The sequence below is a fragment of the Mesoplodon densirostris genome, chromosome 3 (genome assembly GCF_025265405.1).
Source record: "Mesoplodon densirostris isolate mMesDen1 chromosome 3, mMesDen1 primary haplotype, whole genome shotgun sequence".
NCBI lineage: Eukaryota > Metazoa > Chordata > Mammalia > Artiodactyla > Ziphiidae > Mesoplodon > Mesoplodon densirostris.
Window position 1 is genome coordinate 28,161,236 of NC_082663.1, and position 72,089 is coordinate 28,233,324.

Below are 72,089 nucleotides of genomic sequence, written 5' to 3' on the forward strand. Positions count from 1 at the left end.
AACCTGGCATTTAAAATAGGGTTTGATAAGCAAAATCTATGAAGTGTATGACATCTAGTGGCTTCTCAGTTCATGTACATCCTGACTATCCAACAATTCCAATGAAGTCACCACGGATTAGTACAATCTCATACATGCAAATATTTAGAATTTTAAAAGAGCAATCTAGAGGATAATCTAGTTCAACCTCCTCATTTTACACTCATGACAACAGAACAAATAGTGGTCATATCCTTGTTTAATTAAGGACCCAGAGCTAGAGGTTACCCACAGACTGTTTACTCTAAATCCAGTGTGTTTGTCTTCTTTATTTTTATGTTCCCCACAAATGCCAAAAAAGGCAAGAAATAGTACCATAAAACACCAAGAAGGATTTTATTCCTTTATGCAAGATCATGTCAATGAAAAATTAATCAGTTGATCTAAGAAAGAAATGCAAAATTTTATTCAAGCCAAATTGAGGATTTTAACCTGAAACAGCCTCTCAGAAAGCTCCAAAAACTATTTCAGGTGTTAGAAGTCAAAGCACAGTTATAGGGCTTCCCTGGTGGTGCAGTGGTTAAGAATCTGCCTGCCAATGCAGGGGACACAGGTTCAAGCCCTGGTCTGGGAAGATCCCACATGCCATGGAGCAATGAAGCCCATGCGCCACAACTACTGAGGCTGCGCTCTAGAGCCCGTGAGCCACAACTACTGAGCCCACATGCCACAACTACTGAGCCCACATGCCTCAACTACTGAGCCTGTGCTCTAGAGCCCGTGAGCCACAACTATTGAGCCTGTGTGATACAACTACTGAAGCTCGCATGCCTATAGCCTGTGCCCCTCAACAAGAGAAGCCACTGCAGTGAGAAGCCTGTGCACCGCAACAAAGAGTAGCTCCCGCTCACCGCAACTAGAGAGAGTCTGCATGCAGCAACAAAGACCCAATGCAGCCAAAAATAAATAAATAAAATTTTAAAATTAAAAAAAAGAAGAATTACCAAAAAAACCCCCACACAGTTATATATGTTTTTGAGATGGGGCTATACATTAAATGATGTAGACAGTTTGCACAATCCAAATCTGAAAATACAAAATGGTGGATCATTGTGACCCTTTACAAGACTGTAAGGAGACAGGTTAGGAGGTCCCCTGAGAAAGAGAACCATAAATGGCTTTCTTGACATAAGAGAATCCATTTTGGCCTAAGCCATTTTGTGACCTAAGCCTGGCCACAATGCTTGCCCTTGAACAGGTCAACGTAATTAATGATTTTAAGGGAGGGAATGCAGAAACTAGGGAGGAGCAGTCAAGAAACAATAGTGCAGCCTTGGGGCAGGGTCCTGGTTCCTCAAGGTATATACATAACATATCTTTGAGTTCTGCAGGAACTAAGGCCCCCTACTCAGGTGGAGGATAGAATGATGACTTCAATCAAACTGTGCCCCAATTCTAGGCTGAATTCTCCTCTGCTCAAGCCCCTTCATGAATATACATGTACCCTTAGCTTAAAACTTCCCCAATTTTGCTGTTTGGGAGACACTGCTTTGGGAGTGATTCCCAGTGTTCTCCTTCCTTCCTGCAAGTAATAAATCCTTCCTTCTCCTGATCTTTAGCTTTGTTGTGTCTACTGGCTCAACACCCACCAAGAGGACAGCCCAGTTTTCAGGTAACAAGATCAAGAAGGAATATTATCTTTTAGGAGTTGTTGGTACTAGGAGAAGGTTGCTCTTTATGGTTGAGCCAGTATTTCTGCCAAAAGGGAGGTTTGGTTGATGCATAATGCACCTACACAATGCTCAGCAGAGGGGAAAGAGGAGGCCAAAGGACAGAGCAAAAATGTTATGTTTAAATGTCCAGTAATTCTGCCAAAAGGGAGGTTTGGTTGATGCATAATGCACCTACACAATGCTCAGCAGAGGGGAAAGAGGAGGCCAAAGGGCAGAGCAAAAATGTTATGTTTAAATGTCCAGTAATTCTGCCAAAAGGAGGTTTGGTTGATGCATAATGCAGCTACACAATGCACAGTAGAGGTGAAAGAGGAGGCCAAAGGGCAGAGAAAAAAATTTATGTTTAAATGTTCCTTAACTTGCCTTAGAATATGAGTTTTTTTGTTTTGGGGGTTTTTGTTTGTTTGTTTGTTTGTTTGTTTGTTTTGTTTTTTGCAGTACACCGGCCTCTCACTGTTGTGGCCTTTCCCGTTGCGGAGCACAGGCTCTGGACACGCAGGCTCAGCAGCCATGGCTCACGGGCCCAGCCACTCCGTGGCATGTGGGATCCTCCCGGACCGGGGAACGAACCCGTGTCCCCTGCATTGGCAGGCGGACCCCCAACCACTGCGCCACCAGGGAAGCCCAGAATATGAGTTTTTATTTCACCAATCATTATCTGTCATCATACCTGTTAGTGATTATCACACTGTTTTATAATGGTTGTTTACTTGTTTAAATTTCCTCATTAGTCACGAGTTTCATGAGACTAAGAACCCCAGGTCTCACTCATTTTTGTGGCCCCAGTACCTACAGTTATATTGAGACTATCACTGATGCTAAAATCTATATATTTACTATCTATCATCTATTTATCTACCTACTTATCAATCAAGGATTGGTAACATATTGTCAATATATCCTTTTTAAATGGAGTGAAGAGTGTGCAATTTTATAAAATAAAAATGTAACTGTGTATTACTTGTGTGGCCAAAAAGAAGATAAGTTTATTGGACTGTTTTCCCCACCTTCCATTGGAAAACCACTTATCTTCATTCTGCATCACTTGGGTGGGTCTCCCTTGGCCCCAGAGGAGATTCAGCCCCAGAAGTTCATGACCCAGGCTTGGCCAGTTTGTCTTCCCCATTTTTCTGGGTGTGTCTGTGAGGGTATTTCTGGATAAGAGTAACATCTGAATGAATGAGAAGACTAAAGCAGATTGCGCCTCCCTAATGAAGTGGGCCTCATCTAATCCATTGAAGATCTGAATAGAATAAAAAAGCTAAGTAAGAGGAAACTCCTCCTGCCTGATTATTTGAGGTGGGACATTGTCTAGTGGAAACTCAATTTCCCACTGATTAACAGGATTACGCATCCGGGCTAGCACAGTAATGTGGGAAGTTGGGTGGGGCTGGGGAAGTAAAGCTAGATCCCAAATAAGGGGGACCAGGTCACTCTGCTTCCAGCTTCACTCCACTACAATCCACTCTCTCTGGTACAGCCAGCGTAACATTCCTAAGACAAATCTGATAGATCTAATCCTTCTTATGTCTCTTCATTGGCCCTGAAAAAAAGTGTAAACTCTCTATACATTGGCCATCATCTCTAAATTCTGCTTCTCTGTCCACGACCTTTTTTTTTAACCACTACCCCATTTCTACGTGGCCCGTTATAGACACACAATTTTAAACATCTTTTGGTTTTGTTTTGTTGTTTGTCATGTGCTGAGATCACTCTTCACTTGCAAGATTGTCACTCAGTGAAGAAAAATTAGAACTATGATCCTAGTTACACTATATATAAAAAAGAAAACAGGTAAAAGAAGCTATTTATTCTTGAAAACCTTTCTGGAACAACTAACCAATAAATATATGGTAGACACATGCTATGCATTAAACCCTTAGTAAAGGTGCATTGGCTAATACAGTGACACATAAAACAATGTTTCTGTCTTCAGTTAGCTGTATAAAGAATATGGAGACAATACTCCTAAATATTAAATTAAAGATGATAAAAGATACAAACACGAAGATGAACATAACAACAGGAATGCCTTCATGTGCTTTCATGTGATAGTCCATGATTGCCAGGAAATCACCCAGTGTTGAGGTAATGCAGTTTGGAAGAGTGGAAGAAACTTACATTTTGGAGACAAATAGACCTGTGGTCCACTCCTAGCCCTGATTTTACTAACTCTATAACTGTGACCAAACCACTTAACCTCCCTAAATCTGTTTCCAAAATGATGAGGTACCGTGAAGAATAATTATGGGGATTAAATAAGTTGCTCAAAAGTAGTAGAGATTTCCACCTGGAACACAGATGTTTAAATGTGAAGCACCTAGGCTGGAGCCCCTGGGATGTGAATGACCATCCTACAGCCAGAGGGCCCCTGAATGGTGAGGAACTGGAGAAGTGGTGCTCCTTGAGCTCTGTGCTGAGATAAAAGAAGCAGATCACAGAGCAGGAAAGGACCCAGAAAACACAGGTGAAGGAAGGAGAATATTAGAACACTGTAAAATTGATCACGTGTCTCCCTATTTGCTACTTCTGTCCTCTGTCATTCCCCCATCTACTCTCCACAAAGGCAAATGCAAATGCTTAAAATAAGAAGCACTATGGACTTCATTTCAGCGACATACTCGAGAGAGTAGGTGAGAAGAATCCCATCTCACAGTCTGTCTTGGAGGAAGAAAAGTCTCTGGAAAGAAAGTAGCTTCTGGCATCTTCAGAGAAAAGGGAAGTAAGCTGAGTCCTATGAGCCTGCACAGAAAAAGGGAGAGGTGAGAAACGCTGAAAATGTGGCCCTTAATTGCCATGAGGCACATTCAGGTTCCCAACATCTGATTAACTTCCAAAAGAAATATATACCCAACATATGCTCTAGATACAAATGGTAACTATGAGGTTTGCTAAGGCCTTATGCTGGGCATAGACAAATGGCAAGACTTAGATGGATCTGAAGGGCTAAGATCATGAGCAAGTGAGCAAAGGCCAGGATACAGAAAAACACTGTCACCTCTCCTGGGGTACATCTATTTCACTGGAATTTATGAGGGCAGAGAAGAAACATAAACTGGAAAGCTACTAGGGACTAAGTCGTGAAAGCTCTTTATTGCTAGGTTAAGGACAACCTTTGCTCTAGGCAATGAAAAATCATTGTAAGGTTCTCAGCAAAGAAGAGATATGACAAAACTGAAGATTAATTCAGGGGGATTTTTTAGGATAGTTCCTAATGAACCTAGAGTAAACCTGAGAGGGTAATTAGCCAGAATATTCATTTCCCCAAACATAATTAACTTTTATAGCCCTTTAGAGTTTGCAAAGGACTTTTTATACATCTAGTTTCATTTTATTCTCCCAACAAGTTCCAGAATCATGTGTTATTCTTATCTACATTTTATAGCTGAAGAACATGAAGATATCAGACAGGGTCTGTAGGATCTGCCTGAGAGAGTGGCTGCTTCAGTTTCTCCATACTGGGGCATTCTGTCAAGTATTGTCAAAAGGAATAATATTTGCTTTTTATAGTCTTTTTCTGCCCATGTGCAGGGTATTAAAGCACAAAGGCAGCCAAGATACACACGGACTATACAGCACTGCTCTATGGTAGTACTAGGACTAGCTGTAGTTTTAGAACTAGGTCTAGGTATCCAGAGCTAGATCAGCTGTCTCAAATTCCACTCCTCTTTGCATGACTTTTGAACCGTATTTAAGGATAAAAGCCTGGAGGGAGTGACTTTTTTGACTTTTGTGGTTTATTCAGCGATTTCACCAGCTATGTGGTCTTAAGAGACTCTTGAGAATTAAAAAAACAATTTTTTAATTAGTATGTGTTATTGACAAAAAGTCAAGGATATAGGCCTTTATTACAAAGACAATATGTTCTTTTGGGGGACTGCAGTAGAGAAACAATTCAATTAAATTATTGTAAGCCCAAAGGTGAAGAAGGTAATTAAAATATTAAAATGACCTGTGTCTGAAGTCTCAGTCTCAGGGAAGCAGGTGTTCTTAGGAGACCAAGAGGAAGGAGAGTTGCTTGAAAAATACACTTCAGTTTTAGTGTTAGAAATCAGCAGTGTTACATTGAAGGTAAAACAAGAGAAGAAAAGCTGATTAAGCTGCAGAAAGAGAGAGATTCCCTTAAGAAAAAATTTACTATGGTAGAGGCAAGAAGGGAAAAAGTGTATCTTTAAGGAAAGGATAAATAGATAGAAAATGGAGTAACCTCAAAAGGTAGGAGAGAACTAAGGTATTCTTCAAAAAAGCAGTAGAAAATGGGGAATGTGTTAGATGTTATTAGGTCAAAACAATGAGATCCACTGAAATAAAATCTAACAGGATGGGAGGCAAGGCCACTAAACAAACTGGACAACTCAGAAGAATCCAGGATTCAAACACCACAGAGTGCCCTCTTCAAGGTGAGGATAGGCTTTCTATTTTGGAAGCACCTACTAAAGGTTGACACTGTCATTCAAAATGCCCATAGAACATTTGGACAGTTTTGAAAAGTAAACCAGAAACATTGGTATAAAATACTCAAAGAGTTAGACAGTGAGTTTCAATTTGACCAAGTAATTATGCTTGTGCCCTGAGTAAACATATGGTTATATATATATATATATATATATATATATATATATATGCATATATATATGTATATATATAATAAATCTGCATCAGCATTATCTTCTGTGCTGTGGTCTATAATGATGCTATATGCTATGAATCTGCATGATGATTGGTATCATCTTCAACAGCATTCACAATTTTAACCATATTTTTCAGATACAAAATGATTTGCAAGATTAACTGCAAAGAAATCAGAAGGGAAAAAATTCCTATCAGTAAGGACCATATGTCTGATAGCTCTAAGGATTTCAGACTAAAACATAAGCCAAGATTTATTTGTAAAGCATTATGTCACTCCAAATGTGACTGGTAAGTAATTTTATCATAATAATGAACACCTTATAAGTGGTGTCACATTTTCCAAAGTGCATTGCATGGAACAACTAGTTTTGTCAGATGTTGTTAGAAGTTAAGCACCCTTGCATCCCCTCCCCAACAAAATCCTCCACAAAAACACCCTCTTAGTTCTTTTTAAATGAAATAGCACCCAAATTCCTTTATAGTAACTGTAAATACTGCTAAATGAATCACAAACACGTTTTGCCTTAGAGATAACACTTGCAGCACCTGTCATGCTCAGCATCTCCTTCTAAAGGTGCCCACAGTCCATGAGGAAAACAGCTGATCCCTGCAGCACGATGGCTAAACCACATGAACATCCCCTCAGCCATTACAGGTAAGACCAGGGGAGGCACCCGACCTAAGGAACAACCAATCCATCCATAAGTTGGCCTGTGACTTATGATGATGTGGCTTGGTAATTAGACAACTACTCTGATTCTCCCTGGTAACTTGAACCAGGACATGTGGAATAAATTGGCCAGCTGGTAATAGGAGGAGAAGCAGAAGACAAGAGTGACTGAATCTTGTTACTAGCAGAGTACTAGAGTTTAAAGGCACAACTTCCTTATACTACAGAGCACCTAGGATTCTGATCAAGCATCAAGCTGCAGTCTTTGCAGCCTCGCATGAGGCCCAATTGTCAATTTTCCTGCAATCCACCTGGCCTGGCTACACAGATGAGATTCTCCTTTCCCTTTATACTTCATGTTGTTTAAGAATAAATTTCCTATTTGTCAAAATCACCAAATGAGTTTCCTTCTTGCAACCAAAAGACCACACCTCCCCATTCTCACTGTAATCAGATTCATTCTTACCTGGTTATGTTCCAGCTGAATGTTTTCCTAAGATGTACTAACAGCAAAGGAGAACTTTCCATGCAATCTTCCATTGTTACACACCCTCTGTACCTCCTTTCTTTTTTAATGCTCTTACCTGAGTGAACAAGAGATTATAGATCATCTTGAATCTTCTCTAATTCATATTTCTAAAAAGTTGATTATGTGCAACCTTCTATTATTTTTAACATTTTTTGTAGCGTAGCTCTTAAATAATTTTGTCCCACTTCTCAAAGCAGAGATGTTGAGAATCACTGTCCTAGAAAGTATGTAGAGTAGTAGGCATAAATTATAACACTGGATGTCAGTCAATATTTTTTTTGTTGGTAAATACAAATAAAGTTGCAAAAGAGCATGTTGTGCTCTGGATCTGAGATCTGTTGGAACCTCCCATCATCTTTGCTTAGCCCTTAATGTGCATGATGCAAGTACCCCTTCCTAACACCAGAGGGCACTGTACCAGCAGGATACTGCTAGAAACGGATTTTTTTTTTTTTTTTTTGCGGTACGCGGGCCTCTCACTGTTGTGGCCTCTCCCCTTGCGGAGCACAGGCTCCGGACGCGCAGGCTCAGAGGCCATGGCTCACGGGCCCAGCCGCTCCGCGGCATGTGGGATCTTCCCGGACCGGGGCACGAACCCGTAGTCCCCTGCATCGGCAGGCAGACTCTCAACCACTGCGCCACCAGGGAAGCCCCAGCAACAGATTTTTTGCAGCTGCTTCTATCAATACATTCCTGCACCACATTCAACCTTTCAGAAAAGCCTTCTGCTTTCCCTGTTTGCCATTCTTAGGCCAGGTCTGGTTCTGAGGTTACATGAGAACAAGGGATTAAGAGAGGCTGCTAAAGACCAAGTTTCACAGGGATAAGAACAATCTGTAATTTTTTAGCCATTATTATTCTGCCTCTAGCAAATTCAGTATCTTGATCTTTCTGGTCCTCATTATTCTCATTTGAAATTAAGATACAATTCCGGCTTCCCTGGTGGCATAGTAGTTAAGAATCCACCTGCCAATGCAGGGGACACAGGTTCAAGCCCTGGTCCTGGAACATCCCACATGCTGCAGAGCAACTAAGCCCGTGCGCCACAACTACTGAGCCTATGCTCTAGAGCCCACAAGCTACAACTACTGAGCCCACGTGCCACAACTACTGAAGCCTGCGCGCCTAGAGCCAGTGCTCCACAACAAGAGAAGCCACCGCAATGAGAAGCCCGTGCACTGCAACAAAGAGTAGCCCCCGCTCACTGTAACTAGAGAAAGCCCATGCGCAGCAGCAAAGACCCAACACAGCCAAGAATAAATAAATAAGTTGTTTTAAAAAAATTAAAAATAATTAAGATACAATTCTCGGGAAAACATGTCTAATGAGCATAATTAAACAGTTTTGCATTAGAAGGTAAGACTAGATCCTGTTGATTCTCATTGCAATTTAAATATGGGAAGTCAGATTGGTTTATTTAAGCCTATAAAATTGTGTCTAACTCCTGGAACTTCTTAAAGAGAATACCCACCAAGTACTACCAATAATCTACTCTTATTATAAAGCTTCTTCTAAATCTCATTAGTACAGGGGTTTGGGCTTCTTTCTTTCATGATCCAGATTAAGAGGTAGTTTTCCAAGCAAGGATTGTCTCAACACTCATTAATTCCCTCAACATGTATTGAACATCAACTGTGTGCCAGGCTTATACCTGCTAGATGCTGGCAAAAATACACAAGTTGTGTTTTCGTGAAGTTTTCAATCTGAGGCAATAAAATAATTTTTTAATTGTAAAATTGAACTGATAGGTGCTATAAAGAGAGCTCCAGGAAGCTACCAGAATATGTAACAGGGAGGCTTGCCCCATCTGGTAAGGATGGTCAAGAATGGTTCCCCTAAGGAAACGATTCTTGAGATCTAACAACTAAGTATGTGCTAAATATGGAAAAAAGGACGTGGGGCAGGCAGAGAGGATGGGGAGAATAATCTCAGCAGGTACAAAAAAATCTGTGGGAGAAGACCTGAGAAATAAGGTCACTACGGTTCAGTTCAGTGTACGGTGGGGAAGTGGAAAAGCAGGGCAGAGGCCCTCAAAGCCATGACTATCTTTATACTGAAGACCACTTAAAGAATTTTAAGCTGGAGGTTGCCATGATCATATTTGTATTTAAAAATACTATTCAGGTGCCATGTGAAAAATGAACGCAAAGTCAGGTTAGGAGGCTACTGATTATTGAGCTTCATGGAAGGATGACCCTGAAGGTGGCAAGTTGTCGAGGGCTGATGTTGAGAAAGTAAAATCCACAAAACTTGGTGATGGAGTATATAAATTATAAACGAGCTCATTGATTCTGATTCTGATTTCAAATCAGCAACTGTTTTAAATTGGCTGGTAAAACAAATGAAAATAGAGCCATTGGATTAAAAACACTGAGACCTCTGAGTGAGAGAATCCCTGGGGTCGGCGTGGTTATTTTCTTAAGCAAAAGTTTCGCTGCATTCTCATGGGCTCTGTGGAAATGCTCCCCGATAGACTGGCGGTGGCGTGTACAAAGCAATGTCCTAGGAAGGGCGCTCGCCCCTGGATCACCAAGGCTTGGGTCTTGGGAACCCTGGACTGCAATAAGGAGGGCTCCGTCGATTCACCGCCACGGACTTCGGGGCCCTGAGTAGTCCCCAGAACTCAGCAGTCACACCAGGTCGTGGCGCCGAAGCAGCACGGAACTTCGGCCTCTATTCCGGTGTTCAACCCACTGCCAGGGATGGTATTCAGGTTGCCGGAGACTTGCCGGAAGCTCAAGACTTAGCCCCTCTTCTTCGCTACGGTGGCCGAAAAGGCCCTGGAATAGTAAGCCAAGTCAGACCGAAGAAGGCGCACGCGCATTGCGGACTTCTGGGCTCTGGGGAAGGCCCAATACCTGACAGGCAGAGAGTGCAGGTTTAGAGTCTGTAGTTTCCTCTCCCGCCCCGCCGCACCCTGATTTTCTAGAAGAGTTGTCACCCAACAAGCTTGGTTTAAAGAAAGGAGGACCCGCCATTCCCCGTTATCGATTAGCTGCCCGTCATCCATCAGGTTAGGAGGCGGAGTTTGGGCGCTTTCCTGTTGCATCAGAAGGTCCCTCCCGGACTACGTGGCGCACGCGCAGTGTTCCTGGGCGTTCCAACCCACCTTTGCCTGGCGACTTCTGTCCTTTCCTCCCGACCGAAGTTTTGGGGTTTAGTTTTCTCTTAGTGGTTTGCCGGTGTCCGAGGAGAAGGCCAGTAGCCCTTCGGGGAAAATGGGAGACGAGAAGTCGGTGAGTGGGTTGAGTGGAGCCTGGAGGCCGGGCTGGGTCTCTCCTGGTACCCGTGTTGCCCAACCGGGGGAGGGAGGGGGTGGAGGAACCCGAGGGGGGCGATGGAGCTCCCGGACAAGTCAGGGCCCCCTTTGGAGAGGAATCTCAAATTGATAAAGCAGGGCGGGGCTTAAGATCGTCTCTGGGTCCATCCCCTTTTTGTAGATGAGGACACTGAGACCTTGAGTGTCTTGCTCAGAGACATACAACTAATTAGAAGACGAGACAGAATTAGAATCTAGGGCTTCGAACTCCTAGACTAGGGTCTCTGGCTCACTTTAGTTGGGAAGAATGTTGCAGAGCCTCATTTACTTTTAAAACCACATACGGGTAAAAAGCCCCAGTTTAAGGAAGGGAAAGCCAAGTTATCGAGATCTGCCCAAGTTTTGGGTGGTTTATAGTAAATGGTGGAGACCGGATGACCCCAGCTGACAAACTCTAGAAAAGTTACACACTTCCCTGCGTGGTGGTGGAGGCATGCCTTATCCCATTCATAAATGCTCATTTCACCTCTGGACTTTCCCTTTAGTGTCATAATTTGCTTAGGAACACCTTCCCAATCCTCTTCTGTGTACCAACTTTTGGGTTGAAATTTTAGATTGTTTTTACGTTCACATATAATATGTAAACTCGCCCATTTTTGTTTTGTTTTCATTGGAAGTAAAGAACAGTTGCCCATCGTGATTTCACTTGTTATAGGAAAGGTGAAATGGGCCTCAAGGTTCCAGAGAGATCCATTTTAACGCCCTGGCTCTACTGTTTACTAGCGATGTACAAATGGGAAATTACTTACTCTTTTTGAGCCGTTGTTCTCATTTGTAAAATGGAGAGGTATTTAGAAGACAAAAAAACGTGATGTTAATTCTCTTCTTTACCTTTATTCCTGTTCATTTAGCAAATATCCATATGATCAAAACCAAAAACATTTAATCAGAGAAATAGAATTATTTCCCTCTCTTTCTGTTTTAAAGCTATACAGGCAGACTTGCAATTAATTTTTCCCCTCTTTTTTAAAAAATAAATTTATTTATTTTATTTATTTATTTTTGGTTGCACTGGGTCTTCGTTGCTGTGCGCAGGCTTTCTCTAGTTGTGGCGAGCAGGGGCTACTGTTTGTTGTGGTGTGCGGGCTTCTCATTGCGGTGGCTTCTCTTATGGAGCACTGGCTCTAGGCGCGCGGGCTTCAGTAGTTGTGGCACATGGGCTCAGTAGTTGTGGCGCACGGGCTTAGCTGCTCCGCAGCATGTAGGATCTTCCCGGACCAGGGTTCAAACCTGTGTCTCCTGCATTGGCAGGTGGATTCTTAACTACCGTGCCACCAGGGAAGTCCCTTTTTACCCTTCTCACCTGATATATTTGACTAGTTACATTAATCATATAGTATGGTGAAGGCATGCAGGTAATCTTATAATCATGTTGGTTAGTACTTTACTTGATTAGAATGCACTTAAGGTGTGTTCATTGTTCATCTATTGGCTATAAATGAACCTTCAAAGTTCATTAATTCGTGAATTCCTGAGTGGGGGAAGTGTTAGCTCAACATGAAATTTGGAGTCATATTTTTAAAATTTGTTTTGTTTTTTAAATTATACAAGTCATAAGTTTTATGAAATTGAAAAGAACAATCAGAATGCCCACAAGGGATAAATGGATAAATAATGGAATGTTATTTGGCAATAAAAAGCAGTGAAATACTGATACATGTAACATGGATGATCTTGAAATCACTATACTAACTGAAAGAAGTCAGTCAGAAAAAACTAATATTTAATGATTCCGCTTATATGAAAAGCCCAGAGTAGGCAAAACTGTAGAGACAGAAAGATTAGTGGTTGCCAAGTGCTGGGGAGAGGGGAGGACAGGGAGTAACTGTTAATGGATACATGGTTTCCTTTTGGGGTGATGAAATTGATCCTGGTGATAGTTGGGCAACTGTCTATGCACTAAAAACCATTGAATTATATGCTTTATGTGGGTGAATTTTATGGTACAGAAATATGTCTTAATAAAACTTTTTTTAAAAATTCAAAGATCAAAAAATATATGAAACAAAAGTCCCCCCGACACACATCCCCAGTTCTACCCTCAAAACTCCTTCACTGCTTGTGATCACATCCCCCCTTAGAGCCGACCACTGTCAACATCTGGGTGGGTATCTTTTTTTCCTGCCACTTGTAGGTTTTCTGAACCTAGAAAAATCATCTGACTTTTTAAAATTTAATCTTAACTATAAAATGGGAATAATAATGATAGTCATCTCACAGTGTTTCTATGAGAATCAGACGTGATTGTGGAGGAACTTTGTAAACTGTAAAACTTTATGTAGTGAAATTTGCATTAGGATGTTTCTATCTGAGCAGTTACAAAGAAGTAAGTAATTTATTCCTGAGAAGACACTCTTTGGAGTATCCCATAACGTGGTTCTGTGTTTCTCGACCTCAACACTCTGGACATCACGGACTGGCTAATTCTTTGTTGTGGGAATCTGTCCTGTGCGTTGTTGGATGGTTAGCAACCTCCCCGGCCTCTACCCATGCTCTGCCTGTTGTACATACCACACCGCACCGCCCTCCCACCTTCCCCCCACTCCCCACCTCTGGTTGTGACAACTGAAAAGGTTTCCAGACATTGCCAGGTGTCTGCTGGGGGCAGAATTGCTTCTGGTTGAGAACCACGGGTAAGACCAGTTCTTGCCATTGGTTACCTTTTTGCACAGGACTTACTGTAAAACTTTCTATGACTTCCTGGAATTGAATTGAATTGAATTCTAATTGAAGTCCACATCTTTATGGTAACTTTTAGTGCTTGCTTCTGTCTAAGCCCTCATCTGTCTTAACTGACAGTGTTTCCTAAAAGGTTTAGTAATTTCTCTCTCTCTCTCTCTCTCTCTCTCTCTCTCTCTCTCTAACATTTCCAACAATAAGTTTCTGTGTACACCTAGAATGAAATTTCCTCCATTCTCAAAATCCAGCCTGTTGAAATCTTCTCCATCCTTTAAGCCCTAACAGTTACTAGTGTCTTAGCTTATCTGACATCTGATCAGAGTACTACAGCTGTGTTCTTTTCTCCTCCAGGAGTTTCTCACATATGTATACCTTACCTTCCCCAAAGAGATTAAGTTTGTACATGGTAGGGATTGGGTCTTATGTTTGCTTATTCTACAGGGTTTAAAAAAAAATACTGTGAGCACAGAGGCTCTGGGTAGTACTTGTGGAATGGATGGATATATATTGCATTAGATTTTTTTTCCTGAAAATACTACTGAATAAATTGCATGCTTCTTGTAGCTATATATTTAGTATATGTCCATTTAAACCTGAAGTAAGAGTCATGTGAACAGGTAAAATGAATGAAATTTGAGGACTTGAATATTATCAAGTAACCCTTTTACTTTTTTAGGGCTTGTCTTTATTGTAAGTTGTTAACTTGTCTTTGACGGTGAAATTTTCTAGTCTTTCAAAATCAGATTTCTGCTTAAAAAAATTAGATGCTAAAATAACATCCTCAAAACTTTTCTGGAGGCAGCATGGATGGGTGTCAAATGAGATTAAAATGTAAAACCTGGGCTTCCCTGGTGGCGCAGTGGTTGAGAGTCCACCTGCCGATGCAGGGGACACGGGTTCGTGCCCCAGTCCGGGAAGATCCCACATGCCGCGGAGCGGCTGGGCCCGTGAGCCATGGCCGCTGAGCCTGCGCGTCCGGAGCCTGTGCTCCGCAACGGGAGAGGCCACAACAGTGAGAGGCCCGCGAACCGCAAAAAAAAAAAAAAAAAAAAAAAAAAAAAAAGGTAAAACCTTCATGTCTTTTTTGCTTATTTAGGTAGGTGCCAGTGAGGAGAAACGAAAGGAAGGAGGCAAGAAGAAGAACAAAGAAGGCTCTGGGGATGGAGGTCTAGCAGAGGTAAATGTTTTCAGGGCTCTGTCGTCGAAGATTGACAGAGGCAGGGAGCTGTCTCAGACTCATCCTATGCGAGATTCTAATGGTTTTTGTGGGGTTTATAAGATGGCACTAGATGGAAAAATCAGGGAGAAGAATTAGGAAATTCTGAGAGGGGGAGAAAGACTTGCAGTTGCTTGTTATTGAAAAAGGAAAACAACTGAAGTATGATTGTAAAATAATGTGTGGGATTAGATATGAAAACAACTGAAGTATGATTGCAAAATAATCTGTGGGATTAGATATTAGAGAGAACAAACGTTGGTGAAAAGAGGACTGTGGTAATTAGTTGCCAGGTTGAATGCTAGCTGTCTGACCATTTCATTCGATGAGACGTTAAGAGACTTGGTGTTTGGGCTTTTACTGACCACAACAGAAACCAAAGAAAGCCTTGTTCCTTCACCCCATTAGCACTGTTTCCACCTGGACCTGCCACTGGAGTTTGGTTTTAAGCCAGGACAAATCTCCTTGATGCCTCTCAAGTGTAGAGAAAAGGCTTTCAGTTCACCAGGCTCACACTAAAAGGAACTGGCATTTTAAGAGTCATCCAGAATTGACCTGGTTCCTGGGTCTTGCTTTAGGAGGCAGTTAAGCTTGTCTTCCTACTTAGTTTTTGAAGTTGAACTGCTGTGAACTGTGCTTGACTTTTTGCTTTTGTCATTGCAACCATTTTATTAGAGACTCTTTAGAAAACGACCAGAATGCAAGACAAAGGAATAGGCTTTTAAGAAGTATGCTATATAGCACAGTAAACTGACTTTAAAGAGCTGTTTTTATAAATGTTGCATTGCTAAATTTATAGTGCTTCCACTTAATTTAGGGTAAGTTTGTAGATGATCAAGAATCACTAAGTGTTGGCGAGAGCCCTGCATGACCGCTTCTGTTGTGTTTTGTCCATTATATCCCACCGTAATTGTGGGGAATTGTTGATTGTGAATTTCAGAATCTGCAAGTAAGTAAGAAAATGCGTATGTTCCCTAATTTCCTTTTTGTACTTTCAATACAAGTAGTACATGCTGTTCTGTTACAGCTTGAGATTTAGCCTGGAAATAGGAAACAAAGGGTATAATTAGAGGACTTTTTTGAATAGAGAATTGTGCATGTGACATGTGGTTGATTATATATGTTTTAAATGATCTGTCTGGAAAAAAAGTGTACAGTGAGATGTCGAAGACCTTTCTTCCTCCTCCATGCTCCCATCATTTGTGTACTTGTCTTGTTCCCCTTCTAAGGGCAGTGGGCAGGTCTTACTCTTCTCTTGCATCCGCAGAGCCAGGCACAGAGAATATCTGCTCCATGAATGTTGAATAAATTAAGTTTGACACTAAGTTCTTCTGATCAGGAAGTGCCAAATGGATGTGGAGATAAACTGCAGTAAGATACAGAGGGTCATGTGGGTGGGTAGGACTGTAGTGATGTCTGAGTATGTGGGACCATGTAATGTGCTTTGGCCTGAGGGATTCAGAGCAGGGTTGTAGAATGATAGGCTTTGAGCTTTTAGTTAATTTATTGATGCTTCTTCATTGAGGATTTTGGACCCCTGTGACAATTTAATGAAAATCCCCCAAAGAGCACCTAAATGACTAAAGAAAGGGAAAGACTGTGGTCGGAGGGAATTATAAAGATATTAAGGCTCTTCCATTTAAAAAATTGAAGGACAAGAAAAAATATGATTGAAATGAGAAGGAAATTTTGTATAAGGGAAAAACAATAAAAGCAGTACTTCATATAAGGTAAACTTTGTTTTTATTATTTCTTCCACTTTTCTAAAAAGGAAAGCAAGTGTGTACTGATTATTTATTTCTTCATTTGTTGTCTTGCAGTTGAATCCTTGGCCTGAATATATTAACATACGTCTTGAGATGTATAATAAACTAAAAGCAGAACACGATTCCATTCTGGCAGAAAAAGCAGAAAAAGATAGCAAGCCAATTAAAGTCACCCTGCCTGACGGTAAACAGTTGGATGCAGAATCCTGGAAAACTACACCATATCAAATTGCTTGTGGAATTAGGTATAAGCTATACCTGTCTTGACCTTCTGTTGTTTGTAACTAAACTTTTTTTTTGTTTTATCTTGCCAAGTTTTATCCTCATAATATTTTTATGTTCCTGTTCAATGTTTTTATTGTTTAATTTACCTTATTTGGGATTTTTAAAAAATCAAAATAATGTACAGCTTTATAGTCAAGATTCAAAGTTAATATCTGATAGAGTCAACTTTGGTCTTATTTTACAAAAGATTTTATATAATTAGTTCTACTTTGATCATAAAATGTCACATAACCAAGTAGAGAGTACTTTACCTATTTTGACTAAAAAGTCTCAGTTTTAAAGTTAAAAATGAAGGTAGCTCATCTCAAAATGGGAAAGTTAAGAAACTAATATATGAAATATATTATGAAACTATATATGAAATATATGAAACTAACATGAAAAAATGTACTGTTTTTATAAAGCTAATGTTAAAACTTTTGTCAGGCTGGGGAGAAGTTATTTCAGGTAACTGAGAATTAGATGCATACTTTGTAATAGAGTAAATGCTTTCCTAATCTAATATGATTGGGATGAATAGTTGGTAAGTTTATCAAAAAAATGATAAAGTTGGGAAGGCATAAATTGATACATGTATCTTCTACCAAGTGTTGGCAAACTGGTCATAGCCTGTTTTTGTACAGCTCAAGAGCTAAGAATCGTTCTTATGTTTTTAAATGGTTTGAAAAAAATAAGACAACTAAGAATATGCAACAGAAACCATGTATGGCCTTCAGTCTAAAATATTTATATGGCTCTTTACAGAAAAAGTTTGCCAACCGCCATTTAAACATTTTAACTTAAAACATGTATATATTCATTTATTCACTAATATGTATATAAGGCCAAAGTTTGGGGGGTGGAGTGCTAATTAAACTTCTACATTATCTTAACACACTTGAGAAGCCATCTGAGTGCAGAATCCTTCCAGATTTTTATGTAGTTGTTTCATCCACACCTGACTTGACAATATTTTTTTAGTGACTTCCCTTTATCAAGCCTTCCCAAACATTCAACTTGGTTTGAATGTAATTCAAACCAAGAAACTGTAATTCCCTCGTTGTATTACTTATATATTTCTATTTATTTATAATAATTATATATTGAGCTGAAACAAATGAAATCATATATGAATTGTCAAAAGTGGTTGATTATCATCAGTTTCATATTGTTGAACCTAAGACATAAAATAACAAGTGTATAAACAAATTTGGGAACCATCACAGCTGATTCTTGGTAAGCCTACTATGCAACTGATGGGAGTTAGGCCCACGAGCTATGTATTGGTATATGCCCTGGCCTTCTTACAAAAGGAATGGAATGTTGCTGTTAATTTGACAAGTACTTCTACCTAACATACTTCTGCCTTACTCCAAAGGAAGTAAGTAAGAAAGTTGTAATGTTAAACAAGTTTCCATGTGAGATCATAAGTAACTAGATAGACCTTTAAATATCAGTTCAGCCTTTCACTTGAGAGATAATTTCGCAGGTGAGGTTAAAAGATTCCTCCGTTGTTGCACAATGAGATTGTAGCTGTGTCAGTACTAAAATCCAGGCTCCTGTTAGTGCAAGAACTTTTTCTCTACATGCTACAATATTGTTCTTCAGATTATGTTGTAATTTATCAAGTGGCCAATTGGAAAACTAATTTTCTCTTTTTTTGAATTAAAACTTTTATTGCGGTGTAAGTGTCATAACATATTAGTTTGAAAATATTTGAGGCGGGAAACTGCTAGACTATTATAGACTGTCATTTCTCTAGCTGCACATTCACATCTATAATCTGACTAACCTTACTTAATTCTGCTTGAGCCACGCAGCTTCCTGGACCTCTCCTAACATATCTCTGCTTGCATCCATGCCCATTCTCAACATTTGAAGTGCCATCTCCTCTCCTTTTCTTCCTGTCCAGATCTTTTGATGCTTTATCCCCTCATTACTTTATTTTTTAAAGCCTGTCCAGACTACTCTGAACTGTGCTGCTTTCCCCTCCTCAGAACTCCTGTGACTTCTACCGTTGGTGGGTCTAACATCTCATCACTTGAGGAGAGAGTTGTCTTTTGTACTGTGTACTGTACATTTAGATGACATTTTTATCCGTATTATAAAATGTTTCATTAAATAGTATTTCACTTCACCTGTATATTTGTTATAACTAATATCATCTTAGGCATTTGCAGAATTATGAGATTAACATTGCTTCTCAGAGGAAAGATCTGTTATAGATTTCAAGCAGGATGAAAGCAGAGAGGTTATTTAGAAGCACCTCCACCCCCCTTTTTTTCCTTTGGAATCCAAATAGCTTAGCTTTATGGAAAACTAATTTTGGAGAAATTTAAAGATAAACTACTGGAAATTGTTATTGTTTATCACAGTTGCCATGTCTGCTTAAACAAGAAGCATTAAATGAGGTCAAATAATAGTGTTCTGAATTTTCAGCATCTTCTAGTTATATTCTTAGGGACTTTTTTGAATTTTGTCACTTTTTCATTTTATTTCAGAAAGGTAAATGTACATCTATATATAATATACAGGCATACCTCAGAGATATTGCGGGCTCAGTTCCAGACCACCACAATAAAGCAAGTATCACAGTAAAGCAAGTCACACGAATTTTTTTGGTTTCACAGTGTATATAAAAGTTGTTTACACTGTATTGCAGTCTATTAAATGTGCAGTTGTTTGTTAAAGTACATGTCGTAATTTAAAAATACTTTATTACTAAAAAATGCTAACTATCATCTGAGCCTTCAGTGAGTCATAGTACTAACATCAAATATCACTGATCACCATAACAAGTACATATAATAATAATGAAAAAGTTGGAAATATTGTGAGAATTAACAAAATGTGACACAGAGACACAAAGTGAGCAAATGCTGTTGGAAAAATGATGCCAATAGGCTTGCTTGATGCAGGGTTGCCACACACACACACAAAAATGCAGTATCTTCACAGTGCAAAAAAAGGAGAGATATGCCTGTATATAATGTTTATTTTCCTGTTCTTGTTCTCAAATTAACTGTTGTGCTGCAGAAAATTCTTTTTTAGAGTCTTGTGTTTTTATACATGTGTGTATGTTTTTTAAAAAGTCAAGGCCTGGCTGACAACACTGTTATTGCTAAAGTGAATAAAGTCGTCTGGGACCTAGACCGTCCTCTGGAGGAAGATTGTACCTTGGAGCTTCTCAAGTTTGAGGACGAGGAAGCCCAAGCAGTAAGTTTTTATTCAGATTCACATTTGCAGACTTTTCCAGCTTATTACTAAAGCCAACGGGTGGCTAAAGTTGATTGATGTCTCATTGTCATATTTGAAATCTTCATTTTATCTTTCATGTAGGAAACATAGTAAAAGTGCTTGTCTTATAAAATTAAGAAGTGCACTTATTCAAGTTTATTTTTACTCTAGATACTTCAGTGGGAAAAAGTGCTGGGAATTTTATTAAAAATTGATTAAGCAAGTAAAAATTGTTTTCTGCATTATTAGTCAACACTTAATCAAGATGCATATATTTAACAAATTCGAGCATGATTTAAAGTTCTCTTCGTATTGGGCAATTGATTTCTGTATTTTTCTTACCTTAAAATGCAGATCTGCTGAAAGCACTGTAAAAATCAATCTGCATTTGATGACAAAGTTTTCTCCTTATTTCCCCATGATGGAATACCATATAAGAAGTAAAATACATTGTTTTAGTGACAATGGTTTACTTATGTATGTGAATCAGTGGTTTTCAAATGTATTCTGGAGTCCTTAAGTTTTTTATGAGAATTTAATTTTACTTATTATTTATTTATTGAAGTATAGTTGACTCACATTATTAGTTTCAGGTGTACAGTTTTTATGAGAATTAAAACAATTTTTATTTTGGTACCTTACTAATTAATCTTAAAAACATTGCTTTGGGTATATTCTGTCTCATCTGAATTACCACCTTAAAACCAAGTATTACCTTTTGATTTCAAGGCCCGTATGTTGGTCCTTGGTTTTATAATTGTATTGTAGGGTCAAGTTGTACCATCTTAGTTTTGTTTGGGGCCAATAAGAGAAAAGCAGCTATAATTCTTAAGTGATGTTCCCCAGCCAAGTAAAGGCCAGAGCATAGCCTTTACTAATTTTGGAGAAATTTAAAGATAAACTACTGGAAATTGTTATTGTTTATCACAGTTGCCATGTCTGCTTAAACAAGAAGCATTAAATGAGGTCAAATAATAGTGTTCTGAATTTTCAGCATCTTCTAGTTATATTCTTAGGGACTTTTTTGAATTTTGTCACTTTTTCATTTTATTTCAGAAAGATAAATGTACATCTATATATAATATACAGGCATACCTCAGAGATATTGCAGGCTCAGTTCCAGACCACCAACTCAGATATTTTGAGTCAGTTCCAGGGATTGACTCAAAAGATCCCATGGCCATGGCAGTTAATAAGACAGTCACATTGTGAGTGCCTATTGTTTTCAGGAAACAAAATCCATCCCGTTTAATTAATGATGCTAAACTTGTATTTTAATTAGTTTGAAAACAACTAAACCAGATAGATAATTTCTAAGGTACAAATACAATTTAGTAATTAGAATCATTTTAAATTATTTTGGCTCTGAATAGAATCACACTGCAGTCTATAGATTTGTAAATTTAGGTTTTCACGTCTTGGGTTTATTTATAATAAACTTTATATATCTTTCAAAACAAACAAATTAATTTACAGCTTGTATGCCCAGACTCAAACCATCCCATTTTTCTTTGATTTTCAGGTATATTGGCACTCGAGTGCTCACATAATGGGTGAAGCCATGGAAAGAGTCTATGGTGGGTGTTTGTGTTACGGTCCACCAATAGAAAATGGATTCTATTACGACATGTACCTTGAAGAAGGGTAAGTTATGTAACTGGATAAAGAAAAATAAAATCTGAATTACTGTGGGTCCATACATTATTTTTAAAGAGTTCTCAATTAAGGAGGAGTGATATAAAACTTATTGCTTCATAGTCACCAAGTACTCCCACTAACAAAACTTAAAGTGTTGTAGTAACTCACGAAGTAGTAGAGAGTTCTCTTCTAGATCAGTGGAGGTGGAACCCTAAGCTATGTCGGGAAATAAAATGAAGCTTGGACCTCTCCTGTTCTTTAAACCTGGTTATAAAGTTAGAGGAGTGTTCACTAGTTGGAATGGTCTTCATGATGACCAAGGTCAAAGCCACTGAAATTATGAAAATAGTTTATAAAAAATGTCTAGTTTAAAATTCTTAATAAATGATGCAGGGGTCTAATTTTTTATATTAAAACCCTTGAAGTATTCTAAAGAAATGTTCTCCCAAGCTGCGGTGTGAGTGGAATGGAATGGAAAGAAATTAATTATATTTTCTTCTTCAGGGGTGTGTCCAGCAATGATTTCTCTTCTTTGGAGGCTTTATGTAAGAAAATCATTAAAGAAAAACAAGCTTTTGAAAGATTAGAAGTTAAGAAGGAAACTTTACTGGAAATGTTTAAGGTAAATTGAACTGTAACATGGCCTCCACTTTTATTTCACTCATTAATGTTACGTAAAGTACATTGGGCTCTACGCAATGCTCTGTGGTGACCTAAATGGGAAGGAAATCCAAAAAAGAGAGAATATACGTATATGTATAGCTGATTCACTTTGCTGTATAGCAGAAACTAACACAACATAGTAAAGCAACTACTCCAATAAAAATTAATTTAAAAAAATAAAGTACATTGGGGCTTAGTGTACTAAGTTCTTTAGAAAAATTTAACAATGTTTTTAAAACATGAAATACATACTTATATTCATACGGTGCTTAGATGTACTTTTAATTGTATTTTAGCTATAGTATTTAGAAGTAAAAATTAAAGGATGGTTATTTAAAAAATAATTTTTCCTATTTTCAGTACAACAAGTTCAAATGCAGGATATTGAATGAAAAAGTGAATACTCCAACTACCACGGTCTATAGGTGAGAATATCAATTGTCATTAACTACCATTGGTGTATATGTCATTTTAAGTCTATGTTAAAATTCCTTTTAATTTATCTCTAGGTGTGGCCCCTTGATAGATCTCTGCCGGGGTCCTCATGTCAGACATACTGGCAAAATCAAGACTTTGAAAATACACAAAGTAAGCAATGTAACTTTGAAGGCACTATATAAACATATTTGTATACTAAAGATGTATGTTTAAACTTGCATTCGTTTCTCTTTTCAGCCATTTTTCTCTTGCATATTTAAGTCTGGATTTTTTTCTCGTGCTGTCTACTGACTGTGGGCACTACATGTCACTAGCCTTTATTTTAACTGAAATTCTCTCAAACACTGACTGAGTGACTCACCACTCATCACCAGAGCACACGGGGATGGAGATTTGGAGGATTTACAAAATCACAGTCATGGGCCATCGTGGCTCTAAAAGCTTTGAGACTCACTGTAGGAGTGTGTGCTCTTGCCTTTTGTATGTCTAAGGTAGTAATTACCCAAGTTGTTCTTTTTTAACCAAACTAATCCTGCCAATCAGATTTTTTTTTTTTTTTGGCTTGTTGGTTGGTTGATTTTCCATTTTTGCTGAATCATCTTGTGGGAGATGCCCCTGCAGTCAGTCTTGTTCGTAGAGTTGTGGTGTGAGTGGGTCTTGAGGGCAGGGCAATTTCAAGGGCATTAAGCAGCCAGCTTTGTGCTGTGGAATGAGTACAACCACCCTAGCGAGGCCTCAGCAACTGAGATGCTTACTACATGTGCACTTTCTGTGCCATTTTTCTTGTCATAAGGACTAAATATGAATTTGACTCATGATGTGACTGAGAGAGAAAACATCAAACTCTTAAAATAAATGAGATATTAAAAAATTTGGGGACTTCCCTGGTGGCGCAGTGGTTAAGAATCTGCCTGCCAATGAGGGGACACGGGTTTGAGCCCTGGTCCGGCAAGATCCCACATGCCGTGGAGCAACTAAGCCTGTGCTCCACAACTACTGAGCCTGTAGTCTACAGCCCCCATGCTCCGCAACAAGAGAAGCCACTGCAATGAGAAGCCCATGCACTGCAAGGAAGAGTAGCCCCCGCTCGCCACAACTAGAGAAAGCCTGCATGCAGCAACGAAGACCAAATGCAGGCAAAATAAATAAATAAATCTATTTTTCAAAAAAATTGGAATATTATCTCATGGTTATCCCTTCTTTTCAGAATTCCTCCACCTACTGGGAAGGCAAGGCAGATATGGAGACTCTGCAGAGAATTTATGGCATTTCATTCCCAGATCCTAAAATGTTGAAAGAATGGGAGAAGTTCCAAGAGGAGGCTAAAAACCGAGATCATAGGAAAATTGGAAGGGTATGTTCAAAAAGAATAAAGATGTGTGTAGACTGCGTTTTCTTTATTTTCACTTGAATTGAAATTGTATTACGTACCAGGAATTTACTTCTGCAGAGATGCTGTAGCTTTCAGTAATTATTGTACTGTCCTGTGAAAGCTGTAAATTACTTATTCGTTGTCCACATTATGTTTCTAGAGTGTGTTCAGTACTGCACAGAAGTTCATTTTGACTACTCCTTTTATTGAGAACAAATGCTGATGACCTACATTTTTCTTTAAAAAAAAGTATAGCAGCATAGCAGCATTTCATAGAGCTGGGAGATGCTTTAGAAATCCCCTGGTCTCACTGACTTATTTTAAAGATGTGGAGGGCTTCCCTGGTGGCACAGTGGTTGAGAGTCCGCCTGCTGATGCAGGGGACATGGGTTCGTGCCCCGGTCTGGGAAGATCCCACATGCCATGGAGTGGCTGGGCCCGTGAGCCATGGCCACTGAGCCTGCGTGTCCGGAGCCTGTGCTCTGCAATGGGAGAGGCCACAACAGTGAGAGGCCCGCGTACCGCAAAAAAAAAAAAATATATGGAAACTTAAGTCCCAGGAAGATTCATCTGCTTGTTGCCCAAGATGACACAGCAAGTTATTGATGGATTCTGTGGTGTCCTTTTCTTTATTCTTCTACCCCTGACTGTTTTCTAAGCTGGCAGTTAGGTTAGGTAAAAATACTCCCTTCTAGAAGAGTGTTTACTGTGTGCAGGGCGTCAGGTCACGGCTGTTAGGTTGTGAAGTTTGAGCAGGAGGCAGCATCCACTGTCCTGTGCTGCTCACTGCCTGAAGTAAGATCCAGCAGGAAGGAGGCCGGCAACAGTTGGTGGGGTCCCTCCCTGAGGACTTGGGCATTTGGTGGGCAAGAAGGTAGGAGGGTGTGCCTCTTTCACCATGACCCAAAGTTGCCAACTTCTTCTCCATCTTCTACTTCATTATCAGTGTCTTTTACTCAGTCTCCTTCCTGCTGTTCTTACTTAAAAAAAAAAAAAAAAAAGAGAGAAAGAAGAAAAGGTGGGGAGGGAGGATCTTTGAGCTTTGAGGAATTAAGACTCTGAGAAGCCCCTGCTATGCATAGTAGAAGAGAACTAAGACCCTTGCTCCGTGTGACTCTTGGGTAAACTTGACTGGATTCAGGAATGTAACAGAGAATGTCAGAGAATGTACTTGTGCTAAGTGGTAAAGCACCTGCAACACCAGAAATGTCAACATGTTTTCCTTGATTTGGGCATGGCACCAATCAAAATATGAAGCATCATGGCCATATTCTGAACTCAAGAACCCTGAAATTTACATTGATATTATATACATATATAAACTTTCTTTTGCTTTTGTTTTACCCAGGACCAAGAACTATATTTCTTCCATGAACTCAGCCCTGGAAGTTGCTTTTTCCTGCCGAAGGGAGCATACATTTATAATACACTTATTGAATTCATCAGGGTAAACCATATTCATTACTTTCTTTTGTAGATTTAAGACATAAGTTGATTTTATTAAATAAGATCTGCCAAAGGGAAAGATAATCTTTTGTTTGAGAAGAAACATTTCAAATAATAAATGAAAATGGACATATTAGGTCTCATAAAATGTTTAAAAAGTTCTTTCCTTCTAATACATGATCTTGTCCACATACATGGGTGTGCACGCATGAGACAAGCTGGTGAGCTTGAAGTGGGGCCTGTAACCCTTTACACAGGAGCTCTGTGGCTTTCTGACCGTTCATTTGTATTTTCCTAGAAAAAGCAAGTTAATCTTTACATTGCTTTTTTTCTTTGTAAACTATGAAGTGTTTCAAGCATAAATTTATAGAGAATAATACCGCCAACATCTCTGTACTCACCACCTAATTTAACACATAACTGCATTGGGCTATATTTGCTTCAGATTTTTTAATTGAGGTAAAGTAATACGTATACAGTAAGGGGAAAAAAAACTCCCCTTTGAGACCCCTTTCTGATCCACTTCCCTCCTTTCCTAGAAGAAACTACTGTTTAGAAGTTAGCGTGGATGGATCCTTTTTGTCCATGTTACTTTTACATCTATCCCATAAATATGTACCCTAATTTATAGTGTTTGTTTGTGTGCTTCAAACTTACATACATGAAGTCTCATTGTATATCAGTCTGCACTGTGATTTTCACTTTAGATAGGTACAGATCCAGTTTGTTTCCAGTTGTTTCATATTAGTCTGTCATATAACTACCACAGTGTTCATTTCTTTACTGGGGGGACACTGATGTAATTTCCCATTCTCCCATATTACCAACTGTGCTGCAGTAGCCGCCTTATGTGCATGTGCAGGAGCTTCCTCTTTGGTGTATACCTCCAGGTGGAGCTTCTAGATTACAAGATGTACATCTTGAACTTTACTAGATAGTATAAAATTGCTCTTGAAATTTTTACTTCCACCAGAAGTATGAGCATCTCTTCCTTACACAGGCATTGTATTTGTTTGCTAACAGAGTGAATATAGGAAACGAGGATTCCAGGAGGTGGTCACCCCAAACATCTACAATAGCCGACTCTGGATGACCTCGGGCCACTGGCAGCATTACAGTGAGAACATGTTCTCCTTTGAGGTGGAGAAGGAGCTGTTTGCTTTGAAACCCATGAACTGCCCGGGACACTGGTATTCTGCAATTTTGAGTTTCTATCAAAGATTTTCTTGCAATCAGTCCCAGATTGTTTTCCCTCCTTTGAAAGTATTTTGTGAAAAACAAATTATGTAATCAGAAGAGTATTTAAATGCACCATCATTGTGGTGTTGTAACATCTTCTGTGCCACGCTAGATCCGCAGATCTACAGATAGTCAAGAATGGAACTGGGGTAGCAGAAGTGAACAGGCAGAATACAGAACAGGGCCAACTGAATGTGGGGCACAGCAGATTTTTTTTTTTTTTTTAAAGAAACATGTAACAAAATCTACTGCTGATGAATTGACCTCCTTGGAAAATCTTCCTTGCCTTGAGGCCGCTCACTTTTCTATCCTTGGAAGTTGGGTGAAGAGCAGCGTGGCGGCAGACTAGGGAGCGCTGTGGCTGTAGGTAGCTGAGTCATTGCTCCTAGCACTGCTCCCAGTAGCAAGACCTCGAGGGCAGAGGGCCGAGACAGAGGAATCTCCACTAGGGGACTAGCTTGTACGTCAGGGAACCAAGGTCAAGTTCATTCTTAGTTTTCCCAGATTCTTCAAAGTTTCTGAAGCACTTTCAGACTAAGAGGGAACTGAAACACTTTTGAGAGCAACAAGAAAGTACAGACTTTAGTTTCTGCTGATATAAATGATTTGTATATAGGTAAGATTTTCTTTAAAATATGAACCTTAAAGGCAGTCCTCAAATTAATAGAGATTGAGCACAAGACTTATAGGAATACATTTTTTATTTTCTCTTAGTTATAGATGGTTGTATTAAAATTTATTTGCTATTTTATTCATGCAAGTGCTTACACTGTTGTATGAAGCCCAGACTTTGAAAAGTGTTGTTTTTGTGAACAACTAGAACCAGTAGCTTTTTTACAGCGAAGCAGTTTTATTCTTGTGAAATTAAATATCAGTGGATTTTACTTTTCTGTTTTCTTTAGCCTTATGTTTGATCATCGGCCAAGATCCTGGCGAGAGTTGCCTCTGCGAATAGCTGATTTTGGGGTGCTTCATAGGAATGAACTGTCGGGAGCGCTCACAGGACTCACTCGGGTACGAAGGTTCCAGCAGGATGACGCTCACATATTCTGTGCCATAGAGCAGGTATGAGACTCTGGGGTGAAACACTTGGAAAAGAAGTGTCACAAAACTTGAGGAAAATTAATGACCACTGTGTCCCTGTTTTTTTTTTTTATTTATTTAAAGATTGAGGATGAAATAAAAGGTTGTTTGGATTTTCTGCGTACAGTATATAGCGTATTTGGGTTTTCTTTTAAACTGAACCTGTCTACTCGCCCGGAAAAATTCCTTGGAGAGATTGAAGTATGGAATCAAGCTGAGAAAGTAAGTGGTGATTTTCAGCATGCTTCAATATTATTTGACTGAAATTGGCTTGCGCCATAATGTGAGAAAGCAAAGCCTCTTTAAATGGATAAAAGCAAAAGAAAATTGGAAATGGTTTTTAGGCTTGTATAAGCTAGTTCTTTTTCTCTATGATTTTATATTTTAGAAATGGTTGAATGTTCTTTCAGTCATCAAGCTGTAACCTTTAAAGGGGTTTGTGTATGAGTATGTCTAGGTGGACAAAATGGTAAAACAAAGAATAGTGACACATGAAAGTAGTTGTAGTATTTTTTAGTCTCAAATTAGGCTGGAAGAAGTTGCATTTGAACAAAAAGTTAAAATCATTTTGCTTTATCCTTAGCAACTTGAAAACAGTCTGAATGAGTTTGGTGAAAAGTGGGAATTAAATCCTGGAGATGGAGCTTTCTATGGTCCAAAGGTCAGTACCAAAGTCTATTTGAGAGTAATATATCTTTCATTTTTGGGTGAAGAAGAGATTACTTTAAAATAAGTTTAAAAAAATTCAACCCTAATACAACCGAATCTTTGCTTCTTAGATTGACATACAGATTAAAGATGCCATTGGTCGGTACCACCAGTGCGCAACAATCCAGTTGGATTTTCAGTTGCCCATTAGATTTAATCTTACTTTTGTAAGGTGAGTTTCTAGTGTCTGCTCTGTATATTCTTCTTCAAGGACATAAAAAGGAATATATATGTATAATAAAGCAAAACAAATCTTTTCTTTCTAGCCATGATGGTGATGATAAGAAAAGGCCAGTGATTGTCCATAGAGCCATCTTGGGGTCATTGGAAAGAATGATTGCTATCCTCACTGAAAACTATGGGGGCAAATGGTAATTTTTGTCATTGTTTCCTTCTGTTTTGGTCTGGACCGTGTAAATGTCACGTGTAAATGTCAGAAACGTCTGCTGTCCAATTTAGTTATATGATGGAAAGGAAGAATGATTCTAGTTGGTCACTTCTAATTAATGATAAATATTCACTAAAAAGTAAGGAATCACAATCTAAACCCAAACTTTTTAGCTCTACGAATGTTTGTTATGAGTAATTATTTTTATTTTAGCACTTGATTTGTTTGAATATTATACAAATGCTTTCTAACTAGGAATTATTATTCAGTAAGAAGCTTATTGTTTTGATTGCTTTTCAAGTAACTCTGGGCATTTATAAAACTTTGATGTTTTTGTCTGAGTAAACAAGAGTAGGCTTTTAGCAATACTTTGTTCAGTGTTGCTGATCATAATAAACAAGTATTTTAGACTCTTTAGAAGCCAAGGTTTTTTTTTTTTTTTTGATTGTAAGTACAGACTCCAAACTGATCAACATTTTTGTGTCCTATTTCTAGAAGCTTATGTTTCTACTGGCAAGATATAAGCACATGACTTGCATTTTATTTTCTAAGCAGCTTTATCTGGGCCCACATTTTGTAAAGGCAGTTGAAAATAGCACATGGTTATAAAACACCCATGTTGTAGAGCCTGACAGACTACACTGCAGTCATCTCAGTTTCATTTGCAATTTGGTTAGTTCAGACATGGGGTGGAGTGGCGGTGTCATACTTTAAATGAAATAAGCTAATCTTTTAGTTATATTTCATGAAATCAGATCAAATGTGGGCAGTATTCTCTATGCACAGTCTAGAGAATAGGGGGATCCTCAGATAACTGCTCTACGAAACCTGAAGTAGGTGGGGGAAAGCCCACAGTTTGAGTAGAATTTAGTGCCTACTCCAGCCTTTTCCCTAATGTAACAAACAACTTGAACATAGAAGAGTGACCAAGAGAAACACTGGCCTGATGTCTGCAGCATGGGGAGGGGTTGGACACCTGAAATACCTGAAAGGTAGAATTGAGGATGGGGTCACCTTTTAATAAGTAGTGAAAACACACTCATTTTTACCAAGTACCATCACCAGTTATTATCGGTTCCAATTTGTTGAATCCTGCAAAATGGGTCTTGAATAAACTGAAGGTACAGTCTTTGTCCCCCAGTGAAGAAAAAGTAATAAAATAACCCTTGAACAAAATAACTTTTTGAGTAAAATAACTTGAATCACTAAGTGTTTCTTAATCTTTGTTAAGCCCTCTGGCAGCAGGCATATGGTGTTCTGTTACCTGATGTGTTGATTTGTGGGGTGTAGTCCCTGCCCTCTGTTTGCTTTGCTATATCTGCTTAGCGAGACAAATCTTAGTTACAGATTTTCCTGATTTAGGGTTAGTTTTCTGCTCCTGAATCTCCCTTTAGTTCTTTTCGGATATTGAAAAAAAGCCAAGTTTTTTAGAGTGGCCCTTGCATGTTTCAGGAAATGGTACTTAAGAGTGAACTAAGAAATGTGCCATCCTTGTTGAGGAAAGTGCACAAATCCACATTAAATGTTTTTAATTTCTTCTAAAGGCCCTTCTGGCTGTCTCCTCGCCAGGTAATGGTAGTTCCAGTGGGACCAACATGTGATGAATATGCCCAAAAGGTAATCCTTAAGTATGACTTACTTTAAATTTAAGAGCTGTCCTTCAGCTTTTCAATCTCATAAACTACATGTATTCTTGGTAAAGCAAGCTGCTTGCGATATAGAGAAATGTTTCTATTTTCAGTCTATGGTAAGCCTCAGTAGATCATATTACCTCTTTAATGCTTTTTTATGTGGTTCCATGCTTAGCAGACTTAATTTAGAGAATGTTTTGTACATACTTGTATTTTTTAGTTTTTAGCATTAGTAAATAGCAAATACCTCAGTATGACATGTAAATTCAAATGCATAGTGCAGTTTAAACTTCTCTTTGACTCAGTAATTTTGCTTTGTTTCAAATGCACATTTCTTTAATTTGAAACTTTTTTTCAGGTTAATGGCATGACAGAGAAATGTTTGCCTTACCTACCAAAAAGCTACCTTACTAACAAATGTACAAATATCCATTCATACTTCATACCTTAAAGACTAAAACAATCTGTTCTGTTATAGCAACAATTTCATACTAAGGAATTTCAAATTATCAAAAGCTTTTTTAAAAAAAGCATTGTTTCATAACTGGCAAAGTAATAAATTGGCTAGTTAAAACAGACAAAAATCTAAATATCAATGAATAACATTGTAACATCAAAACCACCATGTTTTCAGGTCATCAAAATAAATTGCACTCGGGTCTCAACTGTCTTTAAGAAATAAATGATCATTAAAACAGCTGATAGGCAAACCATTCAAGATATACTGTGTTCCTATTACTGCACATGATAGTTTTAGTTAGAAATGATCAGAATCAGCTATGCTCCATGTTTAATGGATTTTACTTTATTGTATTTGCATTAAGAAAGCTCACACAGTAGGAAAAAAGTCTGTATTAGTTAACTCACTTTTCAACTGGAGATAGTACTGACTTTCTCCTTTCCATTTGGGGGTGGAGTAGCGTTTAGAATTATGTGGGGTGGATTTTGGTTATATTGAGTGGAGGGGAGGGTGAGTACTGCTATTGATACTTAATGACTAGAGACCACAGTTGTTAAACAGCCTAAAATTACCAGGCTTCCTCCCCAATTACAGAATAGCTCAACTCACATGTGCAGAGGACTCATGTTAAAAAAAAAAAAAGAGAGACACTGGTGCTTATTCTTTAAAATAGGTTACAGTTGAGAGTGTAGTCTTATCCTGGCACTCTAATAAACTAAGCAAGAACCCTTCTGAAATTTGCATACTTATAAAATCCCAGGAGGTTCATTGGTTAATGATCACTAAGGCACAACAACCTGTTAGTGAAATAAAAATGGTTCATTCAGATCTTTTTGTCTTATTAGTGGTAATTGGTTGTTAGATAGATGGAAAATGTAAGCTAGTTTATTTAATTTAATTCACAATTTATCTCTCGAGCAGAGTATGTAGTTTTGTAGTTCTAAGTCACAATAATATATGCTTCAGTATATCTATTAACATTCCTTTTTAATGCTGGCATGATTATCCAAATTGTTTATTAAATAAAATAATTTAAGATCAAAATATAATTCTGATTTTAGATCTGAAGAATCCTCTATCTCTATTTAAATAGGTACGGCAACAATTCCACGATGCTAAATTCATGGTGGACATTGATCTGGATCCGGGCTGTACATTAAACAAGAAGATCAGAAATGCACAGTTAGCACAGTATAACTTCATCCTAGGTAAGAAAGGAGACTCACCAAAGAAAACCTGTCAACCTTTAGAGAAACTTGAAATGCTGAGACTTAGGCTTAAGAGAACTGCGGTCATCAGTAGTTCTTTCCAGTCCTGATCTCAGACTGTATGTTTGTTTTGCTGATGTAACAAAGAACCACTTTGGTTTGAAAAAGAGTACTTGAAAGGTTTGTCTAAAAATCTCCCCTTCACCTCCTATTTTTTCATATGGTGAATTTTTATTAAGTTGGCTGGATTAAGTGACTTGGTAAACACAGCAGTTCTAGTCATTGCAAAGTGGTGAGTTGGGGTTTTTTGTTTTGTTTTTTAATGACTAGATTTGGTCACTGGTACATTTTAATGAATCAGAAGCTACAGGGTGGATTTCTGTTCCAATATTCAATAGGAGTCCTTTCACCTAACAAAACTTTGTGGGTTTTGGTTTAGTTGTTGGTGAGAAAGAGAAAACCAGCAGCACTGTCAATATCCGTACCAGAGATAATAAGGTGCACGGAGAACGTACTATTTCTGAAACCATCGAGTGGCTCCAGCAGCTCAAGCAGTCCCGCAGCAAACAGGCAGAAGAAGAATTTTAAGGAAGAACTTTGCCCAGATTGGCTCAATGGAAAATGATGAGCATGTTTCCATAACAGTAACTTTGTACAGTTGAAAACATCAGCTTCTACTGACCTTGGAATAGTTTGGCAGAGTCCACAGAGATGACTGCAGGATCAACCTTTTTTGACCTAGACAGATTTTAGAAAATATGTATTTGAAGGAGGTAATTAAAAGTGACACAGTAAAGTGATTTTATTCATTAAATTTCTGAACACTGGAATAAAAACATGAGGAATGCTCTGATGTAATGTGGAAGAATGGTTTTGTAAATTTAATACAGCTAAAATAAAATTTTTTTCAAATTTGATTAATGGAAAAGAAAGATTAGAATTGGATTATGATATAGAAATAAAAACTTTTATTCACGTAAGTTTCAACTGCTCTGTCCCTCATGTCCATACAAACCTACCTGGAACAAATTGCGTGATTCAATATTTATCTTTCATCTTTTATAATACAAATGATGTAAGTTGGGTGGAGGGGTAAAATCTGTAGTGTACTGCTGTTCTCAAACTGGGGTATGAACCAGGTGCCTGCTTCTCAGTCACAGGGTGACATCGTGTAGGAATGTCACTTAACTGTTTTGGGATACAAACCTTTTAAAACAAAACCAACCATGAAGCTAATTTAGAGTAGATTCGCACAAATTTTTAAGAAGAAGGATGAGTCTTCAAAGAAATGCATGCTTCACAGATGTAGAGAACAAACTAGTGGTTACCAGTGGGGAGAAGGAACAGGGGAGGGGCAATAATAGGGGTAGGGGATTAAGAGGTACAAACTATTAGGTATAAAATTGGCTATAAGGATATATTGTGCAACACAGGGAATATAGCCAACATTCCATAATGAATATAAATGGAGTATAACCTTAAAAATTGTGAATCACTATGTTGTATACCTGTAACTTATATAATACTGTACATCAGCTACACTTCAATAAAAAAAAAAGAAATGTGTGTTTATGGCAGACTGTTCTGGGCCATAGAATCCTTTATACAAATTCCCTGTTGTCTCATAAAGGATAATTTATGATTTTCTTTTTAAACCATTGAATGGTGTTTGAGAGAACACCACAAAATAAGGAATTTCTTATGTAGATACATATCAGTTCCTCTTTAGTTATCTTAAAAAGACAACATTTTGTCAGTTCGCCAGTAACTCCAGTAGTTGTTTGCTAGGGTCACTTCAAAGCAGAGCCCATTTGCATAAATTAATCTTCACTTTAATAAAGGAGATAAGATCTTTAATCATAGGGATTTTTTTTTTCCGGAAACTTCATAATTAAGCCTTGCTTATGACTGTCTTATAACTTAGCCTTTGATAGGTTTGTAATTAACTTCTATGCTTATCCTTAGGAAATTAATTTTGTATTTGAACCAGAACTTTGCATTCTCAAGTCATGACACCAAAATTTCTGATTCATTTTAAAACTGTATTTGACTTTTATTTTTTTTTTAATTCACAGTATCTTAGTTTGGATTTTTCCTCAGTTTTAAAAAAATCATATTACAGCATTATTTTAAATGGCTTCTGTAATAACGTAGTCCAAAGACCAACTACGGTTTACATAGATTTTTTTAGTACCTGTTTTACACTTAGAGCAACAAATGGCTTGTATATTAATAATTTCCTTGAAATATTTGGAGGAGCTTCATAAATCTTACAAAACTTAAGATATAAAAGTATAATAAAGACAAAGGTAGGCAGGACTGGGAATCGAAGACTCCTCTTTGTAACTGACACCTTCTTAGCTTAGTCCCCACTTCCAGTGGAAGCATAGGGGACCACTCTTATCCCATCAAAGCTCTTATGTCTGTAGTTTGCTTTGTTTTCTTTTCCTTCTCTTTTCTGGAGAGCAGAGACTTCTATCGTTGTACCCTCCTGATCTCTTCTGTCATATAATGAAGAATTGACTGAACCCAATTGCTGGGAATTCCCTGGCGGTCCAGTGGTTAAGATTCCATGCTTCCACTGCAAGGGGCACCAGTTTGATCCCTGGTCGGGGAACTAAGATCCCACATGCCCTGTGGTTCGGCCAAAAAGGAAAAAAAAAAAAGTGACAGAACCCAATTGCTATGACTATCGAGAGTTATATGATCTGGTAATGAAATATACAGACAGGAACTATGTGAGAACAATGACACCTGTGAAGACAGATTTTGTCAAGTAAAATAGGTACCAAAAATAAAGTAGGTACCAAGATGTGTAAAACAGGCACCAAAACCACAATCAGGTTAAACCAGAATCTGTAGAGACATAACAAAGTCAGGAGTACTGAACAGGCAGGTAAAGATGGTTTAGGCAAGTGAAAGGATGAAGGACCTGGGACGGTGAGCTGAGGTCACACCTGAGCCCCTGGTGACCTCGTGTGCCCAGTGTCTCCACTTGCTTCACTTCCTCACCTTTATACATCCCCAGACATCTGCGCTGTGACTGCTAGACTGTGCTTCTCAAATTGTACTGGACATGGGAATCAGCAGGAGATAGCGTGAAAATGTGCATTCACTCTGTAGGTCTGGGTCCTGGGATCCTGCATCTAACGAGCTCCAAGTTGATGCTGAGAAGCACAGTCTGAGGAGAAGGTAAATCAAATTGTAGTAAAAGGCCTATAAGGAAACCAGCCTATTGTACTTTGGACCCTCATTTGATTCCCATGCTCCCAGGCAACCACTTTAGCCATGCTGGTGTAGGCTTCTGTTCCTGTTTCTAAATACATTACTCTCTGATTCATCACTTTTAAAACCCTTCTTCCGACTTACTGTTTTAGAAGATGTGGATTTTAATTTACACCAGTTTATTTCCTCTCTCCATCCTAATATATCTCAACTTTTTGTTAAATCCATAGTAGGTGTTATTGTTACTATGTCCACAAATATTATGGTCTAATAAATCATATTCTGTGATTACATTTTCCTAGTACAACTTTTTTTTGGACTTAATTTTTTCTTTTAAAATGTTTTCCTTTAGTATCTGACTTAAACAGCTCTTTGTTATACCTTTCATTACCATTTTCCCAAAAGTCAATTTTCTCCCCAGCTTTATTGAGGTATTGACATATATGTAATAAGTTTAAGATGTACAATGTGATCATTTGATACACATAAATATTGCAAAATGATTTACTGCAGTAAAGTTAGTTAACATCTCCATCCCCTCTAATTACCATCCAAAAGTCAAATCTGACAGACAATTCACTAGTTCCATTTATCTTCCAAGGCAAGTCTCTTCTAGAATCTTCCAGCGTCCTGCTCATGGCAGCCCTCACCTGGGTCAGCTCCCACCTTCCTTCCATGTTTGATCCTCTTCCCTGGATTCCATGTCTTCCTTTCTCTTCGTTTACTACTTCATGTTGGTGGACAGGATTTTCCAGCTGCTTTTCAAAGAAGGATGCATGAGGTTAGGTATAGAATCCTTGGTTGAAAATAATTTTTTTTCTCAGACTTTGGAAGACATTGCTGTCACTTCCTTCTGCCTTCTAGTGTTTCTCTGAGGAATCTGTTCCAATTCCCAGTCCTTTGTGTGTTACCTGTCACTTTTTTCTATGAAAAGTTTAGATCTCTTTTCTTTAGGCTTATTGTTCTGAAATTTCATGGTGATGGTGAAGGTCTTCTGCCTTTCATCCTGGCAAGCAGCCTTTTCATTCTGGAGATGGTGCCCTGCAGTTCTGAGAAATGCTTTTTGTGTTGTCTTTGATGGTTTCCTCCCTTACCTCTCTTCCTAATGGGCCTTCTATTATTTAGGTGTTCTACTTTAGGAGAGATTTCCTTAACTTTCTCTTTCCATTATTTCATGTGTGTGTGTGTGTTTGTGTGTGTGTGTATACATGCACAGACTGGAGAACTGTACTGAATTGTGATCTGGTGGGCAGTTTATTTTTCCTTCTGTTCTTAGTGGAATTTCTATCATTTAGGTGATTTACTTTCAAGAGTTCTCCTTAACTTTGTCTTCTCATTCATTCTATTGATTAAAAAAAAAAGGTTTCAACTGTCACTTTTTTAGGTTTCTAGCATTCTTCTTTGTTCTCAGCCTATTCCTTGTATAATAACATACTATAGGGGTTTTAAGTTTCTTTAGAAAAGTTTCTTCCAATCTCCCTGCAAGGTAAGCCTATGGCTTTTTGGCGTTGCATGCAGGAAGGGTTTGGGAGGGGAAGTCTTATCATTCAGTATGCAGACTGTAACTTAACTCTCCCAATGTCCAGGCAGAACCTCATCCTTGTGTTCCTTGGACGCTGGTGTCCCAGAAGGCTGCAATCTCTCTGATTCTCCAGAGAATAAACCAAACAGTCTTCTGGGAGGTGCAGCATGGAACAATCACCTGACTACGCAGGTAGGGTTGCAGACAGAGGTCTAACTACTCTTTATGAAGACTTTGAAATAATACCCTTATATTTAGTCCCCTTTCTTCCATTGTACCTAGCGCCTCTAATTCCTGAGACTTCCTGGGTTCTTCAGGGCAAATGATCTTGCTCTTTCTACCCTTTACAGGCATTTAAATTTGACCTTCCTTTTCTCTGCTGCATCATATACCAATGCCCTATTTACCTTCTGTTACCACAAAACTGGGTTTGCCTCTTGGTGGGTGTTGAGCCAAAAGACACAACCAAGACAAAGATCTGGAGAAGGAAGGATTAATTACTTGCAGGAAATAAGGAGAACACTGGGGATCTCTCCCAAAGCAGTATCTCCCCAACAGCAAAATTGGGGAAGTTTTAAGCTAAGGGTACCTGCATATTCATGAAGCGGTTTGAACAGAGGAGAATTCAGCATAGAATTGGGGCAAAGGTTGACAGATGCCAAGCTTTAGTTGAATGAAGTCACAAGGGTCAGAAAATGTCAACATCCTCATCCCTTAGTCTCCAGTTGATCAGGTGGTTGAATACTCAAGGGGGGTTTAAATTCTGCAAAAATGTGCTTCAGGCTAATCCTTACCATGGAAGCAGAACTGGGAGTCTTTACAACTGATTTATTAATCTGTAGATACTATCCTTAAAGCAGACATTCCCCAAATTCAATTATTCCTAAAAAGATTACTTAAAAGCTCTTATCTCAGTTACCTCTATTTTATTTACTTAAAAGTTTTTGACAGCCAAAAAAAGGAATTCCCTAATTCCCTGGCTGTCCAGTGGTTAGGATTCCATGATTTCACTGCCTATGGTGCAGGTACAATCCCTGTTCGGGGAACTAAGATTCCACAAGCTGCGCAGTGTGGCCAAAAAAAAGTTTTTGTCATGTTATTATTTTTCTTGCTAACAAAATTTGTAACAGGAATAATAAAGTCTTATTTGATTTCAGTAAACCTAGGTACAATAAAAATATTATACTTAATGTTGAGGACTCTGAATTAATCAAACCAACAAGCTTAAGCTAATGTTAATACCAGGTATTAATTCAATACTGAATATTTCCCAGATCACGTGAACCTGAAATTCATTCTGTCCAGCTTCCTTTATATTTTTTGAGTAAGTGCTTAATTTCCTTTAAACCAATTAAATAGACCTTTCACAAATTAATTTTGGCAACCCCATACATCTACAACACACACATAGATACGTACAAACACATAAACACAGAGACCATGAGTTCTCATTCCAAAATTTCAGCCATGAATCAGGCACGACAATGTAAAACCCATCACTTACAAAGGAGGTTGGATTCAAGTTGGGTTTCTGGTAGATGGAACAAATTAAGGTCACCTGTCTAGATGACTAAACCCTCTCTACTAATATTTATGGAAAAGACCCCCATAATATATTTGCATTTTAAAAAGCTGGCAGAAAGAAGGGTTCCTGGAGAAGTGCAGGTAGAACACTTGCATCTCAGAGGCATAGGAGGAAAAAGGCAAGTTCCTCCTTGGAAAACTTTGTTTCCTGAAGGCCAGAAAAAAGTCTTTTCCTCAGAACTTACAAGCCTCTTAAGATAAGTAGGGGCAGTTTGGGGAGTGGTAAAAGGACTGATGGGTTTTCAGATTATTTCTGGAGCCACACCTCTGGTCTCATAAAGACTAGATTTGTAAAACAAGGACAGTTCTTTTTTCCTCAGAGAACTGGGTGGTCACCTCAATGAGATCGAAGGACTGACACACCCGGTCCCTGTGTTGGAATGCTTTACTCTCCCTCTTTTTGCTTAGCAGAGAAGTTCTCCCCACCAAATTCCTATCAGTCTCCAAATATCAGCTATGGTCAGTTTAGTCAGACTGGTGGCCTTGCATTTTGGTAACCTATTTACAACCACTTTTGGGGGTCACACACCTCAAAAGTGCCGTGTGATCCCAGAAAAATTTCTGGGTTTAAGAAATTCTTCAACTATGGCCCTCAGTTTGGCCTTTGGTCTGAAGAGATTTGCCTACAGCCTCAGATAGTCCCATTTCCAAAGGTAACTGTTTAGTAGTGTCTTCAGAGTGGAAAAGCAATCAGATAGAAGATCACTAGAATGAGTACTCAAAGAAGGATAGAGGGGAGCGGTGGTTAAAGTTTTAGGTACCTTTTATACCATTAATCTTTCATTAGCCTTCTACAACGTATCTTTCAATGAGGCTATTTTGGAATTTTGAAGCCCTTTGGAGCTTCTGCATACCAATTAAAATAGGTACAATAGTTTAAAATGAGGGCTCTCTAAAATGTTAAGTTTAGATATTTCTCCAATTCAAAGGATCCGTGGAGGTAGCTCTATGAATATTTTTCCCTGCTAATAAAAGATGAAAATGAAACAGGAGGGAAGGGCAGGGGACAACCTTTAAAAGCATGACATAGTCATAGGACGTGACAAAAACTTAAAACCAACTAGGTCCAAGATAGCAGAAGATTCAACTTCCAGTAGAACTTGAGCCTCATTATATGCTTATTGTAATACATTAGCATATGCTAAATGACACATCCACTAGCACCATGACCATTCTAAGGCCAACCATAAAAGGTCAAAAAGTGGGCGGTGAACCAATTCCTGGAAATCTCTGCCCCTTCCCCCCCGAAATAGTTGGAATAATCCTCCCACTCATTAGCCAATGAAATTACCTAGCCCATAAAAACTAACCACACCATATTTCAGGGTTTCTCGTCTTCTGAGATGGTCCACACTCTGTCTGTGGAGTGTGTTTCTCTCTAAATAAATCCACTTCTTACCTATCACTTTGTCTCTCATTGAATTCTTTCTGAGATGAGACATCAAGAACCTGAGCTTCATTAAATCCTGAGACCAGGTGTGTGCTCTCAATTAAAAGACCGTGGTTTCAAGCCCCAATCTGAATTGCACGGTTTCAAAAACATTTACTACTGCTGTTTCCAGTAGACCCTGCAAGCACAGATTCTGAAGACTGATGGCTTTAACTGTGCACTCAAAATTGTCTTGGAGTGTCAAAAGAACCCCAGCTTGGCCATTTCAGGGCCTGATTTCCTTTAGTTCCCAATTAAGTACTTGCAAGCATATATAAACCCAGCTGGCATTCCCATAGGTGGCTGTTTGGCTTTTGAGGTACAATTTCCCAGTATTAATTTCATAGTTCAATTCAGATATGAGATATCCGAACAACTTTCTGAGGACAGTGTAGTGGATCACACATGTGCTGCTTCTGAATCTAGCTCCCCAAGGAGGGTCGGTTTGACTTCTTTTATGAGGCTTGGTTTCTCCCAGTGATAGCCTAAAACCATCACGGGTGCTCAGAGGCGCTCAGTGATCAGTTTCCATCAAGCCCCCTAGCCGAGCACTATTTACTTAGTGGTCATGGTGAGGGTTCCCCTATGGGACCACTGCGTGTCACGAGGATTGATCCTCAGACACTTCTGCAAGGTCCTCAGTCACCTGAGGATGCCGTGTGGCTGGAAGGAGAAAAATATCCTTTTATTCTTTGTAGCTGAATAATTCAGTCTCTCATTTCACTAGCAAAAGTTTTGTTCAGCCCATATATCAACTCATTTTTTTCCAATTTAACCCAAATTTAACAAAAACCTGACCACCTATGTTTCCCTGGGCCTCTTGCCCAGACCCCCTAGGCCTTGCCTAGGAGACGCACCAGTGCCCCTTAAGATTCCAAGTCTTAAGTGAAAACCAGCTCACATGAAATTTTGAGGATCATCCCCCAAACAATAAGATCCAAATATCAGGAGAACTCACCGGAACACCTGAGGAGTACCGAGAAGCAGTGGGGCTCAGTGGGCCATGCTGGTACTGAGGGCCAGTTCCAGGTGGACTCCAAGTGTCCTCTGCCAGGTGTCTCTGATATCCTGCTGACTACACCAAGCATATGTCAATGAAAAATAAATCAGTCGATCTAAAAAAGAAACAGAAATCTTTATTCAAGCCAAATTTGAGGATTATAACCTAGGAAGAGCATCTCAGAAAAAGCTCTGAGAACTGTTCCACCCATCAGAAGTCAAGGCACCGTTATATAAGTTTTTTGAGACAGAAGCTGTACACGAAATGACATATTATTGACAGTTTACACAATCCAGATCTAAGCACCATGCGACCCCTATCAAGAAGGAATGTTATTTTTAAGGAGTTGTCTTATTAATGCTAGGAGAATGTTGCCCTTTATGGTTGAGCAGGTATTTCCACTGATGGGGGAGGTTTGGTCAGTGCATAATGCAGACACACAATGCACAGTTTGGGGAGAGAGGAGGCCAAAGGGCAGAGAAGGATTTCTACATTTAAATTTTTCTTGTCTCACCATAAAATATGAATTTTATTTCACACAAGAAAGAAGTGACTGGACATGGGAGGGAGATGGGGTGGGGGGAGTTTTGGGGAATAAGAGGCAGGGTTACTGTGGAATTGAGGATGGTATGATTAAGGGATGGTGCCGTCCTAGGAGGTACTGCATAGATAATTGTATTTAGACTCACAGTGGCCTGTGTGAAGTGACATTTATATGTTGACTTTGAAAATACAAAGTCATGTGCTTTCTAGAGGCTCTTAAAGATAATCAATCTGGGAGAGATTTAGGTAGAACAGTTTCTTCGAGGTATGACTTCTTGGAGTTTTCAGTATCTCAAAGTTCATTATGAGTCTCCAATGATGCCAGAACTTCATTTACGCAGGGAAAGCCTGATCTATGAATATTCACGTCTATTTTACCTCTAAGCAGCAGAGGGCAATCTTGCCCTCCTTATGCAGATCGACATACATTTGACAAGGTTGAGATAAATCAGTTAAAATAACCTTAGCTAGTTGCCACTTCTCTACAAAGACAGAATTAAATTCTTTCATACAGTCCAGGCAGGGCTTCGAAACCCTCTCCTGATAAAATGTGAGGCAGAGAGTACCTGCTTCCTGGACGAGTTGGTTCACAAGAAGAAGGGGATAGGGCTGATTGGACACAACTGGCTCTTTCTCCTCCATCAGATAACTGTCCCCTTAGTTGGGGAGTGGAGAGTGAAGTAAGCTGAAGAGAGGGACCAGGACACTGGGTCTAAATAGGAGTAGAGAATAAACATCCCCTCTTAGAAACTGTTTAGATTCTTATTCCTATTCAAATTTACTCCAGCCAGTGAGAATGGCCAGGTAGATAAGAGAGAATTCACACACGCATATTTTGTCTGCAAAGGTCAAAACTTCAGCCCAGGCCTTTTCTCTGAAATATAAGTGAGACTCTGAATTTTTTTTTCTGTAACCACTATTTTCAAAAAGCATCTACCACTTGGAACCTCAATTATCCTCAATTGACTGCATACACAGAGGCCCAAGGTCTTGGTTTATGTGATTTGGAATGAATAAATTCAATGCACTGAGAAGTCTCAGCACCAGCTCATGCACTAAGAGAAGAAACAGCACTTATGTGATAAAACCTCCATCTGTGGCTGATCCTGGGCAATGTGTAAGCTGGACATGGGCAGGGCAGTGGGGGGGAGTGGAACTGAAGGGGAAGGCGGGGGACCTGGGCTCCAAAGTCCAACTAGAAGTGGTCGAATCCTTTCCCCTCTGTGGGCTTCAGTTTGATTTCCTGCATAAAATGAGAGGTTCGAATATGATGGCATCGTTCCACCTTAACACGAGTTTTATTTTAAATGTACAAAAGGAATAGTATTTTACTAACGATATGCCTATGTTAAAAAAAAAATCAGCCAAGTGGATGTGATGACATTTCAGATAAAGAATAAAGGTTTGTAGATGGCAGAATGGACAATTACTGTTCTCTATCAAGATTCTTAGCAGAGGGACTTCCCTGGTGGTGCAGTGGTTAAGAATCTGCCTGCCAATGCAGGGGACATGGTTTCGAGCCCTGGTCCAGGAAGACCCCACATGCCACAGAGTAACTAAGCCCGTGCACCACAACTACTGAGCCTGCACTCTAAAGCCCATGAGCCACAACTACTGAAGGCCATGAGCCACAACTACTGAAGCCTGTGCGCCTAGAGCCCGTGTTCCACAACAAAAGAAGCCACCGCAGTGAGAAGCCCGTGCACTGCAAGACACAAGTAGAGAAAGCTCACGCACAGCAATGAAGACCCAACGCATCCAAAAAATAACAATAAATAAATAAATTAATTAAAAAACCAAAAAAGTTTCTTAGCAGAAAACAGCAGAACTGGCTCTAGATCCAGTGGAGAAGAGCTCGTTAAAAGATACTAAGTATTTACTTCACAGAACCTCCAGGTCAGGATTGGGGTTGGACGTGGAAACTGTGCAAGAAGGAACAGCCCAGAGGGCAGTGCTGGATTCCTGGTGGAGCCCTTGCTGCAGCTTCCAGAGGACTCCAGCTCACCGCACCTGTGCTGGGGCGGGGATCCGCCTCGCATCTCCACCAGGGCTGCCTAGTAAAGCTGGGCATCTCTCGGCCATCATCGTTCATTCTCCTCTCTTGGCCAGCTGGATTCTCAGCGTGCCTGCCTCCTTCTTCCCAGTGAAAATCTTGCTCCTTGTGCTCTAGTTTCAAGGGAGGTTGGTAAAGGGCTTTGCCTCAGGGAGGTAACATGCATAAGGGAGTAATTGCCGAGATGTAGGAACAGAACTCAAAAATATTGCATCACCAAAGAGTATAGCAAATGTCCCTGCCCGCTGTGATTATATCATCCTACAGGCAGAAATCCAGGAAACTGAGATTTAATGCATCACTTAATGCATTTGATTTGCTTGTGAATGCTCATACATCATGGGACCAGAGAACCACCCTATGTTAATTTGCCATCACATGAAAAATATTTAAAAAATCAATTCTGGGAAGTGAAAGTTGTTACTGTGCTCATGGCTCTGGAAAAGGACGTGTTAGGTTAAATGACTCATTGAATACTAATTCAATGTGCAGCTAAATGGAGAGGTTGGTTGAATAAGCTGTCTTAAAGAGGATTTTTGAGGGGAGGAAGAGTAGTTGGGCAGAGGGGTCAGTCAGCTCTTAAGTGTTTGTTTTGCAGGGGTTAGCTCTTTTAACACATTTCAAAATCACCTAGGGTCCTTGTTAAAATCTTAGGCTGATTCCTGACTTAATGAATCAATATCTGGGGAATATCATCTGGAATATACAATGGTTATAATGGTGTGAAAGCAATACACATTCAGTAGAAACAGTACTTTGAATTTTGAATTTTGATCTTTTCCTGGGCCAGTGATATTTCATACGATCCTCTCTTGTGATGCAGGCAGCAACAGCCAAAACTCCCAGTCAGCCATGTGATCATGAGGACAAACAACTGATACAACCATTCTGTTTTTCACTTTCAGTACAGTATTTAATAAGTTACATGAGATTTTCAACACTGTATTATAAAAGAGGCTTTGTGTTAGATGATTTTGCCCAACTGTAGGCAAAAGTAAATGTTCTGAGCACCTTTACGGTAGCCTAGGCTAAGTTATAATTTTCGGTGGGTTAGGTGTATTAAAAGAATTTTCAACTTATGATATTTTCAACTTACAATGGGTGTATGGGGACATAACCCCATCGTAAGTTGAGGAAGACCTGTATAGTTTAACAAGCTCCTTAAGTGATTTCTTCCATATACCAAACCTTGAGAACTACTGCTTTATATGGGAAGTATAGGTACCCTGAGGAAACAAAGCTTAAAAATTTAAAGCTTATTAATTAATTAATATAGCAGTGTACCATTTACACTGTATTATTTATTCTAGTCTCTGTTGATTTGGTGTAATATCTGCTATTTATGTTGTAGCCTACAAAATCTGAAGTGACAGTGTTTTACTTTTATCAGTACATTTGAATTTCAAATGTCTAAACGTTTCCTAGGAGTCCTTAGTCCACATTTTTCTAAGCCAATCATCACAATCATGGCACAGCTTCTTACCTAAGCTTCTAAATCATTGTCTTTGAAAGCAGAACTGGAAATAGAGCTTGTTTCCCCTCCTACTGGGCTTTTAGCCTCGAATTGGCATTTATTTTTTTGAAATGTAAAAGTCATCCTCCTTCAAGGAAAAATATTCCATCAAATTTTCCCATTAGCTAAGTTTTTGAAGCCAGTACTTCCCAAACTTAATGTGCATCAGAAAAATCTAGAGAGCTGTGGAGTCTGCAAGGCTTCTGACTCAGTGAGCCTGGGATGTGGGTGGGGTCTGCACACTGGGCACTCACCCCAGTGGATGCTGGTGCACGAACCACCCTTCAAACTGCTTGGACTGCCCCAGATCCCCTTGTGATTATCCTTCTGTCATAATCACAGGAGGATAGCTGAATTGTGTAGGACAGTTTCTAATGAGTGAAGTCTCAGGCTCAGGAAGAATGCAGACAAATTGGGGTGATCAAAGTGTTGCATCATGTGTACAGAAATTCCATGGCTGTGCCCCTATGTTGGCTGTACCTGCAGAGACGCTGCAGTGACCTGCAGAAGAGACATGGAGCCCAATTGTTCATCATCATTTCTCACCTGTGGGCTGTGCTTCCTGAGGGCAGTGATATGTAACCACCTCTTACACAGGGCTTTAGGAATTTAATACTTTTGCTATTCCTTTCAACAACCCTGTGAGGAAGGCATTATTATGATCAGCCTCATTTAAAAAAACTGAAGGTCAAAGAAGTTGTCTTGCCCGAGATCATGGCCTGAAAACCGTCACTAGCTACCAGTGAGGATGGATGAACTCCTTAGGGAGCCTTGGCACATGGCTCTCAGCTCAGGTCACTGGCAGCAAAGCTCAGGTGAGAGCAATTGAGCTGCCCTGAGCAAGCCAGCAGAGCTTCCCCTTACCTGGGAGGGAGATGTGGCCTTGGGTTGACACCTGACCCCTTCTAACAAGGCACTTGCAGGTGTGGGTCCTTGGGAATAACCCTCCTCTCCTCCTTTCCCCGAAGGCACATCATAGGGTCTGAAATCTCTCCAAGGAGTATTTTTTCCCTTTGGATTTAAATAGAGCCCATTTGGTCTTGGTGTTATCTGTAAGGTATACCATTTCAAGACCCTGCAAGTACCATTTCCTCTGCAGAAATGGGGACCCAGGATGGCACCCGGCCCATAAGAGGTAGGTACACACTGAGACTCCCCAGACTTGAGCTAGTCTGTGGTGGGCTTAACTGTGTGGTGGCTAGTTAAGGTTAGAGGTGCAGGTGGTGGCTATGAAACAGAGGGGTGTTGATGAGTAAGGATAAGGAAAGATAGGACCCTTCTAGTGCCCAGCCTCAAGACAGGGGAGAACTCATTCTAGGTATGCTCTGGACTGAATTAGAAAGACTACAGAAACTCATGCACCAGCATTTGGGTAAGGCTTCTCTCTCTCCCTCCCTTCCTTCCTTCCTTGTTTCCTGAATAATTTAGTCCAAATATCACTAGGTAGAACTGAGAAAAATTGGGACCACCTATTGTAAGGGAGGGACAGGACCAGAGCAGGGTGTCAGAGCCTACACGGGGTGAGGGAGGCACTTGTGTGGGTGAAGGAACGACAGGAGCAGAGGCCCTGCACCCCTGGTAGTCTTGGCAGGGTGAAGAGGGCGTCCATGTTGGGTAGCGGTGGTGGCCCGGAACCGGAAGTCAGAGCACAGGGGAGGGACGGGTCAGTGGGAGGTGGGGGGAGGTGGCGGTAGGAGATGGGAGAGGAGCCCACAAGTACATTTATGGAGCAGAGTGGGAGTCAGGGAGTTACAAATATGAAGGGAAACTCAAATCAATCTGCGGTACTGCTTTGGAACTGAAGATATCATTGTGGACCCATGATTTTCAGTATATATAGATAGGTATGAAAATAAATATAGCTATGACTGTTCATGTGTACATACCCACACTTACACAGACACCACCTCAAACAGGTGATCCAAAAAAATTTTTGTTTTGGTTGTGTCTCACGTCTTGCGGGGTCTTGGTTACCCGACCAGTGAAAACGCGGAGTCCTAACCACTGGACCACCAGGGAATTCCCAAGTGATCAAAATTAACATTACTAGCAATGGGACAATTTCAAATGGTGTGCCCCCGATAGAATTCAATGAGAAGATTATATCACTTCTGTGATATTCCTGCCAAAAACCATAACGTGAATCTAATTATGAAAAAGTATCAGGCAAATCCAGATTCAGAGACATTCTACAAAACAACTGGCCTGTAATCTTTGGACGTGTCAAAGCCATAAAGGTCGAGGAAAGACTGATGAATTATTCCAGACAGAAGGAGAATATGATAAGTAGATGCAAGGTGTAATTCTAGATTTGATCCTTTTCTATAAAGGACGTTACTGGAACAATTGGTGAAACCTGAATGGTGTCTGTGGATTGGATGCTGGATGGGTATCAATCTTGAGTTCCTGACTTTGATGGTTGTTTTGCAGTTATATAGGAGGAGGTCCTTGTTTATGGGAAATATACTGAAGTATTCAGGAGTGATGGGGCATCAGGTCAGCAACTTATTCTCAAATGGGTTCAAGGAAGAAAAGTTCTTTGCGCTATTATTGGAACTTTTCTGTAAGTTTGAAGTTATTTCCAAAAAAAAGATTAAAAGATGTATGTATTTCTTTAAAATTGCTTTTGGGATTTAAGAAGTTCCTCTTAACTTTTTTTTTCTCATTGAGGTATAATTTACATGCTAAAAATTCAGCCCTTTTCGTTGTATAATTCAATGAGTTTTTGACAAACATATATAGTCATGTAACCACTACGAACATATAGAAACCTTAACTGTGTATGTCTCTGACTTTTAAAGCTGTTAAGGAATTAGTTGGGCTTTTAGAAACACTCTAATTTATTTTACAGTTATAAATATTAAACATTTTATTACAATTCCCTTTCAAATATTCAGATATGGAACATGTAATACTAAAATACATTTGACTTTCTTAAACAGGTTAGAAATCGTATGATAAAACAAGCAAAGGGGCATGGCATGAAACCTGCCCTTCACTGCAGAGAATATTTGCCTCTCCTGTCCTTTCCCCATCAACGTGGAATTAGTGCAGTGTGGGGAGAGGGATGTACCTCTGCCAGGAAAAGCCTCATTGGCAGCAGGGAGAAACCCTACCCACCTGCCCCTCGGCTCCCCAGGCACCTTCCTCAAGATGCCACTCTCCCCACAGCTAAAAAACACACCTACACGCTCCACTGTGGTCTGCAGGCACTTAACTTCCTTGTCCTCCAGTCAGCTAATGGGCTGTGAGGTACAGGCTGACACTTGCTCAGACACAGCAGAGACCAACGCTGTGAGCTGGGGCTCAGCTCTCACGGTGGCTTGGAGGGAAGGAGTCAGAAATGGATCATGTTCACTGCAGCTCTATTTACAAGAGCCAGGACACAGACACAACCTAAGCATCCATCGACAGATGAATGGATAAAGAAGAGGTGACACATATATACAATGGAATATTACTCAGCCATAAAAGAAATGAAATTGAGTTATTTGTAGTGAGGTGGATGGACCTAGAGTCTGTCATACAGAGTGAAGTAAGTTAGAAAGAGAAAAACAAATACCGTATGCTAACACATATATGGAATCTAAAACAAAAACAAAAACAAAAAACTGGTTCTGAAGAACCTAGGGGTAAGACAGGAATAAAGACACAGATGTAGAGAATGGACTTGAGGACACAGGGAGGGGGAAGAGTAAGCTGGGACAAAGTGAGAGAGTGGCATAGACATATATACACTACCAAATGTAACATAGATAGCTAGTGGGAAGCAGCCGCATAGCACAGGGAGATCAGCTCGGTGCTCTGTGACCACCTAGAGGGGTGGGATAGGGAGGGTTGGAGGGTGGGAGATGCAAGAGGGAGGAGATATGGGGCTATATGTATAGCTGATTTACTTCGTTATAAAGCAGAAACTAACACACCATTGTAAAGCAATTATACTCCAATAAAGATGTTATTAAAAAAATAAAGAAAGAAAAAATCGATCACTGAGCATGAGATGCATAGGTTCTTTCCTTAATTCATTCTCTAGCTTCCCTGCCGACATTCTTGCAGCCAGACAGAAAATTCAGCTCGTCACAACTCAGAGGTTCAGGGAAAGGGAGACTATTTTTTCTGTAATCGGAACTTTCTCCTGAGCCCTCTCCTGTGGGATACTAGGCAAAAATTAATTACATCTCCAATCCTGTCTAAAGTGCATTCCCTTTAAATGGGGTTCAGTTTCCATTAGTTAAAAATGCTCAATCCCTCATATAGCTTCTCTTCCCATCTTTATTAATAGGATTGTGTCTGATTTTGAAGAATATAGCTTACTTGACCTTGTGGCTCTGCAGGGAAGTTGGGGTCCCCAGGAAGCCCTAGAGACCTCTGCTGCCCAATAAATCTCCTGGTTTCTGGATGATTTGTCTTTCCTGCTGGGTAACATCTGGGTGGGTATGACTCAGGGTTGTTATTGTTCCATAGGCAGTGCACTCAGAGGTGCTTTCTGGGTGGTCTTATTTCATCTCAGCTCCTGCTGGCACCATGAACAACTAGAGAGCAGGCTAAGACACTCATTTGTCTCCAGCTTCTGCTTTTTGTCCTGCAGGATTTTCTGCAGGACCCCGTTGTCCCAATTAAAACAACTCCTTCTGGCAATTTCCTCAAGACAGACAGGCAGGTATGTCCAGGTCCTGTGCAGCTACAGTGGACAGGGCCATGGACCTGGGATGCTGGGGAAGTGGCTGAACCTCTCTCTCCCTAAGATTCTTCATCCATAACATGAAAATAACAGTAGCTAATGTTAATTGAGCACTTACTATATTTGGCACTCTTCTGTGTTCTTTATAATATACCAGGTAGTTCCCAAGTCAGTGCCTCTCAAATTCTCTGAGAATGACTAGTTTCAGAGAAACAAAGAAACAAATGACTAGTTTCTTCTTTAATTTCCAATTTTACACAGAGCAATGTTTTTACAAAATACAGTAAGTATGAATTAATAAAAAGTTACATAGAAAAAAACTATAAAACTTGTACATATTGTCCATTGAAAGTTTAAGTGACTAATACAATCACTATTCTATTATTAATACCTTGTTTCTTCACAAGCATAACTTCACAGAGTAGAATAGTGACTCCCCATATTAAAGGCCTTTATACACACTTTGAATAAATGCTGTATGTGTCAATATTTAGAGCTTGTAATGTGACAGATGAGCTTTCTTTTTGTTTATAAACTCATCGATCTAAGTTTCTCTACTTAACTATACTTTCATATTGATCTAGTTGCAGACTGGTAGCAAACAATTTGTGGATGGCATTCATCCATAAAATACTCTTTGTTTTTTGTTTTTGTTTTTTAAGAATTATTATTTTTTTATTGAAGTATAGTTGATTTACAATATTGTATTAGTTTCAAGTGTACAGCACAGTGATTCAGTTATACATATATATATATATATTCTTTTTCAGATTCTTTTCTCTTATAGGTTATTACAAAATATTCAATATAGTTCCCTGTGATATACAGTAGGTCCTTGTTGGTTACCTATTTTATACATAATAGTGTGTATATGTTAATCCCAAACTCCTAATTTATTCCTCCCCCCTTTTCCCTTTGGTAACTATAATTTTGTTTTCTATATCTGTGGGTCTATTTCTGTTCTGTAAATAAGTTCATTTGTATCTTTTCTTCTTTTTTTAGATTGTACATATAAGCTATATCATGTGATATTTGTCTTTCTCTGTCTGGCTTACTTCACTTAGTATGATCATCTCTAGGTCCACCCATGTTGCTGTAAATGGCATTATTTCATTCTTTTTTACGGCTGAGTAATATTCCATTGTATATATATACTACGTCTTCTTTATCCATTCATCTGTTGATGGACATTTAGGTTGCTTCCATGTCTTGGCTGTTGTAAATAGTGCTTCAGTGAACATTGGGATGCATGTATCTTTTCGAATTATAATTTTGTCTGAGTATCTGCCCAGGAGTGGGATTGTAGGATCATATAGTAACTCTGTTTTTAGTTTTTTAAAGAACCTCCATACTGTTCTCCATAGTGGCTGTACCAATTTACATTCCCACCAACAGTGTAGGAGGGTACCCATAAAATACACTTTGAAAAGCACTCTTTCATATGTTTTTACTTGCATTAACTAATTTAATCATCACAATAAGTCTATGAGGACAATATTATTATTATACAGCTAGTGAATTCATCTAATAAGTGTCAGAGTTTGGGGACCCAGGTTTTGAGACTCCAAGGCCCCTGTTCATACCATGTTGTAAAGGGATGAAGGGATGTGCCAGGTAGATTTTTCTTTCCTGGGTCTTGGAGACCCCTGGTGGAGTGAACTAATGATCAGCAGCCTGTGGAAACCAGCAAACGAGATGAGGTAGTTAAGGGCATGGGATGGAATTAGAGTGGGCTGGAGTGGTCTCTGCCCTCCAGGACCAATGAAATTAATGGGCAAAATCAAAGAACCTGTGGTGGGGTCCCGGCTCCTGGTCCTGGGGGTGTAGGGAGGCCCAAGACTAAAGAGGCCCCTGTTGTTCAGTGTTGATTATATCATTCAACCAGAAGATAAGGAGTAAAGCATGCAAAGGATTGCCATTTCTTCTGCAAACCAAATGGCTGATATGGACTGTTGATTGTAGATAGCAGAACAATCGGACTAGTTAACCAAATGCAGCTGAAAGAGATGCTTGACCCAGCTGTCCATCCTGCTGCATTCCTCATTTAGGAGGGAGGCTTGGCTCCTAATAAGTCTTTATTTCTAAAAAGTTCTAGAAACTTCCCTTTTTAAAGTAAAGTGTTTTAATGGAAAGGGAATAAAATGTTTCCAATACTTTACCTTACTCTTGCAATTTAAATAAGATCTTAAGGATTTGGGAAACATCTTCTCCATGATAAAGCAGATAAAGAGGTAGAGGGTATATTTCTTGAATTGTCTTATCAAAAGGAGTCTGGGTTAGAAACAGGTGATGCTATTCAAGCTGTTCTTGCCAAATGCAGGGAGGTGGAAAGAAACCAAGAGAGGGTACAGTGTGTGTGTGTGTGTGTGTGTGTGTGTGTGTGTGTGTGTGTGTGTTTCTCCACTCTGGGTGGCAGCTCTCTGACTTTCTCACCAATAAACTCTGATCCAGCCTGACTCCATAGAAGTAGAGGTGACTGCGAGTCAGCAGTAAGTAATGGGACTATCTCGTTTACAGAAGACTCTCAACTTACTAGGGGTAGACATGAGTGAGGCCGAGGTTTGAGAACTGGGGTACAGGTGTCCATCTGAAGTACTGCACCTACAACTTCTCCTCCTCTGTTCCTTGGACAGGCCTTTCTCCAAGACCTAGTATAAGGCCCAGGTCTGGAGTTCCATTTGACAGTACCCCATCCCCATGCCAAGCTACAGAGAAAAAGAACACACCAGTTTAGCCTAAAACACAGTATGATCACTTGCTTAAAACACTTTAATGACCCTATCCTTAGGCTAGAGTAAACATTTCTTAAAAAAGGGAGACAAGTCCCATTGTAATCTCAACCTTTATGGCAGGCAGAATAATGGCCTCCCAAAGCTGTCCATGTCCTATTCCCAGAGCAACTCGTGAATATGTTAGGTTACATGGCAAAGGGATATTAAGACTGCAGAGAAAATTAAGGTTGCTCATCAGCTGACACTAATCTACGGAGAGCATCCTGGGTTATCCAGGTGGGTCCAATGTAATCAGAGGGTCATTATAAGTTGAAGAAGGAAGCAGAAGAAGAGAGTCAGAGGAATGTGATGTGAGAAGAACTTGCCTACCTGGTGCTGACTTTGGAGATGGGAAAGGGAACAATGAGCCGACGCATGCAAGACGCCTCTAGACGCCGGGAGAAGCAAGGAAATCAATCCTCTGCTAGAGCCTCCAGAAGAAACAGCTCTGCCAACACTTCGATTTTAACCCAGTGAGACCTCAGTTGGACCTCTAACCTACAGAACCGTAAGATAATGTTTTTCTTGTTTGAAGCCACTGAGTTTGTGGTAGTTTGTTGGAGGATTTAAGCTCAGCTTCCAAAGAGGAAAGTCAGCAGTATCGTTCTCTTTTCTTTTTTTCTCTTCTGTTGTAGTTCTATCATCAGTTCCACCTCTCTCAATGCAGGGTTAAATGAGAGAAACATCCTAGAGCAGGTTAGCAGGTTCTTTCTAGTACTCGGTGGGAGAGCTATTATGAAAATTATTCAAGATTATGAATGTAAAAGGATTCATTCCAGGGGCTTCCATGGTGGCGCAGTGGTTGAGGGCCTGCCTGCCGATGCAGGGGACACGGGTTTGTGTCCCGGTCCGGGAGGATCCCACATGCCGCGGAGTGGCTGGGCCCGTGGGCCATGGCCGCTGAGCCTGTGCGTCCGCAGCCTGTGCTCCGCAGCGGGAGAGGCCACAGCGGTGAGAGGCCCGCGTACAGCAAAAAAAATAAAAAAGGATTCATTCCAGAATGCCTGTGATACCCAGCAGATCTTATAGGTAAAGCGTAGTTCTATCCATTTAAGTGTATTTGCTCTATTGCTCTCTGGAATTATAAGCCCGGGATGTGGGTCCTGGTTTGAAATGCCTCATATACACTGACCTTGGTCAGCCGTGCTGCAGGGAGCAGCCCAGCTGAAAATGATGAAGCTGAAAGGAACGAGGATATGTCCTTATAACAGGCTTAGTAACAGCCCTTTGCTGACAGCTGCAGAAAGGTTTTCAACATGGTGGTAGGACCAGGGAGTATCAGTGGCAGTGCTTTCACTTCTGAGTCCCCAGCAGGGATCGCCTTTCCCAAGACAATGGAGTTCTGAGCTCTGCAGTGAGCTGAGCTTTCTTCCCTGCCCTACTGCCCCCAGCTGGCCCCTCAGGGCTTTGCTCCGTGAAAGGGCTGTGTGACCTCAACCTTTCTGTGGCTGAGTCTCCTCTTTTCTCAAAAGGAAGATAGAACCTCCCTCCCTCCTAGAGACCTGAGAGGATAGCTGTTCTTAGTACCCAGGAAGCAAACGCTGAGGGCTGGGTTGTATGCGATTAAAGTGACGATGATAATGGTTCTATATAATTAATTCAGTCATGTTCTTAGTTAGTTACAGTTGTCATGTGCTTCTCTGTTCATATGAGATCTGTTTCCTTTTTTTCTTTTATAATTTTTTTGGAGTATAGTTGATTTACATTGTTGTGTTAGTTTCAGGTGTAGAGCAAAGTGAACCAGTTATACATACACATATATCCACTCTTTTAGCTTCCTCCTCCGCTCCCCCTGCCCCCTTCCCCCCTTCCCCCCTTCCCCTCTTCCCCTCTTTCTTTCTTTTCTCCCTTCCTCCCTCCCTCCTTCCCTCCCTCTCTCCCTTCCTTCCTTCCTTCCTTCCTCTCTCTCTCAGGATCATAGTTCCCTAACCAGGGATCAAACCTGTGCCCTCTGCATTGGGAGCACAGAGTCTTAACCACTAGACTGCCAGGGAAGTCCCCATAAGTTTGTTTTCTATATCTGTGACTCTATTTTGTAGATAAGCTTATTTGTACCATTTTTTTTAGAGTCCACATATAAGAGATATCATATGATATTTATCTTTCTCTGTTTAACTTAGTTCACTCAGCATGACAATTTCTAGCTCCACCCATGTTGCTGCAAATGGCATTATTTTGTTCTTTTTTATGGCTGAGTAATATTCCATTGTATATACGTACTTCTTTATCCATTCTTCTCTTGGTAGACATTTATGTTGCTTCCATGTCTTGACTATTATAAATAGTGCTGCAATTAACAGCTCATGCAGCTTAATATCAAAAAAAAAAAGAAACTTTCAATAGCAACCTAGATGGAGTGATCAGGGCTTCATCAGCTGTTTATCTACTCATTTACTCAACAAATATTTATGAGCATGCACTACGTGCCAGGCAGCATTTTATGCACTGGTGACATGGGAGAGAACAGTCAAAGATCTCTGCACTCATAGCATGTACTCTAGTGAGGGATCAGTAATAAAAATAGGACAAGTGCTGTAGAAAAATAAGGCAGGGAAGGGGCCAGAGGATTCCTAGAGATAAGGATAGTGAGGGAGGCCTCTGTGAGAATTGAGATTTGAATGAAGATCAGAGGATGTGAGGGAGGAAATTATGTGTATATCTGGGGGAAGAGTTCCCAAGGCAGGGGGGCAGCAAGTTCATCACCACCGGTCATTATCTGTTAATCAGAGAATTGTTAATATTACTCCCTATCCTACGCTCTGTACAGCAGGGCCAACCACTATCTGGTCAAACGTTCTGGGCTTGGGTCAGTCTCTGTTCCTTAGCTTCCAAAATCTTACATTCACCTGCTCCCAATGTCTGAAATATTGGATTGAACCATATGAAATTGCCAATATGCAACCATTTTTGACCCACAGAAATGGAAGCTTCACATGGTTCAACCTAATACATTTGGCAAGGTCCCAAGCTGTAATGAAAAGTAAGTGTAAAATACAAGCACCCCAGGAGTGGCTTGGAGGAGGTATTTGATGTATGTTAACTCTCTTCTCTTACCCTTTCCTCTCTGAGAAAGTCTGGTGATTTAACTTCTTCCACACAAATGTGTAGGGAGCTGATAGTTGAGCCTTTTCTACAGGCTGGCATTAATGATGGTCGCTCTAACTTTTCCAAGCATGTTTATGCTTTAAAGTTTATGTTCCCTGGGTGGTTGGCCATAGGGAACTCATATATACACCTACCCATGGCGGGCATGGTCTTATCCAACAAGTCAACCAATATCTCAATACAATTGGCCGTAAGGGTTGAACACAGCCACAGGCAGGCAACCCTCCTTCCAAGTGCTTTGTCTCATGTCTCAGTTTTTCTCGTAATGGTCCCAGCTAGCTCTGGGGCTTGAACAAAAAGACAGTGCACAGGAGCTGGTGAGAAGAGCTGCCAGTGGATGTTGAATTTCCTCAAGGCTTTAGGTCTGCTCTGATGGCCCTTCAGGACCATTATACACGTACATTGTACCGAGCGAGGCTGACCTCTTCAGGGAGGGCTTCACATTTAGACTTCTGCTGTTTACCCCAAATGCAGTTGAATGTGTGTGTGTATACACCTATTTTTATAAACATTCAAAATTTACAATTTTCATAACTTTGCTTCAACATTCTTTCATTTTTAAAAAATATATTGGAATCCTTAAAAAGTCACTTAGCCTTCTTTAAGAGCTTTCTGAAACCCTAGGTCAATTTCACTGACAGGGTCAAGGAAATGAGAAAGTAGAGGACTTCTCTGTGACCCTGGGACCATCTGGATCACTATCACCTGCAAATGCTGGGGCCTTCTCCTGACTACTGAGTCAGAATCAGTGGGACTGGGGCCAAGGAGCCTACATTTGAAGAAGTTCTTCCATGTAACTTATACAAACTCCAGTTTGAGAGCATAGGGCTAGGAAATTGGATGGGTCATTAGACACTGGATTTCCCTAGGAAAGGACTAGGGCTGAGAATGGAAGGAAGTCAAAGACCCCAATGAATCTGGGGCAGTGACTAATGGTCCCAGAGATGAGGAGTGGAAGAGGGATGTCAGGTGGATGGCATGACTCTCAAGGAGGAAGTCTCTCCCATGAGTGGCCAGGTAACAGTGGATGTGTCTTGGGCCCACCAGATTTTCCAGGCCCTTCCATGGATGTCCTCTTGTTGGAGCTTCACAGCTGTGCTGGAAGGTTCTGAGGTAGATCAAATAATATCAAAACCACCTTATGAAAGAGGAAAGGGGTGATGAACATGCTGTCTCCTGTCCTTACCCCATGCTCTCTCCTTGGCATCCCACTTCTGGTAACACCCAGATGGACACAGCAGATAGGAAACTCCCAAATGGTTCTGCTCTTATTTTAATCCCCAAATCCATATACTATGCTTGATGGTGACTTGATAAAGAGTTACTGATAGTTTAGCTTCCTAGAGTGAAATGTGGGAGCTATTTGTGAAATGCCAGCAATTTATTAATACTTCAGGATGACCTCTAATCAGGAGGAAAATTGGCTTCTTTGTCAAGTGAAGAGGAAGGATAATTGGTGTATTTCAAATAGGCCTTGTCCACATAGCCCCCCTACCCACTTCTTTTGCTTCCAGGCCTTCTGTGAGTCACATCCTTGACAGTGGGCAGAGCCAGTAGGCAGGACAGAAGGGGAACACACAACAGACTTTGAACTCAAGATACTCTGGGTCTAGCCTACTGATCCCAGCCTGGCCAGTCACAGCCACAGCTTAGCCTGTCTTCCTAGGTGGCTTTCAGAAACCCAGGCTTCCAGGCTGGAGTGACTCAGCCGCACATCGGCCTTGTTGAGGCAATGTTCCCCACTCACTCAGCTATCCCATTGTCCAAGAGAAGCCTGGATCTTACCGTTCCCTTTCCTCAAGAGTCTCTACCCCCAGCTGTGAAATTCCCATGAACTGCAGTGCTGTGGGCAGCACTGTCCTTAGGCTTGGGCAGCAGGGGCCCCTGGCCTAAGCCTTGGCTTCAGATGGACATGTCACAAACACTGAATCACAAACACTTCTGCCTTTGTGGTGTAGTAAGAACATTTTTTTAAAGTTTTGGAACTAATTAAGTAAGAGTTATCAGAAAGGAATCCTGAGGTTTTTTCTGATACCAAATATGTCATTCCAACGGCAACTGGCTGACCTACAGTGTAATTCAATTTTGACACTACTTGGAATTAGCACAGACTCCATACGTTAAGGGCTCAATCCCAGCAGACTGTCCCCACTTCATATGCCAGTCACAAATGGGGTCTGCAGGCACCTGCAATGCTGCCCAGCTGACTACAAATTCAGGGTTTCCCATAACCCCCTCTTCAGGTTCCATAATTCACCAGAATGACTCACAAAACTCAGGAAAGCACTTTACTTACAATTACAGGTTTATTATAAAGGAGACAAGTCAGGAACAGCCCAATGGAAGAGATGTATAGGGCAAGGTATGGGAGCTGGCACAGAACTTCCATGCCTTCTCCAGGCACGCCACCCTCCCAGTACCGTTTCTTTGTTTTTTTTTCCTTAATAAATTTATTTATTTTGTTTATTTATTTTTGGCTGCACTGTGTCTTCATTGCTGCATGTGGGCTTTCTCTAATTGCGGTGAGCGGGGGCTACTCTGTTGCGATGCGTGGGCTTCTCACTGCAGTGGCTTCTCTTATTGCGGAGCATGGGCTCTAGGCCTGTGGGCTTCAGTAGTTGTGGCTCATAGGCTCTAGAGCGCAGGCTCAGTAGTTGTGGCACTCGGGTAGTTGCTCCACGGCATGTGGGATCTTCCCAGACCAGGGCTCGAACCTGTGTCCCCTGCATTGGCAGGCAGATTCTTAACCACTGTGCCACCAGGGAAGTCCCCTCCCAGCACCTTTCTGTATTCACCAACCCAGAAGCTCTCTGAATCTTCTTGTTCAAGAGTTTTTATAGAAACGTCTTTATGTAGGTGTGATTGATTAAATCACTGGCCATTGGTGATTGAACTCGATCTGCAGCCCTTCTCTCCTTCCAGGAGGCTGGGGGGCTGGGGTTGACAGTTCCTATAATTTTGGACTAGCACCCTGCCTCCCCGCTGAAGCTATCTGGGGGCCTTAGCAAGAGTCATCTCATTAGCATAAACTCAAGTAGGGTTGAAAGGGGCTCTAAATAACAAAAGTCATCCTATCACTCAGGAAATTCCACATTTAGGAGCTCTGTGCTAGGAATCAGGGATAAAGACCATATATTCATTTTTTTAAAAAATATTATACTACAGATATACACACCGGCCTCCCCAGGCCAGAGAAGAATGTGAGTCTGAGAACCTATAGATTCAGGCTAGGGAGGTAAAAATCACAGCCTGGACCCAAGGAAACCAGAGAGAGAGACTAGCTGCTCTGGCTTAAAGGTGGACACCCCAAGGCACGTAGGGAACATCTAGGGGCCCTGGGCACACCTGGTTTCCCATTAAACTGTGTTCCGTCTCTTCTCTCTGCCCTAATGATGTGGTTTGGGAAGGCGTTTAGAACTGACTGCAGATTATGAATTGGAAAAGTAAGACGCAGGGGATGGGAACCCACCTGTCCTGACCTTCTGGGGAGCTTGGTCAAGTCAATCTCCATAATGAATTTGGGTTCAGTCTTGGGTCTGGGCCACCAGCGTCTCTGCAGGTAGTGCTGGCCCAGAGATGGCTCATTTAGCCCCTCAGTCATGAGAGTGATTCTGGGGGAGTGGGCAGGGCCCAGGATGTAGCTCATTTGATAACTTTTAAACACTTAGACTTTTGGTATGTGGACCTTCAATCATTCTCTTTCTCCAGGCCCCACAAATGCTAGGAGGGAGCCTAAAGCAAGCATCTCTCAGGGCCTAGAATGGGCCGGGAGGACACCAACTTCTTGCCTGATGAAATAACCTTTGGCAGTTTTAGAGAAACTCTGCCATATGCCTCCCTCTCCTGCCTGGGTTGCAGAAGGCAGGGATTAGCACAGACAGGAGGAGGGTGCAGATTAATGCAAAGACCAGGAGGAAGTACCCATCCAGTCCACCCTGAGATGGCCCCGGCTGTGTGCTTGGTCTCCTGCCATGGTCAGTGGGTAGGGCAGGACACTGTGTCTGCATTTCAGCCTCTTTGGCATTCCACTCCTGAATTCTCCTTCTCGACCCAGTACACACACCCATCCACCCACTATGTTCTCCATTCCAGGTGGGCTGCTTTCATGTTCGTAAGCATAACCTGGGCATTCTCGCCTCTGCCTCCTCCCCGTCCTCTGTCAAATTCCAACTTCTTGACCACACATCTCTCCTATGAATTCATGAACAGAAGAAAAGATGTTCTTGGGCTTCCCTGGTGGCGCAGTGGTTGAGAGTCCGCCTGCCGATGCAGGGGACACGGGTTCATGCCCCGGTCTGGGAAGATCCCACATGCCGTGGAGCGGCTGGGCCTGTGAGCCATGGCTGCTGAGCCTGCGTGTCCGGAGCCTGTGCTCCGCAACGGGAGAGGCCACAACAGTGAGAGGCCCACATACCGCAAAAAAAAAAAAAAAAAAAAAAAAAAAAGATGTTCTTAAAAGATGTTTAATGACAGAAGTTATTAAATTCTTACTATGTTCCAGGCACTATGTTAAACATTGAAATTCTCAGAACATATTATCCTTACCAGTCACTTGCCAAGTGAAATCAGGAAGAGTAGAGGTTTTGATATCATAGTGGGTGGTCACACTGGACCTCAAGAGGTGGAATTTTGGGGAGGAAGGATCAGTAATAGTCCAAGGTCTGACCTTCAGTTTAGAAACAGAATTTTATGTGATTTAGAGGTATTGACTTACATTAACCAAACTCACAGGAAATTGATGTATAAACCAAAACATCAATTTACTATATTTCCAGGAGTACTTTATCAGATGATGGTGATAGTTGTATAGGGCGATGAATGATTTTTTTCTTTTGGAAAGTAGTGGAAAATGACATGTGTAGTTTAATCTTTGCCTGCCTCCTCTAGGCACTATGAAGAACAACCACTGCTTTTTCCATGTTTCTCCCTCAAGAGATCGATTTATCAATTGGGCCTCAGCTGGCTTTCACAGGTTGGCATAGCTAGGCTGTATTTCCATTTCCAAATCTTTAATGCTTTGGCTAGGAAAATGAACACAGATTTTGTCAGGGTTCCATGAACTCAAACCTAAAGCTAGATACTAGTGATCCTTTTGCTAGTTAGAAGTGAATAAGCTAAAATAGGAAAAAATTATCATTTTCTTCCAAACATTTTTTTCCCTGAGACATAGGTGACTGCTATTCCTTCTTTGCCAGGAAAAGATAGCAGAAGCCAAAACAAATGAACATGGAGCAAACACATATTAACAGATGATCCTTCTGCTTCACTCAGACATGTGTACATATTATGTTTATAGCATGTGTTACAGAGTATGTATTGAATTGATTAACAATTCTCTGAATGTGAAACAACTGGAAAGGAGATGAAAGTACTGTTTTAAACATAGCTGTAGGTTTTAAGTTGCACTCCTTCAAGCTCTTTGGGAGAGACTAGCAGAGTTTGAAATTACTTTCCACTTGCTTTTGGTGGTGGGACTCTATTCCTTTGAATGAGACACTGAGCAGAGATTGGGTTTCTCAGATGATTTTTCCAAACTGTGATGGCTTGTTATTCTGATTCTCTATGTACTAACTATTCTGCTTCGTAGTGTATTTTGAACTATTCCCTTTTAAAGTATTTTACTTTTGAATTTTTCTTCTTAGAAGTTTGGGTTAGCTCTCTGATGGATGGCAAACTCCTTGAGGGTGGAGACTTGTCAATACTTCTTTGAATCGATGAGAGCTTAAAGTACAATGCTGGTTGCATAATGGGAAGTCAATAAAATCTTTAGCGAACAGGTGAATGAATGCAGGAACCAGGGAATTATGCCAAGGCTAGGTTTCCACTGTCTCACTTACAGTCCCTACATGACAGCAGAGTAGCTCTTATTCACCGAAGACCCTGGACAATGCTATGCCAAACTAGACATGGCCCAGAGAGTTGTCTGTCATATAACCTGATAGGAGCCCCAGAACACCCTTCTTTGTTTACTTGGCCGGAGTGGATATTTTCTCCTCCTACTTGGGACCTCAGAGTTCATGAGTAATAGACCAGTAAATGCATCTTGAGGGAAGCTGGCCTTTGGAATCGTCTTATAAAAAAGTATAAATATGAGCCTAGGGATACTGTGGCACAAAGAAATAATCAGCAAGATTTCAATTTGGTGATTATCTTGAAAAAAAAAATCCCAACAATGGAGGCCCATAGCTGTACCACCTTCAATTCTGATCTCCCTGCTCCAAATACTCTGACAATTTAGTTTAAATTGTTCCCAGCATTGTAGCTCCCTAAGTAAGAAGGAAGGGAGAAGTGCTTGTCTGTTTGTATCTTCCTTCCTCACCTTCTGAGGTTCAGATGCATCAGGTGCCCATGTCCCAACCACCAGACAATGAAGAAGAGTTTTCTTAATGCTCTGCTCTTTAGTGGATCACAAAGGCAATAAAGGACAGCTGGCTCCCCAACAGTACATAACGAATCCATTTCTTAATCCACAAGGGCCAAGGAGAGCTAATTTAACCTCATGCTTCATTAGCTCATCCCTTGTCTGAAATCAAAACCAAATGCAAGCCAATCAGCCGAAAACAAATTGCCATTTTGTGCAGCCACAGGTTTAAGCTGGTCCCCTGTGGCTCCACCCATCGGACTCTGTTTGTAATTATTTCCACGGAGTTGGAGAAAGGTGTTCCTGCTTATTATCTGATCAGCACCGTCATCATCTCCCACTTTAATTTCTCCTCACAAGGGTCTTGTGAGGAGAAATTAAAGGGCTTGCTTTCCTATTGAGACTCGTGTTACATTTATTTATTTATTTATTTATATTTTTATTTGATTGATTGATTGATTGATTGTGGTACGCGGGCCTCTCACTGTTGTGGTCTCTCCTGTTGCGGAGCACAGCCTCCGGATGTGCAGGCTCAGCAGCCATGGCTCACGGGCCCAGCCACTCCGCGGCATGTGGGATCTTCCCGGACTGGGGCGCGAACCCGTGTCCCCTGCATCGGCAGGCGGACTCTCAACCACTGTGCCAACAGGGAAGCCCTCGTGTTCCTTTTAAGTGAGAAGTGCCAGCTCTGTGAGTTGCCGGAGGGCACAACTTTTTCTCTTCCTGAAGACAAACCACCAGGGGCAGCCACGCACGACCAGGTCCAGGTTTGTGACCAAGGTGATAAGGATGACCTGGGGCCACGTGGAGCTGAGTAGCTTGGCCATGGATGTCTGAGATGAGGCAAAACCAGGAGAGGCTTGGAAAAGGAAGGCATTTAGGAGGCCAGGAGAACGACCCTTGTCTGGGAAGATACCTAACAACAGTCTCCAGAGCTGCTTCGTGAAGAGGCTGGGAGGGGAGTGGACATGTGAGTATGTGAGGCTGGCCGCCTGGGTGTGAGAGCAGAGGGCACCCAGGGCTGGGCTTGCTGTCCTCAAATAGCTCCTCACTGTGGGTTGATAATACTGCATTCTCTGGATTCCAGAGAGTTGTTGTTATTGTTCCTGTAAGTATTGATAGTTTCTGCAATTAACATTTTGGGATTGGGGTGAGCCTGAGATACGGACACCCCGAGGTCTCAGAGTGGGCAAGCCCGGCCATAGCTGGCTGCTAGTGGCCTCATCAGTTTACTGCAGTGGGCTGTGCATGTATGATCATCTTTCTATGTTCTATATCTGAAGAGGTTGGGAAATGCTGTTCTAACCAATCCTTTCCCTGACAGACAAGGGTCAGTCAATGTGACTTAATCTCAAGGAAACAAGATCTGCTTCTGAAATTTCAGGCATTAAATTTGTGATCAGGAGACTTTCAAAGGGGCTCAGAGATCAGGCAGAGCATCTGGAAAACTAAGGTCAGAATCCAGGGAGTGTCCAGAGAAATAGGCATGACTGACAAGCAGGAAGATCAGAGCTTGATACCCAGCCATTCATACTCACCCCTGCAACCCTGGAACTCTGACCCAACCAAGACCAGACTATGAGAGCAGGTACAATAGATCCTGGTCTGCAGAAGAACCGAGTAGGCACCCTAGGTTCAAACAGAAAACACCAGATCTAATAAGGAGGTTGCACATTCAAAGCCATTGTCCACCATCTTTCTTCCCTATACGTCAGATGCTGCCCTTGTGATCATATTCAGCATCCTTTCATCCCCCAGCATACACACAGTTATCTTAGTTTGGGTTCCCCTACAAGCAGAGCCTGAGACAAGGACTCGGACGAGAGCTGTTTACCTGTGAGGTGATCTCAGGAAACAGGTGAGGGAGCAGCAACAGTGAAACAGGGACAGAGGAAAAGCCAGCCTCAGGGTGTGTTACAGAGGTTGCTCTGTGGGCAGCTGGGGATCAACAATGCCAGGACCTCTGCGAAGCCTACAGCATCCTCTAGGTTTGTGCACCTGGCAGATGGGGGCAGAACATTTATTCACTTTATTCTCCAATTGTTGAGAGTTGCCGTCAGCAGTCTTAACTCCCCTGTACCTCAGAGCTGCACGTACATGAGGGTGCTCTGGAGCAGAAAGCAGACCCATGCATGGCACGGGCTTGAAGCAAGAGACCCTGGGCTCATGTGGGACTGAAGTAGGGCCTTGGGAATGTGACGAGGGAACCAGAGTTGTCTGCTATATTAGTCAAGCAAGGCTAGGTTACAGCAGCTGTTCTTAAAGTGTGATTCTCAAAACTAGCTGTATCAGCATCACTTAGAAACTTATTATTGTTATTATTTTTATTTTATTTTTTATAATTTATTTATTTTATTTATTTATTTTTGACTGCGTTGGGTCTTTGTTGCTGCGTGCGGGCTTTCTCTAGTTGTGGTGAGCAGGGGCTACTCTTCATTGTAGTGCACACGCTTCTCACTGTAGTGGCTTCTCTTGTTGTGGAGCACAGGCTCTAGGCGTGAGGGCTCTAGGCTCGCGAGCTTCAGTAGTTGTGGCATGTGGGCTCAATAGTTGTGGATCTTCGGCTCTAGAAAGCACACTCAGTAGTTGTGGCGCACGGGCTTAGTTGCTCTGTGGCATGTGGGATCTTCCTGGACCAGGGCTCAAACCCATGTCCCCCGCATTGGCAGACAGATTTTTAACCACTGCACCACAAAGGAAGCCCTTTATTATTATTTTTAAAAGAAATTTTTATTTTATATTGGAGTGTAGTTGATTTACAAAGTTTTGTTAGTTTCAGGTATACAGCAAAGTGATTCAGTTATACATACATCTATTCTTTTTCAGAATCTTCTCCCATATAGGTTATTACAGATTATTAAATAGAGTTCCCTGTGCTATACAGTAGGTCCTTGGATTATCTATTTTATATATAGTCGTGTGTATACGTTAGTTCCGAACTCATAATTAATCCCTCTACCCCACCTTTGGTAACCATAATTTTGTTTTTGAAGTCTGTGACTCTGTTTCTGTTTTGTAAATAAGTTCATTTGTATCATTTTTCTAGATTCCACATATAAGTGGTATCATATGGTATTTGTCTTGATGACTTACATCGCTTAGAATGACAATCTCTAGGTCCATCTATGTTGCTGCAAATGGCATTATTTCTTTCCTTTCATGGCTGAGTAATATTCCATTGTACATGTGTACCACATCTCCTTGATCCGTTCATTTGATGGACATTTAGGTTGCTTCTATGTCTTGGCTATTGTAAATAGTGCTTCAGTGAACATTGGGGTGCATGTATCTTTTCGAATTATAGTTCTCTCAGGGTATATGCCCAGTAGTGGGATTGATGGGTCATATGGTAGCTTTATTTTTAGTTTTTTAAGGACCCTCCATACTGTTCTCCATAGTGGTTGTATCAAGTTACATTCCCACCAACAGTGCAAGAGGGTTCCCTTTTTCCACACTCTCTCCAGCATTTATTGGGTGTAGATATTTTGATGATGGCCATTCTGACTGGTGTGAGGTAATATCTCATTGTAGTTTTGATTTGCATTTCTCTAACTCTTAACCATGTTGAGTATCCTTTCATGTGCCTCTTGGCCATCTGTAGGTCTTCTTTAGAGAAATATCTCTTTAGATCTTTTGCCCATTTTTTAATTGGGTTTGTTGTTTGTTTTGATATTGAGCTGCATGAGCTGTTTGTATATTTTGGAGATTAATCCCTTGTCAGTTGCTCATTTGAAAATTATGTTCTCCCATTCTGTGGGTTATCTTTTGTTTTGTTTATGGTTTCCTTTGCTGTGCAGAAGCTATTAAGTTTAATTGGGTCCCATTTGTTTGTTTTTGTTTTTATTTTCATTACTCTAGGAGGTGGATCCAAAGAGATATTGTTGCAATTTATGTCAAAGAGTGTTCTGCCTATGTTTTCCTCTAAGAGTTTTATAGTATCTGGTCTTACATTTAGGTCTTTAATCCATTTTGAGTTTATTTTTGTATATGGTGTTAAAGAATGTTTTAACTTCATTCTTTTACATGTGACTGTCCAGTTTCCCCAGCACCACTTATTGAAGAGACAGTCTTTTCTGCATTGTATATTCTTGTCTCCTTTGTCATAGATTAATTGACCATAGGTGTGTGGGTTTGTTTCTGAGCTTTCTAGCCTTCTATCTGCTTCCATTGATTTGTAAGTCGGTCTTTGTGCCAGTACCATACTGTTTTGTTTTGTTTTTTTGGCTGTGCCATGCAGTTTGTGGAATCTTAATTCCCCAACCAGGGGGATTGAACCCAGGCCCTTGGCAGTGAGAGTGTGGAGTCCTAACCACTGGACTGCCAGGGAATTCCCAGTACTGTACTGTTTCGATTACTGTAGTTTTAGAGTATAGTCTGAAGTCAGGGAGCCTGATTCCTCCAGCTCATAGAATGAGTTTGGGAGTGTTCCTTCCTCTGAAATTTTTTGAAATAGTTTCAGAAGGATAGGTGCTCACTCTTCTCTAAATGTTTGATAGAATTCGCCTGTAAAGCCATCTGGCCCTGAACTCTTGTTTGTTGGAAGTTTTTAAATCACAGATTCAATTTCAGTACTTGTGATTGGTCTGTTCATATTTTCTATTTCTTCCTGGTTCAGCCTTGGGAAATTGTACCTTCCTAAGAATTTGCCCATTTCTTCAAGGTTGTCTATTTTATTGACATATAGTTGCTTGTAGTAGTCTCTTATGATCCTTTGTATTTCTGTGGTATCTGTGGTAACTTCTCCTTTTTCATTTATAATTTTATTGATTTGAGCCCATTCCCTTTTTCTTGTGATGAGTCTGGCTAAAGGTTTATGAATTTTTTTTAATCTTTTCAAAGAACCAGCTTTTAGTTTCATTGATATTTTCTATTGTTCTCTTCATCTCTATTTTATTTATTTCTGCTCTGATCTTTACAGTTTCTTTCCTTCTACTAAGTTTGCAATTTGTTTGTTGTTCCTCTAGTTGCTTTAGGTGTAAGGTTAGTTTATTTGAGATTTTTCTTGTTTCCTGAGGTAAGATTGTATTGCTATAAACTTCCCTCTTAGAACTGCTTTTGCTGGATCCCATAGGTTTTGGACTGTTGTGTTTTTGTTTTCATTTGTCTCTAGGTATTCTTTGATTTCCTCTTTGATTTCTTCAGTGATCCATTTGTTGTTTAGTAGCATATTGTTTGGCCTCCACGTGTTTGTGTTTTTTTTTTTTTACAGTTTCTTTTCCTGTAGTTGAATTTTAATCTCATAGTGTTGTGGTCAGAAAAGATGCTTGATATGCTTTCAATTTTTGTAAATTTACCAGGGCTTGCTTTGTGGCCCAGCATGTGCTCTATCCTGGAGAATGTTCCATGTTCCCTTGAGAAGAATGTGTATTCTACTGCTATTAGATGGAATGCTCTATAAATATCAATTAAGTTCACCTGGTCTAATGTGTCATTTAAGGCCTGTGTTTCCTTATTGATTTTCTGTCTGGATGATCTGTCCATTGATGAAAGTGGGGTGTTAGTTTACCCCAGTACTATTGTGTTACTGTTGATTTCTCCTTTTATGGCATTTAGTATTTGCCTTATATACTGAGGTGCTCCTATGTTGGGTGCATATATATTTACAAGTGTTATAGATTCCTCTGGATTGATCCCTAGATCATTATTCAGTGTCCTCCTTTGTCTCTTGTAACAGTCTTTATTTTAAAGTCTACTTTGTCTCATAGGGGTGTTGATACTACCACTTTCTTTTGATTTCCATTTGTATGGGATAGCTTCTTCCATCCCCTCACTTTCAGTCTGTATGTGTCCTTAGATCTGAAGTGGGTCTGTTGTAGACAGCATATATATGGGTCTTGATTTGTATCCATTCAGCCAGTCTATGTCTTTTGGTTGGAGCATTTAATCCATTTACTTTTAAGGTAATTATCAATATGTATGTTCTTATTGCCATTTTGTTAATTGTTTGGATTTGTTTTAGTAGGTCATTTTTCTTCCCTTCCTCTTTTGTTCTCTTCTCTTGTGATTAGATGTCTAATTTTAGTGTTGTGTTTGGATTTCTTTTTCTTTTTTTTGTTTGTATCTATAGTAGATTCTTAGTTGGCAGTTACCATGGGGTTTGATATAGCAGTCTATATATATATACAAGATTGTTTTAAGTTGCTGGCCTCTTAATTTCAAATACATTTCCAATATCCTGCATTTCTACTCTCCTCTTCTCATGATTGCTGAGTTTGATATCATATTTGTGTGTGACTGATTTTCTACCTTTACTGTATGTTTGCCTTTACCAGTGAGCTTTCCCATTCATAAGTTTCTTGTTTCTAGTTGTGGCCTTTTGTTTTCTTCCTAGAGAACTTCCATTAGCATTTGTTGCAAAGCTGGTCTAGTGGTGCTGAATTCTCTTAGCTTTTGCTTGTCTGTAAATCTTTTGATTTCTCCATCGAATCTAAATGAGATCCTTTCTGGGTAGAGTATTCCTGGTTATAGGTTTTTTCCTTTCATCACTTTAAATATATGGTGACACTCCCTTCTGGTCTACAGAGTTTCTGCTGAAAAATCAGCAGATAACCTTATGGGAATTCCCTTGAATGCTATTTGTTGCTTCTCCCTTGTTGCTTTTAATAATTTATCTTTGTCTTTAATTTTTATCAATTTGATTAATATGTGTCTTGGCGTGTTCCTCCTTGGGTTTATCTTGTATGGGACTGTCTATGCTTCCTGGACTTGGGTAACTGTTTCCTTTCCCATGTTAGGGAAGTTTTCAGCTATTATCTCTTCAAATATCTCAAGCCCTTTCTCTCTCTCTTCTCTGTATGGGACCTGTATAATGCAAATGTTGGTGTGTTTAATATTGTGGCAGAGGTCTCTTAAACTGTGCTCATTTGTTTTCATTCTTTTTTCTTTGTTGTGTTCCATGGCAGTGATTTCCACCATTCTGTCTTCCAGCTCACTTATCCATTCTTCTGCCTCATTTATTCTGCTATTGATTCATTCTAGTGTATTTTCATTTCAATTATTGTATTGTTCAACTCTGTTCTTTATATTTTCTAGCTCTTTTTTTTTTTTTTTTTTTTTTTTTTGCGGTACGCAGGCCTCTCGCTGTTGTGGCCTCTCCCGTTGAGGAGCACAGGCTCTGGAGTCACAGGCTCAGTGGCCATGGCTCAGGGGCCCAGCTGCTCCGTGACATGTGGGATCTTCCTGGACCGGGGCATGAACCTGTGTCCCCTGCATCAGCAGGTGGACTCTCAACCACTGCGCCACCAGGGAAGCCCCTCTTCTAGCTCTTTGTTAAACATTTCTTGTATCATGTTGGTCTGTGCCTCCATTCTTTTTTTGAGATCTTTGATCATCTTTACTATCATTACTCTGAATTCTTTTTTGGGTAGATAGCCTATCTCTACTTCACTTAGTTGTTCGTCTGGGGTTTTGTGTTTTTCCTTTGTCTGGAGCATATTTTGTCTCACTTTCTGTGTTTATGATCTTTGTTCTGCAGGCTGCATGATTGTAGTTCTTCTTGCTTATGGTGTCTGCTCCCTGGTGGGTGAGGCTGATCAAAGAGCCTTGTGTAGACTTCCTGGTGGGAGGTACTGGTGTCTGCCTACTTGTGTGTGGAGCTGGGTCTTGTCCCTCTGGTGGGCAGGGTCATGTCAGCTGGTGTATTTAGAGGCAGTTGTGGGCTCAGGTAGACTTTAGGCAGCCTGTCTGCTGATGGGTGGGGCTGTCTTCTGCCCTGTTGGTTGTTTGGTCTGAGGTGTCCAAGCACTGGACCCTATAGGCTTGGCTTGGGCCAGGTTTTGTTTTCAAACTAGGGGCTCCAGGAGAGCTCACGCCAATGAGTACTCCCCAGTACCTCCACCACTAGTGTCTTTGTTCCCACAGTGAGCCAACACCCTCCCCCCGCCAGCTCTCTAGGAGACCCTCCAGGACCAGCAGGTATTTCTGGCCCAGGCTTCATTGCTTTTTACCCAGGGTCCCAGTGTACATGAGACCTTGTGTGCACCCACCAAGAGTGGAGTTTCTGTTTTCCCCAGTCCTGTGGAGTTCCCGCAATCAAGCCCCTCTGGCCTTTGAAACCAAATGCTCTGGGGGCTCCTCTTCCTGATGCCAGACACCCAGACTGGGGAGCCTGACATGGGGCTCAGAACTCTCACTCCTGTGAGAGACCCTCTGTGATATAATTAATTTCCAGTTTGTGGTCACCCACCAGGTGGGTATAAGATTCAATTGTACCACAGATGTGCCCCTCCTACCATCTCATTGTGGCTTCTTTGTTGTCTTTGGATGTAAAATTTTTTTTTGGTAATTTCCTGTCTTGTTTTTTGATGGTTATTCAGCAGTTAGTTGTGATTTTGGTGTTTTCATGAGAGGAGGTGGGCTCAAGTCCTTCTAGTCTACCATCTTGTCTCCAACCTCTGGAAACTTAGAAATGCAAATTCGTCAATCTGAATCAGAAATTCTGGGGCTGGGGCCCAACAGTGCTCCATATGCCTCTTTCTAGTCAATCTCCACTCCCGCCCAACCCCTATTCTGAATTTTTCCACTATAAGTTGGTTTTGCCTGTTTTCAAATTTTATTTAAAAAATTATACAGTATATGTTCTTTTGGATAAATTTTCTTGTCTTCAGCATAAACTTTTGAGTTTGTTACATATCATTACTTGTATCCACAGTTCATTCCTTTTTACTGCTGAGTGGTATTCCATTTTATATATATATCACAGTTCATTTGTCCATTCTGCTATTGATGGACACCAGATTGTTTCCAGTGTTTTGAATATTTCGAATAAAGCTGTGTGAGGATTCTTATTATTATGCAAGCTTTTTTGACTGGTAATGTACTCTTGAAGGTTAATGATAATAGAATACAACATGAATGCTGTACTCCAACACTCGTGGTTGTATAATGCATGTTCTGTGGTGATTACTCTAATCACTTGAGCACATCACAGCCACCTTGTTCTTAGGAACTCCAGACAGCACTGCACTTGGGGCCATTCTAAGGAGAGAAATCACCAATAAAAAGCACTAAAATGTGAAAAACATGGCACTAAATAGACCATGAAACTTGTGTGGGTGACACATTTTTTGCAGCTGTGTACTTATCCTAGAGCATGGTTAGTATGTGATTTTGGAGCTAAAAAATACATTTTAACAAATAGGCAAATTCACAAATATGGAATCTGCAAAGAATGAAGTTCTATTGTCTATAAAGCTTGGAACTTGGTGCATGTGGTAGTTTTAAATCAATTATTTAGCACTTTTTTCTTTGAGAGGTTGGTCGATGTCCTCTCCCCTTGAATATGGGAAGGGACCCCTATGTTGTGAGCTCAATTCCAATCTGTGTAGAGGTGACTCCTGGAGAGTGTGTGGGGGGGGGCAATGAGTGGGGGCTCAAACAGAGAAGGAAGTGAAAAATTGCTAAAATCAGGTAAAAGTGTTGGTCAGTGTCAATGTGATTAGGTCATCTATGTCTGCTAACTGGCATTTTTCAAAGTTAGGCTTCTACCCTCCCACAGAGACTGGGAGATAAGTGCTTTATCCTTCCCAATGATTACTTTTCAAAGGAATGGCTTTCAGGTCCTTGACAAAGACACTTCTGGACTATAGGTGATACATATACATCTCAAAGAGACAGAAGAAGGATTTACATTAGTAAGTTTTTAATAAATATTCTGAGAAAAGGGAGGTCAGGGGCCTACCTATCCAAGTGTTGGCTGGAACAAATGCTTAATTCTTTTGGCATGCTTGAGCTTTTCCAGACAGGAACTCAGCAGGGGCTGGGTCATCCCAGGGACACGGCCTTAAACTGCTGGAATCCATGCTAGTGTTTTGTCAATTCTCTTGCTGCAAGGGTTTGGACAGTCATTCATGCCAAGTTTTTGCAGTTCTCAACACCATGGAGCAGAGACAAGTTATCCCTCTGTGTGCTCTCTGAATCCCTGACCCACAGAATCTGTGAGCACAATAAAGTAGTGGTTTTTCTTACACCATTAAGTTTGGGGGTAGTTTAGGAAGAAGCAATAG

The 72,089-nt window shown here is 40.5% G+C and overlaps 1 protein-coding gene and 1 long non-coding RNA gene across 2 annotated transcripts; one reads left to right on the plus strand and one right to left on the minus strand.

Moving 5' to 3' along the window:
- Positions 1–3,540: 3,540 nt before the first annotated feature.
- LOC132486076 (uncharacterized) lies at positions 3,541–10,320 on the minus strand. Its single transcript, XR_009531440.1, has 3 exons — positions 9,921–10,320; positions 7,481–7,598; positions 3,541–4,454 (listed from the first exon to the last, which is right to left on the minus strand). It is a non-coding gene; the product is annotated as an uncharacterized LOC132486076 (long non-coding RNA).
- A 59-nt stretch (positions 10,321–10,379) lies between these two features.
- Positions 10,380–33,273, plus strand: TARS1 (threonyl-tRNA synthetase 1). Its single transcript, XM_060092768.1, has 19 exons — positions 10,380–10,779; positions 14,638–14,718; positions 16,578–16,768; positions 19,880–20,003; positions 21,547–21,668; positions 22,167–22,284; positions 22,686–22,750; positions 22,835–22,913; positions 23,971–24,117; positions 25,484–25,582; positions 26,605–26,771; positions 27,723–27,885; positions 27,988–28,125; positions 28,487–28,564; positions 28,683–28,783; positions 28,878–28,982; positions 30,544–30,616; positions 32,184–32,298; positions 32,738–33,273. The coding sequence occupies exons 1-19, from the start codon at positions 10,762–10,764 to the stop codon at positions 32,884–32,886; spliced, it is 2,133 nt and encodes a 710-aa protein (XP_059948751.1). The 5' UTR covers positions 10,380–10,761; the 3' UTR covers positions 32,887–33,273.
- The last annotated feature ends 38,816 nt before the right edge of the window (positions 33,274–72,089 follow it).

Excerpts from the sequence above, each read along its gene's own strand:
- TARS1 (XM_060092768.1), top strand. Across the intron at positions 22,285-22,685 it reads CTTTACTGGAAATGTTTAAG|TACAACAAGTTCAAATGCAG; the intron begins GTAAATTGAACT and ends TCCTATTTTCAG. Across the intron at positions 28,784-28,877 it reads TTTAATCTTACTTTTGTAAG|CCATGATGGTGATGATAAGA; the intron begins GTGAGTTTCTAG and ends TTTTCTTTCTAG.